The following is a 72,089-nucleotide window of genomic DNA, read 5'->3' as shown; positions in this document are numbered from 1 at the left end:
AAAAAACGTATTTTATTTGCTTTAAGCTGACCAACATAAAACAGTTTTAATTAGTTCATTTTAAAATTTCATAGTCACCCTATTCATGTTTAGGTACGTTTGACAGAATGACCATGAACTTGAAAGCCAAGGTCAAGGCCAAAAAAATCAAAGCCAAGGTCAATAAAAAAGTATGCGTGCATCAGCACCACACTTGGAGCCACATCGTCAAGGTACCTACCGAGATTTTGGGTACTCAAAGTACCCAATCCATTGTAGACATTTCATTTTACTCCATAAGTATCACTTTATTGATACACAATAATTATCTTTTATGAATACAGAACAGTTTCATTTTATGCTTCATAACATAGGTCACACGTATTCACAGCACAGCACAACATAAAACGAGATGAGGAACAAGGCTTGGTAATCAAAAGATAGAATTGTAGGTACCTTTTCCCTTTTAGGTAATAATTGTAAAAAATAATGGTAAACAAGTAAACAACAATGACTGACAGACTAGATCCACAGAGAAGGTAATGACTATCATAAATACTCGATGGTTATGATACGCGAGATTGTTATTATTCTACTGGTATTCAAAGTGAGGCCATACTTATTATGAGGATTTCCGTACTATTCGTCATCAAAGACGTCTCAATCGCAAGTACACAACACAAATCGAGATGAGCGAGTGTAAGTAAACCAATTCGTCATTGAAGTAGACCCTGTTATCATCCTGTTATGCATTGTGGTCTTTTATCTTTAGCTGCGTACAGACCCGCCAAACGAACGCCAACGAACGGGTTTTGTTGACCTTCGTTGCTCAATCTGCACCTGTATTATGTATGATAAATGTCCATCGGTGGGCGTTCGTTGGGCCGGTCTGTACGCATCTTTAGGTAATAAAAGAAAAATAAAACGTGGTGAGTATCAAGGGTGAATACTAAACGCTTACCTTATTCTGAGTAAAAAGGTTTAATTATTGTTCTGAGCTCCTAGAAAGTCATAAATTATATTCTGTACGATCTATGAAACTTTATGCACATCAGCTGTTTAATTGTTGATTAGTATGTCATTAATCACCATGAATAATTTCAATTTTATTTAATAATTGTTATTACCTACTGTGTAATTAATTACAATCATAGTTACATCAAATAAATTATGAAAAGTGAAGTTGATAACAAATTTACAGTGTGTGTTCTTTTGCAATCGAATGTCTCATTGGTTATGTGTTTGTGTAGGTCGACCATGTTTTTGATTAAGGTAAAACTTTCCACTTTACTTTAGACTTTAAACATAAATATTCGAGATTCTGATGTTTTTTTTCTTAGAAACGTGCTTGGTTAGACTAATACTAACCCCCATTTCCCGCTCAAACGCATTCTAGTTAACACCCTGTATAAAATTTTCTGATGATCGTCAATTTTTAACAAATTACTCTCCGTTCGGATAAGGGGGGGCTCTTTCTGTCTAAGGAGAAGAACGGAGGCAAGAAACTCCTGAGCCATCTTTTCAAAAAAAGACTTAAAACTAGTTGGTATACAATACTTATAAGCTTAATAATAATAATTATAATAATATGAGCAGAGCTAACTACTTATCACAGCCATGCATTAACGTCCTCTAAACGTGTTGTTAATAAATATTGCTGATCAATTTAATATAGGAACATTAATGACACACATACACATACAATTGAATTACTACACCTAATGTACTCGTAATAAGTACACCTCTAATAATCCATTTATTATATTGACTGCATCAGTAACATAAAATTATAAGCTTACAACTGAATGCTCAATGAGTAACTGGGCAGCGAACGTGTTTGTTTTATTAACTAAACTGATAAATAAATAATACCCACAGTGCATTACATTACATACTCCGCTGATTTACATTTTACTTACATGTTTCCCGGACATTATTACTGTTTGTGCTTGTTGGATTTCGATAAGAACTTCCGTTAGCCATCGTTTTTTTTATTATTATTGTAATACAATTAAAATCTCGACCAACACGCAAAACATTAAATACTTTCTTTCTTTTTTGCAGGTAATTACATTTTATTTCGTCGAATTCTTTCCATGAGCGCCGGATAAAGGTAAAGGTACAGTTTTACTACCGTATAAAACGAGAAAACGCACGATATTTAATGAATGTGGTTGAATTTCCATTTACAGTGCTTCCGACCACTTACTTTAGTTACTGCAAGATCACGAGGCCACTTAATTATTTAAGCTGATTCTGAAGCAAAACATTTAAAATGTAATGTGGTCTAAAATTATTAAATTATCTATGCGAAATTCGCCTCCAAATACTAACGATTCGAAATCTCAACATTGGGATTCGTTTCAGTTGCCTGTTGTCCTCCTATGGCAGCGCAGAGGTGCTCACTCTCTCTCTCTCTCCACTAAATTCTGCCAGTTCTTCATATCTTCGGCTGCACTTTTGGCCTAGCTCCAGCTACACCCAGCAGCTTGGAGGTCGCTTGCCTTTCAATAGAACCTTTCTTGTTTAAATTACTTGTGGTGCCAGTTGCAGTGCCACACAGTAATGGCGCTTGCAGTCATTCTTGAACTTGCATTGCAGTGTTTTCACGTCACGTGCCTGTGCGGGTCACTTAGCGCTCACGTGGGTCACTCGATACTCACGCGTGGGTCACTTACCTACACCGCGTGTCGCAACCGCGCGGCCACAGGCCACTGACTTGCTGATTGATCGTACGATTCGAAACGCATTTTATATATGTGCATAAATATACATATGTGTTACAACCGTTTCCAAATAAACAGTCAAGTGTGTAATGTTACATATACATAGGTACATGCTAGACTAGATCAGATCCAATTTCGCGAGTCCCTAAAAATTTTTGCCATTAAAAGTTTCTGTATTTCCCGTCTGGGTGCTCGCATATTCGTATAATAAAAGAACTTTTAACTACGCTCATCATTGTGCTAACAAGACAGTGAGTTATTCAATGTACGGTCAGCTTCATATAAGACAATCTAAATACTCACTTGCACTTTGGCGTACTACTCATACAACAAACTTATGCTGCGTTTTTATCTTCAAACAATGAAAGTTTATTTTGTTCAATTAACTTTATTATTTACTCAATTTGATTACATACTTACTTGTTTGTAGTTAAGTACATAACATACCTAGCTCGTTTTGTATTCGATGCATGTGTCTGTTATTTTTACGAATATAGCGATGTCTCATCAGAATATCGTATAGTGGTGACTCAATAGGCTAACAATGTATGTCTCGGTATCTGGGTTTTATTGATTTATACGTACTGATAGTAGAGACCTAAACTATAGTATTAAATCAATAACAAATTATGATAAATATAGGAAATATATTGCACAATCGTAGGTGTTTACTTATTCAGTAAAGTAATACAAATTCACGCTGTAGAAGTATTGTAGAATTATTATTATGTTTAAATGTTTTCATTAGTATCTGAGGATCTTGAACTTTGAGTTTGGCACGTTTTTCATCAACATTGACGCAAACAATATTTCTGTGCGTAATATTCCAAAAATACATGTTTAATTTTAGCTGCCAGGTACCAAAACCTTTGAATTATTTTATTAATTACTCTCCATCTACCTAATAATAATATTTTTATTTTTCGTATGGTACAATAAATATTATCTTATTCAATATTTTACCCCTAGTATTACTAAGAGGGACACTAGTATAGTACTGCAGTAGGAGTCTTACGGAAATATGAAATACAAATGAGATTATTCATGTAGAGTGGCATCAGTATGCACCAAGTTTGCTTAGTCCTAGAGATTGCTGAAGTTACACAGAAGTTGGTATACGGGTGGTGGTGCCACTAAAGTTATTCAGGGGTTCTGCTGTAGGAGCTTAGTCTAGTGTTATGAGGTTCCTTATTCTATATGAGCCTAGTGTAATCCGGGTGCCGATCTACATAGCCTTGACTGCTCATTATACACTTTCGTGTTTGGTGATGAGGCTAAGATGGATTCCTATTTTAATTAATTGAATTAAATGTCTGCATTGGGACTCCCTCCAGGCTTGATGGATATTGGTTGAGGAAGGCCAAGGACAGTGTTATGGGCACCACTCCCATAGTTTGTATAAAAAAATATGTTCATCAGAAGAAAAAAAAATACGATGAATAGGTAGAAGTCAAAGCATTTGACTTTGACCCTCAAAGATGCTCTATATCCAGTAGCAGACGATATATTGTCTGATGATGATAGATGTTTCACTTGCATCTTTATAGTCAGACTTCTTGAATCAAAACGCACCTTTATGTCGAGGATATTCGCTGTGTATTGTATCTAAAGTTAAGTCTGACTTAAGTAGTTGTAAACTGGGATTATCCCTTTTGCTAATGTTGAATTATTGCAACTTTCTGCCTTAGTGCCAATTTCTCCATAATCGGTTATCTAACCGACAGGGATTGATTTATAAATTAATCGTCATCTCCATATAAAATTCATGACAGATGTGTCAAAAGTCAACCACTACTTCCTGTTTTGCTCTAACCGACAATGGAGAAATTGGCACTTACTCTGTAGTGGCCTTTTCAGTTCGGTTAAACCGTACTGGATTCTGACAATAAAATAAAATTTGCGTGGTTATTCGCATAAGAACACATCGCTTTACGTCCATTCGAGATAAAGGATAGAGTAAATGTTTACATGTGCCTAACATTGCAATGTATGTTTAGGTTCAGGGTTGCTCTAACAAGTTCTTGCAATAATAAAGCAATCTAGTATTGTGCATTACGAAATTGAGTAGAAGTTTCATGGTTTTTGTAGTTTTGTGTACTTAATTTTTTATTTGCTTAATTATTTTTTTTCAATAACATCCTTGATATGTGTTTTTGAACCAAATGTCACTCAATCATTTGTAGAATTCACACATAATTGAGACTTATTTAATTGAGATCTGCTAAAAGTAGTATACAATAACTGTTATAATAAATATAGAGAAATATAAACTTGTAAACTTATAGCAATGCCTATCTATCACCTTTGTTTATAAAATTATTTGGCTGAATAACCAAAGAATGCGTAACAATGTCGCGTACACTTGGCAAAGAGAAATGAGGTTGTTACAGCGGTGCCTGTTCCGAATAACTGCGTTCCGTGTTTCCTACGACCGAACAATTTGATAAATAGTCTTAAAAACAACATGTGAGCATGTAAGGAATGTCTGCATTACATTTGCTTCAATACCCTTAACTTGTAGTGTGCGTTTCGAATTGCTTCAGTGAACCAGAAGATACAGTTAAATCGATGTTGACTCCTTTCACCGTTTGCATCGAATGGAATTGAAATTTTGTTGTTCTTGAATATTGACCCCGTTCGGGTGATCATTTTCAATGGCAAGGCTGCAGGACTTTCAAGATTCAACTGAATCGAAATTGTTAGTACATTAAGGCCCTGTTTCACAATGTCTGGTTAGTGGCTACCTGTGAGATTAAATACATGCTGTCACTGTCTGTTATTAAATTTTGACAGTGACAGCATGTATTTTATCTCACAGGTAGCCACTAACTAGACATTGTGGAACAAGGCCTCAAGGAGAAGGTTCTCACCTAAGGGAAATAGTGGCCGCGATGTTTGTTTTTTTATTAAAGTTCATTATCAGTAGATTATTATTGTTTATAAATTTTGAGTTTAGTTTTAGGCCTTAGTCCACCAAGACAATTATGAGTTTAATTAGTTTTTTACTTTCTTTTTACATTCTCCTTCCATAATTTATTGGTTTCTAATGTAGTATACATTTACGGCATATTATAATACTTTAGTAAGTAATAGTAGAGTTGGCAGACGTTTTGCCGCCTCGGGGGAGCTTCGCTCGCAAATATCACTAGGTCAACCGAAAGTGTTCAAAAATACCCGCAATGCTCTGCAGAACGCTAGATCCGACTATATCGAGAGTTGTTTCATACCGAAATAGGCATCAGTTCTTATAATATTCTTACATTTCTAAGGACGACGACGACCTGTCGTGTGACGTGTCTTAGACGACCGAATGGCGTAGTGGTTAGTGACCCTGACTACTGAGCCGATGGTCCCGGGTTCGATTCCCGGCTGGGGCAGATATTTGTTTAAACACAGATATTTGTTCTCGGGTCTTGGATGTGCCCGTAAAATGGCAATAGGCCCGCCCCCTATTACATTGGGACTAACATAACACTCTGGCGAAAAGTGGGTGCAGCAATGCACCTCTGCCTACCCCGCAAGGGAGTACAATAGTACAAGGCGTGAGTGCGTGTTTTTTTTTTTTTTTTTATTTCTAAGGACTTTTGCTTCTGATTTGAAATACATTTTTGTCTTGCATAAGCTTGACTACATCGTTATGATTTTCATTACCCAACAGCCCAATATTCCTCTCTCAATTATTTATTTTGTCCAATTTACTCAGTCATTTTATTTTACAACATGCACTAACTTTTTACTATAGGCCTATTTAAAATTTATTGATTGCAAATATTGCCAATCCCGGCCATATGCCGGCCGTAATTCGTAATTTCAATGTGTGGCTCTGTCATTAATATTAATGCGCGACTCACTAGCACCGACAAGTTAATAACAATCTAATGGTTTGCACTGAATCATTGTACATTTGAAATAGATTTAGCAATGTGTCATGCCATCATCATCTTCATGCATTCTTGCAACTTAAACTTTGATGCAATTAAAAACGACTTACCGTAAATGTGATCGTGTACATACAGTGGGTATAATTCTGCTAGAGCGTGGCTATAGACCAGTGTGCAGTGTTACAATAGATTGTTAAAGTCTGGGAACTTTGCCAAACCGTCTCATTCCTCACTTCGGGGGGTAAATTACTGTTACATTTCAGACGCAACCGGACCTAAATGACTCGACATCGTCGTCTGCAACTCTGCATACAAAAAAAAACTAAATAGATTTTAATTAATGGCGGTTCCGAGAAATTTCTGCATTACATTCTCCAGCCGATAGCATCCATTAGCCGTTCTTAATATGAGGCGGTTATCGGCTTCCGTCGGACCCTTTTAAAGAGGGCTTCAGTATTTATAGCTTGGCATACATTAGCCAGGCAATACCCGATGGACCGGCGGCGAACGGTGACTGATGACCTGGACCTATTGTTAGAAAGTACTTACGGACATTAGTTATGGCTGTACGCGTGCGTAATACACGCTTCATTATAGCAAGACCGGCGGAATTATAGAATTTCACGAATCTTTGGACCGTTGTTTGTTTTGTTACAGGAATTAATGGTTATTATTTGGAGTATTTTTAATTCCGATCAAAGGGATTTCTCTGTCGTTTGTCTTTGTTGCCAACGGATTGATTGCAGCAATCTATATTAATCTGTAAAGGCTTCGTTTATTTCGATACTAGCGCGCTATATTTTAAACTGCTCCCATTTTCCCGTCGGAAGAATGTTTTGTCGCCGACAGGATATTTACGTGAAGGGGCGTTGGGTAAACAATTGGACGTTCAACGTTCATGGGCTTAATTGTTTGCGGGAGGGCGGCGTGTTTGTTCACGTGGTCCTGGTCATGTCCCGGGTGACTCAGGGGGCACGCGGGGGCATGCGTGCCCCACACTGACTTGTGGGTTACTCTTCAGCGTGCCTTATATGACACTGCTTCAAGTGAGGGTCTTATCTACGAGGCAGCAATAACCTTAGTTCCAGTGGTACTGATACTGGCGAGGTAGCTGTGCTGTATTACCTAAGATAATAAAGACCCAGACCTTGTAGTCTCTGAATTCAATGCCCTACCCATGAGCTTTGTACTGAAATTCTAAAGAAAGTATATTATCCTCGTTGTTTGTACTTACAGTCTAATGCTTGATCCACTTAAGGAATTACTACGTTATATCTACGAGTAGTATTGTTATGCAAGTTGCTCATACGGATTCTCTTGAGGATTACGTATTTAAGATTACAAGAAATGGAAGCTTGAGAAGTTCACTGGCTCATTTATTGCCGGTCTTTAAAGTGGATTCGTTTATCATATTTTGTCTAAATTGTTAAATAATGCTAACATTAATGATTGCTATTGCTGTAGAATTCATCAATTCTATATAATATGAAATATATATTCTCCTAAGTTTCCCCTTCATAAACTCTTTCCCTTAAGTATACATTCACTCCATGTTTATCATGATTCAGCCGTAACATTTATTATTATTTTAATTTTGACAAGAAATAAAGATTGCTACTGTTTTTGTCTAAGTGGAAATGAAAGTAAAAGTGGAATAATAGCACTGTTTGTTGTCTAGCTATTCGTTGCGATCGATCGGTATTGGAGAACTATTTCATACTACACCAGATACTTTCCCCGTTGTCTTACGTTTTATAGTTTTGTTATTGTTTTTTATTATTAAATTGCATTCTTGAATGATGATTGTTTGTAACTGTGCTGTTTACACTTTCTCTGTATTTAAGCCGGTTTGACTAGGTATATGAGTCATTTAGTTGTCTATACCTATGCTAGGATACAATTGTATGTAATGTTTTAAGAATATGCAGCTTTCTTCAACCATTGCCAAGCGGATCTGCCCGAATCACTGGCTAAAGCCCGGGAAACTGAATTAATAGGGGAAAGTCTCAGAGGATTTGCGTGCCAGCTTACATATTGAAATCAGTCCAGCTCAGCTAGGACATAAAAGCGATAACAAAGGAAAATGTTATATGAAAATATGATATCACAGCTGTTCATTTTGGTTTCAGCGGAGGAACGAATATATTTGTTACTTAAATAATGCAGTAAGAAAGAACCTTACAGAAAACATACGAAAGGAGGACGCGAGAACATCGCCCCCTAATAAAGCGGAATCCTTTAGAGCCATTTGTCGATAAACCGAGCATCTCTAAGTGATTGGTGAAGAAATTGCAAATAGAGCACTGCAGTTCTCAATTACATGATTGCGGCTCTTGATATGAATTTATAGTCCTGCTGGGTTACTGTAGCTTTATTTGAAACGAACTAACAAGGACTGCCATGCAATCGGCACGTTTAATGCCACGAGACACGGTTGTAGTTAGCGCGGCAGGACTCCTAAACTTAGTTTGTCGTAAGGTAGAGTAACAGCCCTGCCTCAATGGCCCCGTGGCCATATGATTGCTAGATGTGATCCTCGAATGCTTTTAGGCGTCCAATTCAACATACTTGCCGGCTATTCAGACTGTTTACTCTACGAGCGTTTTATTGGCAAACTTGGAACAGTGTTTACAAATCGATGACTTAACTGCCACGCTCTTTGAATTGTTTGCGGAATTAGTTCGTACATACCTACGTGCAGTTTAGTACTTTTATAATAGTCTGCTATTCCATGGGCTTCTTAACTGTGTGTGTGTTTGTGCTTACTTTTTCGCGTATTATACGACACGGAAAAGTCAACACTAACTATTTTAAATTCATTTGATGGTACGAAGGTTATGAAGTTAAGTGATGGTTGCTTGTAGTTACATTCTAATATATTGTATATTTATATTCTGCTGTATTATATAGCTTGTTTGCTTTCACCCAAATAATCCAGATCCTGATAATGTGATACTGTAATTTGAATCTTTGCTCACCTGACCAAATAGAAACCCCCTAACAGATATTAGAGACGGACCGATTGTAATGAAACATACCAAAGAGCACTTTCAGTCATGGGTAAAAAATATCAGAGACCCACCTAATCCTATTACTGCTGACACGTACAAGGGGGGGTCACTCTATATGTCGAAAAACAATGATTTGTTTAGGAACGCTGCTGCGTGTGCCACGATTCTATCTCGATAAAAGTGCCGATTGCACGACGGCTCTAGTTCTTTAGTTTTTCGTCAGTATAGAGTAACCCTCTGGGTCTTTTAAATGTTGTTGATATTCCGCTGGCTTGTGGCACTGTTTACCTCGAGTATGTGGGTCACGTGTCAGAGTGCCACCCCTGATGAACCGTTGCCGCGTCGATACTCCACCACATGACTGTGACATGCTCACAATATTCTGAGTGATTATGTCGAGCATAGAAATATCGCACCTTTGGAAGAGCCGAAAGTTTTGCGAGCAGGCGTATATCTGATGAATATGACTGCAAAGATTTTTAAGTTTGCCAAACCGGTGAAATAACATTTCAGAAGAGAAATGTAGGTATCTATTTTAGGCACAGTTTTTAACAAGTTTCAAAAGTGACGAATGCCCTTTGGGAGTAATGCGACCCGTATATGAGTTATATGCAGTGGAGTGTGGTTTATAAATAAAATAATTAGTAACATGTGGGCGTCTGATCCTTTTACAAATAGGGTTTTATGAAATTAAATGCGAGTCGAATCCATTGCTCCCTTTTGGTTTAGGGCGGGCGAGTCATTATTACGAGGAATTTCAGTTTCGGTAATATGCACAAAGTTTGGGTCAAATATTCATAGTTCTGCTTGTTTGACCCTTCGATTTAGGCCGATGATGTGGGCCCTTTGTAGGGCCGTATTGATCGGCCGGCTGTAATTTATCAGTCATTCAGAATCAATTGGACGCTCAATCAATTGTTTAGTCAGGGAGCATACGCGGTATTTTTCTCCCACCAATTGATGAGTTGACCGTCCGCCAAAGGCTAGCTCGCTCTTTATTTCTCTCGGAGCAGTTGAAGTGAATCAGGAAATCCAGTTAGCACGATACTTTCAGTCTTAGATTAAACTAACCAGTTTATTTCCGCAGCCAATTCGCCGACGTCGGTAAAATAAAAGCGCACCTGTTTTGTTTATTTCTAGCCAATCACGAATCACTACTGGCTCGTAAAATTGCATTCTTCACGCTCTTTAGCAAATCTGTTCATAAACTGTAGATTTGTTAAATTGTGTAGCTGAACATAAATCTAAATGTTAAAGAAAGTTATGTGCGATTGTGTAATAGGTATCAAATTGGGGTCCAGCCAGACTCGTCCCATTCCACACTCGACCCGGCCACACTCGACCCGAATTTCATAATTTCGATAAGGTTCATTTTTGTTTGTATTTTTTTTCTTATCGCAAAGTACAGTCGACAGAAAATGTTTATGGATTTCTTAATTGATTGCATATAAAGTGATTATCACTTAAATTTAAGAAATATGTTGACTAAACTAGCCTAAGTTTGACCTCAGTAACAGAGAGGTAGTTTACCCTTCTCATTGTTTTAGCCTGAAGTAAACGGGTTATCGATAACAATGGTCAAGATTTGGATGGCCTGCATCCATCTCTTTCGCGCACTTACTTGTATTGTTATTTATACATTTGATAAGCAAGGGCTACTGCGAAGTAATTATAATTTTATAAACAGCAAACGGATTTTATACATATTTCATTGTAAAGATATTTTGTGTAACTGTGATTTTAGCACACATAATTATTAATAGTTACTTATTTTGTTAATATTTATTATTAATTATTACGTTTATAATTCAAAACATGTGTTACCTACTAATAATGTTTATAGAAAATGATAAATAAATGATTAAAAGTACAAATTATTACTTTTGTTTGAATTAATCAGCACATAAAACACTTACTATAATTTCAGTAAAAAAACTCTTGTGGCTGACAGTACATTTCATACATTTCAACAAAAGTATCTACACCTTATCGTATTTTAGAAATTCGGGTCGAGTGTGGCCGGGTCGAGTGTGGAATGGGACGAGTCTGGCTGGACCCTCAAATTGTTCAGGTCGGGTCACACTCCAGGGTTCAATGGTTAATAATAATGACGTGCTCTTGCTCGTGCATGCATCATCGCAACATTAATCTTGCGTGCCGCGGCTAATGTTCAACACATTTAGCCGTGTGCTCTTATTATGTTTTTCTGATATATCGCAAAATGTTGTCATTCCGTGCTAAGTCCGGCAACCAAACATGGGAAGTCTTGTTGTAGCATTCTTCAGTTATTTCTGTCACTACGTGTCCGACTCTGAATTCCGGGATTTTGTCAACATTACTGGCGGTCGAATCACGAAACTGTGACATAATTCGTTTCTTGAAAATAATTAGTGCTCATTTTGATTTGTATCGGCCTCGTGCTATGAACTGGGCTAATGAAATGCCGCCTTGTAGGCATTACATGCAAAACAGTCGAGTGCCGGAACATTTTGTTTAACCTTTGCAAATAACGATTGCTATTTTCCTTTGTGACCTGAATCAACAACTATTGTAATGTTTTGTGATTTTTTTATTTGCATGAAGTTTTTTTTTATCGTGTGTGGCTACATCTGAATACAATATCCATTACTCAGTTCAGGTAATTCAACTGTTTTCCCTGAAGTATAAGAATAAAGTCTAAATTCATCACAATCAATGTAGCATTATAGAGTTTAGTATACACTGTCTATACTACACTACCTACATACTATAATTTATATTTTTTTACCCTTTATTTCCACCGGTTTTTGAAACAACACTGGCACTGCAGAAGTTTCGAAGAGGTCGCACGAGGCCTTACCATACTCTTCGGAGTCTGCCTGACACGTGTTTCGGTTGTTTATTTTCACAGTAATTAGTGTAGCTTATTCGGCGGTGTTTCGGGGCTATTTATGTTTATGAAGTCGCCAGCTAATGGCGGGGCATTACGGGCGCGCCCGACTCGCATCCAAATGAGCCTGGAGTAATACGACCAATCACCGCGACACCAGCCGTTGCCTTTGAACCTTCTGATTTAGTTGCGCACTCTCTTCCTCTATTTCTAATTATTTTAGGCTGCTGATGAGTTCGGTAATCACTGTCACTTTAATGTTGATTTTTTTTTATACTTCTGTAGTATGAGCTATATAGGTTGATAGTTATAACCACAAATCATCGAGAGCACTCGATGGGAATACGAACGTATTTCGTTCATTAAAAACTGTATTCGATAGATAACGAATGCACGCCAGCGTGGCTTTCGATGAAAAATAAAAAAACGCTCTCACCCGAAATGAAACCGGCTTTCCCACAAAGGCTTAGCCGTGAAAGCCGCTCATATTTGCGCACGATATCTGTGTATTGCAGATATTTGCAGCTATCTGTGGACTCGAAGTCTAGACGAGATAAAGCTGTGATCGGGCTTAGGGTTACTCTATACTGACAAAACACGAACGAACGAGAGCTGTCTTTCAATCGGCACGTTTAACACAACGAGATAGAGTCGTGGCTCGCGCAGCAGCGTTCCAAAACATCGTTTAGTCGTATAGAGTGACCCCCTGCTGCAGACAATTAATCTTCGTGGTGACTCCGGGGCTGATCGATCCGTCTTCGACTCCTACCTGTGTTGGAAAGATGGATGGAGATTCAACTCTATCGGTGGTAAGATGGATGAACAGGAGGTGTACCCAGGCAATTAAGAGTCACTACACTACACTAACATAATTTTAAAAGCTAAATCGTAATCGTTATTGTAACTTGAAACCTTACAACAGTGCAGAGATCACAGGATTCGATACTATTTTCGAATATACACAAAAATATGGAAAAAGAACAGTATCGTCAACTGTCACTGTCAAAATGTAAGGCAAAGTTGTCAGTTCCAAAAGTGACATTAGTTTTTTCCATAATATATTTATGTTTATGTAGATTCGAAAATAGTATCGAATCCTATGATCGCTGCACAGTATAATGATGGTAAAGAATGATGTAAAGGATGTTAGTCTTATTATGAGTTTTTTGTAGTAAGGGCTAGGACACAACTGTTTTATGTACTGCCCAAATACTGTGTTTAGCATCACCCTCGTAACAGTCGTAATACGTAGGGTATACTATTTAAATGCATTTTTCTGCCGTAACATTTACTTTCCGCTTATCATTTTGACCGCGGTCGCTGACATCAGTGAAAGTGTTACGACATATCCATATCTATATCATTATTATGTGACCGTATGTGATGAGAGCTTTCAGCGGTGGCAATGACCTCAGCTGATAACTAGATATCGGTGAAAGGTCTCTGCCAAACGCAGAGCGAAAGTATAACCGCACCGCCACATCCTACGCTAATTAAGCTCTTTCGTCGCTCTTTATCTTAATGAGATCGCTTTCGTAATAAAATGTGCATTATTAATTTATTGTCAAAGCATAAGTCTTGAGAAGACAACTCTGATTGATGACTTTTGGTTTAATCTGATTCCCTCATTAGAATATGGACTTTCGCAGATGCATAATTCATTTGAATGATATACATTCATTTATGTATTTTCGGTTAGGCTGTTCTTAGTTATTTTACCTCGCCGAACTTTTGTTTCTTCTGATATTATAAGCGTGTTTTCCATCCATCATGATCTAAATATATTTCGGCCTGATGCTACCATTGTTGAGGATGAATCGATAGTAACAACAATCAGTGTCCGTATCTACTGGTGCTCGGCACAATTGAGTACAGTGTGGTCACTCTATATGGCGAAAAACACAGTTTCAGAGCGCTGCTGCGCGAGCCACGACTCTATCTCGTTGGATTAAACGTGCCGATTGCAAGACAGCTCTCGTTTGTTCGTTTTTCGTCAGTATAGAGTAACCCTCCAGTACACTGCAGTTTGACGAATACCAACCTGTTGAACAAGCTGGCTTCCGGAGCGGATATTCCACCATCGACCACATCCACGCTGTCAAGCAACTGATGGAGAAATGTAGGGAATACAATCGGCCATTATGCTGCGCATTCGTCGACTATGAGAAGGCGTTTGACAGCATCGAGCACTGGGCCGTGTTCCAGTCTCTCCATCGTTGCAACATCGACAAGCGATACATTGACACGCTCCGGGAGTTATATGGATCCGCCACTATGCAGGTGCGCATGCATAACCTTACCAGCCCCGTTCAGATTAAACGGGGTGTTCGCCAAGGAGACACCCTCTCACCCAAGCTCTTCACAAATGTACTGGAAGATGTAATGAAAACTCTTAACTGGGATGAGAGAGGAGTCAACATAAATGGCAGACGCTTGTCGCACCTGCGGTTTGCTGATGACATCATCATTCTGGCTGAAGACGTTTCGGATCTACAGTGTATGCTCGCAGAACTGCATGAAGCATCCCTGAAGGTTGGCCTGAGGATGAATATGTCCAAGACTAAGGTCATGTCCAGCATTCCCACCGAAGTTTCCAACATTACTGTTGGAAACCATAAACTGGAGGTGGTGAATGAATACACTTACCTTGGACATTGTTTATCCTTTGGCCGAGAATCCCAGGTCAAAGAGATCACGAGGCGTATTCAACTGGGATGGGCCGCCTTTTCAAAACTTGATGATGTCCTGAAGTCTAAGATCCCACAATGCCTGAAGACCAAGGTGTTTAACCAATGTGTCTTACCCACACTAACATACGGTGCCGAAACATGGACGCTGACCAAGGAAACTGTGCACCGAATTAGAGTTGCACAGAGAGCTATGGAGCGAGCCATGTTAGGCATTTCGCTTAGAGACCGTATTCCCAACGTGGTGATCCGCAAAAAGACCAAAGTGTTCGACGTCGGTATGCGGGTCGCCGAACTAAAATGGGAGTGGGCGGGACACTTGGCTCGTCGGGAGGACGGAAGGTGGACAAAGGCGGTCACAGAATGGTGGCCTAGAGACGGACGAAGAGCGGTTGGCAGACCACCTGCTAGATGGTCCGATGACATCTGCAAGGTTGCAGGGAAGCAGTGGATCAGAGTGGCACAGGACCGGAAGAATTGGCGTACAAATAAGGAGGCCTATACCCAACAGTGGGCGATAGAAGGCTGATGATGATGATGATGATGATGATGACACTGCAGATGACAGGACATTATGTGCAGATAGTCCCGCACTATTGCCCGTGTGTCGCAACGATAGCCATCGCTAGCCCGAACTACCAATTGGAAATGCCCGATTTAACATACGTAGCTAGCTAGACCTACGGGCAAACGAAACAGCCATTCATTATTCCGTCTCTGGCTTTTCATTAGCGTTGAATCGAAACTTTTCGCTTTGATTTTCAGCTGAAATTTTCGCTAACCGAAAGCGAAGAACGAAAATAGGGTGATGTTTTCTTATTATCATCTCGGTGGCCTTATCTTTCGGACGAATGCTACTATTTTCCCTGACCCAAATTTCATATCTTTTGCGGACGCACAACCCATCCTAGAATATCCCTTTTACGAGTGTCGTCGGCCGCACGGGTGGAGATATCTAGAAGTAGGTGCCTCTGTCTACTACCTACTTGTATGTACCTCGCTCGACCCTCCTCCGAGGCATCCATCCACCTGCTGCAGCAAAAAAAACCCGTCTAGACTCGCCACATTAACCCGTCTTGTAGCTGCACCAAAGTGAAATAAAGAAAATTCGCGTTATTGTCGACCTTGCTCTGAAGCAATAAACGCGAGAACTCTCATTCGATACGAGGGGGTTAATAATGCCGCAGGGGTGTGAGCATTCTGGGAATACCCGGTACTGTTATGCCGATGCCGATGCCGGTGGGAACAGGTGCAGCCCTCGTTCGCTCTCAATGAAAACTTTACGCTCGATCTTATTAAACTTTTATAGAAACATAACATAATAAAATAACTCATCCTGAGTTGCATTGTGACAGGCAAGTGGGACGGTCGGGTCCGCCGGGCGCTCCCGGCCCCAACACGTGTTGGCCGCTGGCCCTTGCGCATAAAAATCCTTTGTTTCGCGTTGCCTTTTGTTAATAAGTAACCGTTGTACGAAAGCGCCTGAGTCTTTATAAGTTATTAAGTGATGTCTTATTTATTGATAAAGTTTTGGAATGTGTATACTAGAGTATAACATTACCTAATGTCTTGCCTTGTACCAATAGTCATCTAAATAAAGTGTGTGGTTTTAGTGTGTGAGTGAAGTGTATAAGTAATTATAGTGTGACGCAGCCCCTTTAAAGGCTTGACAGAAATTCGCCATCCGCCACCATCATACCCTAAAGTGGCTAAAGCAACAATCATCGCGAGAATCTGGTGAGAGAATTCCAATCCCAATCTAGAGACCGGCTGACGCTGCCTCAGTTTTACCAACTATACGCACCACCGTAGTTTGACGATCTAAACCTTAAGACACCTGACATAAGGCAATCATCATACTTTATCATCCTTCCAAATGCTCCATTTGAAATTAAAAGCCTTTTCTCTCAATTTCCTGAACGAGAGTGGCGGTTACTTCAACTAAGAAAAACGTGGTGATTAATGCATATTTTTAATAGGGTCACAAGAATACATATTATTATTGCTTTAATACTTATCCATATAGCAAGGTATCTCCAAATGTATTTATGTGTATTTACCTTTAGTCAACAACAAAAAAGCTCAAATTTCTTTGTTGCATGAACAGTGTACCTAATATCTGTTATATTTAGAAAAGGATTAAAAGTAGGTAATATTAAAACCAGTCCGTATCCAAAAAAAAAACTAGCACGGCGCCTCCACCATCCAGCAAATATCAACGAAAAATTTTAAACTTTAGTTAGTAAATTAAAATATCCCCAATTTATTCATTGCATGAACACTAACGCAGGTATCCTATTATACAAACACGTGCAGGGTTTAGGACCATAAAAACTAATATTTTTCCCACAGCAAACGTAATTCTTAAAAATAAGCTCTCTTTCAACCCAGAATATTTTCTTTACAAAAACCCCGGCAGTAGACCCATTGCGCTAAAAGAAACAGAACATCTGCAAGCCATAAAATAGACCCCGAAACAATGGGGTTAAAGTAGACAAAGCCAAAGTTGGTTAAAAAAATCCCACATTGAAACAACGATACTTTGAAATAGAAAATAACAAAAACGTTATAGAAAGAAACTGTACCCCTAAAACAATAGCTCACCGAATAGTTTAATGGAATTCTTTAAAGTATTTTTTGACCACTTGGTATATTATGGAGAGATGTAGCTGTCTACATTAACGAACGCTATTCAAGGGAAACTGAAAAACGAACACAGGATAAAATACAATAAAATAATTATAGCAACTATAGTTAATATGCAACCGCTGCCTACATATGAACCAGCAAGAACTGAATAATAAATAGAAGTAAACAATCAATTTATTTTCAATCAATTATCACCACCATTCGAAGACGCACAAACACAGAATAAGTATCATCAATCCCGTAAACTACCCAGCCAGAAGCCACAGACGCAAGGCATAGGAACGCTAGAGGAATCTACATCCACATAACTGCAGTATCAGACATAGGAACACATCAGGCATCAGCACAGGACCACTGCAGCATCAGCACAGGACAACATCAGCAACAGCAAGGACCACTGCATCATCAGCACAGGACAACATCAGCAACAGCACAGGACCACTGCATCATCAGCACAGGACACCTGCAGCATCAGCACAGGACCACTGCAGCATCAGCACAGGACAACATCAGCAACAGCAAGGATCACTGCATCATCAGCACAGGACAACATCAGCAATAGCACAGGACCACTGCTGCATCAGCACAGGACCACCACAGCATCAGCACAGGACAACATCAGCAACAACACAGGACCACTACTGCATCAGCACAGGACCTCTGCACCATCAACAGAAGACCACTGCAGCATCAGCACAGGATCACTGCATCATCAGCACAGGACAACATCAGCAACAGCACAGGACCACTGCATCATCAGCACAGGACACCTGCAGCATCAGCACAGGACCACTGCAGCATCAGCACAGGACAACATCAGCAACAGCACAGGACCACTGCATCATCAGCACAGGACACCTGCAGCATCAGCACAGGACCACTGCAGCATCAGCACAGGACAACATCAGCAACAGCAAGGATCACTGCATCATCAGCACAGGACAACATCAGCAATAGCACAGGACCACTGCTGCATCAGCACAGGACCACCACAGCATCAGCACAGGACAACATCAGCAACAACACAGGACCACTACTGCATCAGCACAGGACCTCTGCACCATCAACAGAAGACCACTGCTGCATCAGCACAGGACCACTGCAGCATCAGCACAGGACCACTGCAGCATCAGCACAGGACAACATCAGCAACAGCACAGGACAACATCAGCAATAGCACAGGACTACTGCTGCATCAGCACAGGACCACTGCAGCATCAGCACAGGACCACTGCAGCATCAGCACAGGACCACTGCAGCATCAGCACAGGACCACTGCAGCATCAGCACAGGACAACATCAGCAATAGCACAGGACCACTGCTGCATCAGCACAGGACCACCACAGCATCAGCACAGGACAACATCAGCAACAACACAGGACCACTACTGCATCAGCACAGGACCTCTGCACCATCAACAGAAGACCACTGCAGCATCAGCACAGGACCACTGCAGCGTCAGCACAGGACAACATCAGCAACAGCACAGGATTACTGCTGCATCAGCACAGGACACCTGCAGCATCAGCACAGGACCACTGCGAGCCACGAATAAGCCACAGATGGCCACAGATACGCTCTCCAAAAACCTTATTCCTTACCTATACCTACTCTTCCAATATTGGCTTTTTAGGGTGCATACTCGGTCGATTATATTCACTTTCCTTACCTATCCTTGAGCGTGTGTTCCCCCTCCCTTAAAAATATTCTGTGCTACCCAGTGGGCCTGGCGTATCCAGGATGCAGGGTAAAACCTGGCTGGGATAGTGCAATTCAATCAATCAATCAATCAATCATCCGTAGTACTACGTTGAGCAAATATTATTCGTGCATGTAGCTGTATTCGTTAGAGATTCCGAGAATTTCAGGTTTTCAGTGCTTACGCAGGCGTAGCTATCTGTGTCTGTTTACCCAGTACAATCAAACATCTCAAACATTTGCTTTCAAAGCTAATTTTAGTCGTGACAAAATAATCGAGTTTGCGTACATCCAGCAATCCAATTTGCGTGTACTTTCAGGTATTAGTAAATTGGTGGTTTTATGCTTATTTTATTGTCTAGACTGTATTCTCGTGGGGGTATCTAGGCGGCGGTAGGAAATTGAGTTAGCGTCGTTGTGTGTCAGACCGTGGAGGCTTTGTGCGCGGACACTGACACTGTCTGGCGTCCAGGCACGCTATGCAGGCTACCTAGAGTACCTAGTGTTCACAAAGCGTACATAGGGAGCTCACAGTATCGGTATCCCTGGTTTGAGGGTTCTTCAAAGCTGGGAACATTGACGACCGCTGATTCAATATGAGTACTGCTCTTCCCAGATGCACTTCCTATATGTCCTCTCTTATATGTCGATAGTAAATAACATGGTTATTTACAAAACTGATGTCATAGCTAGTTTGGTGCTAAGTATAGCTTGAATTGCTATTTTTGTTCAGCAAACAGTGTGACCGAATGATTATCGGCGGCGTCCATTGACAGTCATAGTTATAATGTGCGAGTCGTGAGTGTAGTTGTTACCGATATCCGTAGTCATAAGTGTGCTAATGTAGTTGATCAATAATGTGAACTATAAGCTGAAGGAGTACTGCTACTTGGATGATCTAATCATTCTATACATGTGTTGTCTTTATTTATAGGTCTTTCACAAATTGCTTTTGTCACGAACGATATTGATTTGTATGTTAACTAGGTATATTAGTTATTTTAGTTAGTTAGCTATTAGCTTTGCAGTGTTTTATACTTTGTCAAGACAATTCTATCAATACTTTCAAAGTATTGCTTAGGTACTGGCAAAATATATGGTTGAGTTTAGGTAGAGCATCTATTAAATTACATATTTATCTACTACAATTATGCCTAGAGTTGCATAGCCCCCGCACATTAGACCGAAACCCTAGGCACACACGGAGCCATGCAATATAATGGCTTATTTTACATGCTACCAATTAATATGTGTCTACTATACTAATGGTAAAACTTTTACGTTAATTACCTGTAGCTAAATGACGGCAGCGCAACTATTCCGAGTTTCTGTAGTTTCAGCTTTTAATTCGTACCTACGTGTATTTGGATTAATTAAAAACGAGATTGTTTTATTTATTTAATCCTTTATTACACAAATATATAAATGAGTGTACAAAGGGTGGACTTAATGCTAAAAGCATTTTCTACCAGTCAACCCACAGGAAGTACAGGAGAAACTATGTTAAAGGTGTGCAAAAAGTAATAAGAAAGAAATCGCAATGTCACTCAATAATTATTTTATAATCATTGTTTTATATGAAATAACTACAGTTAATTGCAGTTAATAATGTAGATAAAATCCCCTATGCGGTGGTCACCTGCCTTTTCTTTAACATTCCTAAAGCGCGTGATAGGTTAAGTAAATATGTACTAAGTACTCATAAATTCACATTCACATACACGTGGTAAGTCTATCTGCAACATCGTCGTATGTATGTATTTCTTTATGATGGCACCGTTAGAGCACGTGCTAAGATATAAAAAAAAAAACAAATAAAATATTAAATAGTAAAAATATATTTAAGTACATTCATAGTTATATAAATAAGCTTAAAAGATGATATTTTTATAAGGCAAAAGGCGCACTAGTTTTGTTTATTTTAGTTGTTATGAAATGTATGATATCACTGTTGAACCCATGTTTACGTTTAAGGTTTAAGCCTTTGGGGATTTGGAGTGATACGATATTATGGTACGCCTTAGCAAATATTTTTTTGCAACTAACTCCAAAGTAAAATTATTGACTACCAAAGATAGGCTTTCATCAGAAGTGCAGTTATTTATAATTATTATTTCGAGAACATATACATGCCAGTGATATATGTTTATCGGGAATCTGGTGTACTTAATCTAATCACAGTTTTACAGTGGATACGAATATTTACTCCATGTTGTATCCACTCAACTAAGACTTGGTATTTTTTGTGACCTACAATTCGTGTTCGTTATCTAATGTAATCGAAATACATAATCTTAATCTCACATCCTGTCATTCATTTTTGAAGAAGTGTACTTATTAAACTCTCCTATAGCCCCTACGGAATCAATGTGCTCGTTTAACGACTTAGCAACAAAAGTGGGACCATAAATACGCTATTACGCTACTGATATTGCCTTGCATTTTCAAACACAGCCAATTAAAATAGTAACTGAATCAAACTTAAACAACGTCGAGTGCAACAACGTATTCACCTATTCTTGTACTCCAAACCCTGGCTTCATTTGTGGACTGTTTCTCAATGAAATCCCTATGGGACATCTTGGAGGTGCTGGTAAAGGTTAAAATAGTCATAGTAAGTAAAGATATAGATCGCGAGCCGCCGCGTGCCTGGAGGGTTACTCTATACTGACGAAAAAATAAAGAATGATAGCTGTTGTTCGATCTTCACGCTTAATTCTACGTGTTAATATTATAGTCGTGGTAGTGCTTGAAACTTGGTTTTTGGTTATATAGAGTGACCCCGCTGAATGCGGTTTGCCTTGCAGCCGAGAATGTGGATTTGTCGATCATAGTAAGAGTAAAATAACCGGAATACATTATTGGCTGATTTCATTGTAGTATATACAGGTTTTTTGCTGTAAAGGTGTTAAGTTTAAGATGAGTATACATTTTGCAAGATTTAGATGTGTACAACTCTCTTGGAATCCTGACAGATCCACAATCATAAGCTAAAAGAATAACCCAAACCGACGAGGAAAAAGATCGTAAAAGTATTAGCGAATATGCCAGCGTCAGTATCCGAAATCACAGCCATAAATATTGAATGTAATACCCAAGATAGTAACGGAATTGGTGATTCTTACCTCTTTTTTTTCGGAATTACCCCGAACCCCGAGAGGGTATAAATTTAGAGACTGCTTTTATGCGATGGGCCGTTGACTTCGTAATATCCAATTTAGGCTTCCAGAGTATTGCTGTAAACATTGTTAATGTAATGATGCTCTACATGATTACTAGGTATATTGACTGTAAAGAAAAATCTATCAATATCAGCTTTTTACGTCTAGAAGTATGTCACTTAATCTTTATAATGATGTTTGCAACTCGATAGCTTTGTCCCAATATTCAGCAATCAATTTCGCAGCTCTTTGGCACACCTTCAAATTGGAAAGACGACACCATAACCAGTGTTTATTGAAAGAAAGCCTTGCCTTCTTTTATTTTGTTTTTTTTGTTCCACTTATAGAGTATTTTTATCCAACAAGATATACCTACAGAAAACAATATACTTATCTACTACGTATACCTGAGTGGTCTGAAGTGGCGGAGGATCGCGATCGTTGGACCAAATATAAGGAGGCCTTTGCCCAGCAGTGGGACACAAATAAGGCTATTTTAAAAAAAACGTATACAGACAGAGTGACATAAAAGGTTATCGCTAGCCTTGAGTTAGTCCCGAGTCCCGACTTGACGCTCTGTACAGCATCCAGAGCGTCAAATAGGCACCAGCTCAGCATGGCTTTGGGCAATGAAGGCCATAGCGCTGGTTTTCAGGTAGTGCTGGTGAAGGGACATTCATACTTATGTGCATTTCCCGTTGGTTACAATTGAAATCAAATCAAATCACTTAAAACGGTATTCTCTTGCGTGCAGTTCCCTAGTAGTTGTACTTATTTGTTTTTTTTTCTAAAATAGTGTAAAGTTTTTTTTTGCACTACCATACAATTTGCTCCCTGTACCTCCTGCAGGTTGACTGGTAGAAAATGCTTTTAGCATTAAGTCCACCTGATTGTACATAATTACTTCTATATATTGTGAAATAAAAGAATAAATAATAATAATAACCATAACCAATAGTGATTAACCTGTATTGTATTATTTGTCTCCAGCAACTGAAAGATGAGCTCGGCGAGGTGGTGGCGGAGCTGGAGGCGCTGGACGGGCAGGACGAGTGCAAGCAGAGCAGCAAGGCCAAGCAGATGAGCATCGGCCGGAAGAAATTCAACATGGACCCCAAGAAAGGTGAGCTAATTTTACACATAGAAGTAACTAGCTGGTCCCGCGAGCTTCGCTTCGCCTTAAAAAGTTTTCCCTTGGGAAATTCGCAATAAAAAGTAGCGTATGTGTTAATCGAAAGTGTCAGCTAACTCCATACCAAATTTAATTACAATTGGTTCAGCCGTTTTGATGTGAAGAAGTAACTAACATACTCATAAACATTTATAAAATGATTTTACCCGACTGTTGGTAGTTAGGACGGTGTGTATTTTTGGAAAGCAGAAGAAAAGACTGATGAAAAAAAAAACACCATGCATCAGTTTTTGGTTAAAGAAATAGAGTTACTGCAAAATAAATGAGTTCTCGAAAAGGTTTTCATGAGGAAAAAGTTACGTGGGGTAGAAATAGCGACAGCGGAGTTCTTTTTCCCACGATTAGATCAGATAGAACAAATAACGCGCAAATTATGATAGCAATAAACCAGACAAAATAATTCGGGATTCCTGTCTTGAATATTGTGACATACTGTCTATAATAATGACTGTACTTATTTCACTGTCGTTGTCGTTATAGACACATTTAGTTCACCAATTTCCGTTCTGACCATAACAGGTATTACCTACTGGATTGGATATGTCAACTCGAATTGACGAGGGGTTGTATACGGTATTGTTGTAGGGTATCTGGGTCCATTTCGTATTGGACAACTAAAAAACTGTGGATGTAAGGCACAAACTACCCACTTGAAATCAGTCCCACTCATTGCATCGTGTGCAAAAAAGGAAAGAAACCTTTTTCATTGCTTCGACAGCCTTCGGTTTTTTCCGATGCGTCAGTAAAGGCGCGTGATTTCACGCAGTGATTTGGTTATGGTTGTTGTTACGTCTAAACAAAACTTTCGATAATCATTTACCGATTATGAACAGTTAATTTAATATGTTTTTAGTTGTTAAGTACTTATCAAAACCTACTTGGACAAAAATGGAAGCAATGCATTTTGCTCCGAAGCCCTAACTTTTTGCTTGTTACGATTGTTTGTGTCGTACTCGCGAGCAGGTGTTCCGTTCTCACGGACGAGCGGCGTACTCAGCAAATTGTTGTCCTGCCCACAGTCACCTGCCTCGGAATACCGACATAAATTATCTAGGAGCGGAATGTGCACCGGCCTGAAATGCCAGTGGGGGGTCACTATGGAAATCGATCGTTCGAACTAAAGCTAACAACGACTCTATGTAGAAAGAAAGATAACACTTTTATGTAGCACTGCACACTATATATATGTCGCAGGCAACTGGTTTAATCTCCTGTTTGATTGAACCACTAGCCCGTTCATTGGATGGCGCTGTTCAGTTGTATGACTAAAGGACAACTCGTCAAGTCGTTGATTGTAACGTTCGACGTCTTGACTGAACGTCATTCAGCGAGGTCGTTGAATGGGATATAGTATAGCAACTTTGTAATGTCTGGTTAGGGTGAACATCACCAGACAAGAGTCAACAAAAAGACTATGTTACAAATAGGGCGTGCAAAACCGGAAGGTTTTCAAAACCGGTTTTGAATTTTCGGTTTTCAGCCTCAAAACCGGTTAACCGGTTTTTCACCGGTTTTGATTTTACTTATATATTTTTTGTCATACAGTACTAATTATACAAGGGACCCATATTCTTAGATAGAGATATCCACAAAACATACGAATAAAACATTTTTTATGATATACTTATCTGTTTTTAATCAACCATATGACAAATTAATAATTTAGTGAACAGGAAAAAAAGTTAAATAAGAATTATCATAGTACTTACTGTTATCACATCTACAAAAAGTGTGTGGCACCTTAATGGTGTTTTTATATCGTTCTGTTATCATCAATAATTGTATATTTTAAACATACAGGCAGATTTTGAAAAAAAAAACATTTATCGTCTGATTCTTACGACCACTCTATAGTAGCAGTAAGATGATAAATGTTTTTTTGATGTATTACAGATTTGTTATCAACGCAACGAAAGAAAGCCTAACTCATTGATGGACACGACTGCATTTGATTTGAAGTCCTCAACACTTCATGAAAAAATTCCATAACGTCGAATGCAGTCCCCGCACTTGGCCTAATTATATTTTCAACAACGGTCAATGCAGTCCTGTTTTACCCAGAGTTTGTATGAAGACCACCTTGTTGAGCTTTATTGGGCAAGATTTCAACGTTATAATTATGTGCACCCAGAGTACCTTTTTTTCACACAGCAATAAGTTTTCATACAGCAAAAAGTGTGAACTCACACGTCGTGTTTGCTTTACTGCGCCTAGGCAGAGTGCCGGCATGTGCACCAGAAAATCGTCACTCAATTTCCATACAATATTTTAATGCTTTTTTATGAGTTTCACCATTAATCTAGTGTCCATCAGTGTGCCAACCGATATACAAATTCTTTTATTTTTAGAGTTTATGGGTTCAGCTTCTAATGTATGTAAAAAAGTATATAAAAATACGATCAAAACCGGTGAAAACCCGGTTTTCGGTTTTGAACTCTTAAAACCGGTTATGAAAAACCGTGAAATATTGTCCGGTTAACCGGTTTTCGGAAAAACCGGTTAACCGGTTTTGCACGCCCTAGTTACAAAGCTCTTATCTCACAAATAAACTAAATAATAACAATAAACGTACCTTCATATTGTTGTTCATAATTATCCAGTTTCGCCACTTTTTTTCTTTGAAACTATCCGCCCGCGGCGTAATAATAGGTAAATCCATGTTGTCACACTATTTTAACACAAATAACGCACTTTAAAGCTAATTTATTTGCAAAAAACTAACAATATAGGTGCTTTTTGTGTCAGCTGTTAGCTGTTAGACGCCATATTTGTTTTATTCACCACCTGACTGATTTTAAGTCAGCTAACTATTTGGACGTTTTGTGACGCTTGTACAATCAACGTTCGGCCTAGTCATACAACTGAACAGCGCCATCCAATGAACGGGCTAGTGGTTCAATCAAACAGGAGATTAAACCAGTTGCCTGCGACATATACACAGAAATACAATTTAAACACAAATAAAAGGAATACCTAGCATGGCCAGTCTGTGTTGCATCAGCTCACCGCCAAAAACCACCCGATCTCAGCATAAATGCTACACGTACAGGAATGTACCTGCAGCTTCAGCCCTTTACGTGATTGACGGAAACAAATCTCGCTATATTAAGATTATTAAATTAAGAGTATCGATTGCATAGATTGACAGCTCTTGTACTTTATATTTCTGTAGTGACCCCCCTGGAACGCCAGCAGTGATGGCCATTGCTCACCTCCGCTGAATATCGAATTAGTCCACAGATCAGATAGCATCAGATAGCGACAATTATGGCGATCAATCTTAGATTGGAGAATTTAATAATGTTTCATAGATAAAATTGATTCAAGCTGTAGATTGGCAGGTTAGTTCTTAGGGGTAAGATACCGTAATAATGATTAAGACAAAATTAGTTTAGTGAGCTCATATAACTATAAAAGTAACACTTCCTATAATAAACCCGGTAGAAAAGGAAAGACACTTACACAATATTCAGTCCTTGAGGAACAGAAGCGAGTTGACAGAGTCCCATAAAGTCTCGTTATATGACGGTAGCATATTTGATAAAACATATCTATTTGTAGTGCCAACGTATTCTCCTCATAAAGAATAATACTTATAGAGGAAACACGTAGGAAAATACGTGTTTACTGACGCATTGGATATGTTTACTATCTCAGTTTTTGTTAAATCCATTGCACCTGCTGTTATTCGGATTGTTATGCAGCAATTTTTTTACCTTCTGCTACAGTGTCGCAAGCCAAAAATGTCCCCTGCAAAATTTGCAAGCTTGTTTTCTGGCGAAATCAGACATGACAGAAAATTCTTATGAAAGTAGAGAGAAAACTGTAGCATTCATTTGTTTTCGAGGGAATGTGGAGCAAAACAACTTGTGATGTGACGTTGTCGTGTCCCAATTTAGTACTATTGTTGCAGAAGTGCAAAGTACTGAAACCATTTTAAGTGCCACTGTGAAGTCACAAGGATATTGGGTGGTAGTAAAACATTAGCTTATTAATCACATAATACTCTTCTTATAAATGATGATATAAAAATATAATAATGCTACCGAGTGTGTCGCAAAAAAATTAATTGATTGTTTTTGCCAAAAAATATCACAAAATTTAAGCGCCAGCGGCAGCGAGAAATATGAAGGGCTAACGGGACAAGAAGATCCGTAGCTTCAGGCCTAATTAGGTCGCGAGCTAGAGTGGTCTCCTAGTGCTCCTAGCTAGGCGTCCTAGCACTAGCCCGCTGTCCGGGATGCGGGCTAGACTCGAGCGCCATCCGGGACGACAACTACTTGAACTACCAGAAAATACTGCTTTCATACAATAACGAAATACACCTCAAGTTGGTTTTCGTACTTGGGCTTCGTTTTTTCTTTATCATCGCCAAATATTATGTTTTGGTTATTTATTATAATAGAAATCTCAGTGTGCAAAAATATAAGTATTTCCTTGTTTTTATACCTACCGACTGTTTGCATAATTTCAAACCTACTATCTCATTTTTAAACAAACCACGTAACAAACTTTATGTAGCAACATTTAAGGCGCCGTAAAATTAATTATCAGATAATCCGCTCGCGCCGAAATGAAAAATGTTACGCGAATTATAACGAAGAGCCGAGGAATTAAATCGAGACGCGATAACATGGCGATATTTCACGGGGAATTATTCTCGAGCTTGTCGTCTGAGATTTATCGCTGCTCTCGTGGCCCCCGGCTTACAGCGGGCATACATCACCTCGTTATGAACTCAGTAAGCCAGGCGTCTTTCAGAGGGTTACTCTATACTGACGAAAAACGAACGGACGAGAGTTGTCGTGCAATCGGCACGTTTAATACAACTAGATAGAGTCAAGGCTCCCGCAGCAGCGCTCCGAAATGTAGTTTTTCGTTATATAGAGTGACCCCTCTGGAGCCTTGTCGGATTACTCAAGCCTCATTATCCGAGGAAGTGGTGCCTATATTCGTCAGCACCACTTCTTGGGTACAAAAGGCCGTAGGGAGTCGACGGCGAACTGAATGTTCCGATTTCTTTCTCACACACTTTCGAATGCATGTCTAATTTCTATACTGATAGAAAGTCTAACGAATGCATATCAAATGGGAGTTGCATAATTCCTTGCGAATGCAATGGTTATGGTCATACATAATTCAAATGTGTATTACTTGCAGTACATATAGGTTCTTACCATCTTTAGGGCCCTTTCCTTGGGGAAATAATTTTACGATCCTCCCTATGGCAGCCTTACTATGTATGTTTTATGTTAAATTGCGTTCGCTTTTATGGACGGTCGTACCTATAAGCTATACCGCCCTCCATCTAAGCTTAGAGAGCACCAGCCACGATACATTATCGATAAAATAAGTGCTGATACAAAATGTATTTACGCTACTATACTATTTTGTAACCTTGGCTTGACTTCTATGCGTTTGACGTCAATAACGAAGTGAAGGCACTATAGCTTCTGTCTAGCCACTGACGTAAAAACAAATGACAAATGGGTCCCATCACGATCCCGTCCGCCGACACTGCACTCATCTATCATCTATGCAACTGACATTTGCTAAACATGAAACAAGCTTATCTCGCCTTGCCCGGTGTACCTTAACCAGTCGTGTTAAAATATATTATTGGATGATATACTCGTAGATCAAACGAAACTAGTCCCACTAAGGTCATTGTCATTGACATGTGACATGTCTCACATCATTTACGTTATTTTGTACTTATTTTACTCCCAGCGTAATTTGAAATTCCTGTAGAAATTACGTCGTCAGTAATATAGTTGCTACCGTAACTGTAGTTCATATACGGTAAGCAATAAAGTTGATTAATAAAATGGTTTACACGGGCGCTCTACCTCTAGTACAAGTATACGTTAACCGTTGCCTATTGGGTCATTCGGTTAACCTTCAGGCGGGCTACATTCACCTAGAAAAGCAATTGAAAAATCGCTGGCGCGCTCCTAGTATCCTTTCCGCCCACTCGCACACGCTTCAGGGGTATACTGTGTGGGAGTCTCCACAGTTAGGTAGCTATTCCACCAATGACTTGCAGCTTTGCGGTGCGAGAGATAAACGTGCACCAATAGCATCACGGGATTTAGCTTCGCTCGCTCAGCTATTGGTGGATATATTCCATGGATAAGTAAGCCGCATGGTAGCGTGGGCGTCCCTTTTACGAGTTTCTGAAGTAGATTAAAACCTCTCTCGCTCAAGTGGAGCCTTTATTTGTGACGTAATCGCAGCGGTGTAGGAGTTTGTTATGACGGCAGCGATTTCTTGCAGCAGTTTATTTTTGTAAAACAATAAGAGAGTCCAGTCCGCTGGACCGCTGACATTAGACTCAGGTACCGATAGTCGATATATGAGGAAAGACGAGGATAGAGGTTTGGCGCTCCTAGGGAGAGGCCCATGTGCAGATAACGAACTGATAATGATGGTGAATAAAATAACATCAATGTAAAAAGATATGATAGTAGAAAAGGTTAGATAAGACTGAAACATGGAAAACGCTATATCGAAAAAGCCTATCATTCGAAAGCAAGTAAATTCACGTTGCTAAATAAAGCAAATACAAGTGCTCACTCCGAGTACTAAGGCTTTCCTTTAGTGCAAAAGCTTCCTTCATTCATAATAAAGTATTCAGCTAAATGTGTGCGGCGGCCTAAATTGCGTCTGTGAGTGCAGGGGGTCACTCCTTCTGACTAAATACGAGGTTCCGAAGTGCTGCTGCGCAAGCCACGACTCTATCTCGTTGTATTAAACGTGCTGATTGCACGACAGGTCTTGTCCATTTGTTTTTCGTCAGTATAGAGTAACCCTCCTGAGCTCGCAACTTTCTGTAGCGGCCTCTTTTATCACATGCAGGTATCAAGTGTCGTTTAAAACTATAACGAGTGTATGTAGAGAAACACTAGGTATGTTTTGTAGTGTTTAGAAAGCGAAGGTGAAGTCTCAGTGTCCAGAAATGGATTGAGTATTGGCTAGAGGTGTCCGGATGTCTGACTTATTGGAGTTATCTTTGCCTTGAATTTTTATCTCACTGGGAGATATCTGCTCTGGTCTAGCTAGTAGCTATTTTATCTAGTTTGTAATGTAAAAACAAAAACTGTTTGATGAGTGGTGAGGGAGTAGAACTAAGGCGTAAAAAATACGCGAATATCAATTATATATTCCGAAAATGCGTCAGTATAACTTTGGATTTTTTCTCTACAGTATCCTCCTGTCTAGAGTTACAGAACAGGTGCAGTTAATTCCCTGTCCCCGGTAGCGACAGAGACCTACATTCGCAGACCGCTTAGCGACATGACTCTTTGTCGCGGGAATTTACTAGCCGCATTGTTTAAACCTCCAGAGGCTGGCTGCTGCAATAAACTGTTAATGGATGGGCCAGTATTTCACTGTTGAACAGCTGTATTACTGGGCCTAGTAGACGAACTTGTGTTGGACACTCTCTGGCTAGTTTTGGTAGGAAGTAGCAGTGGATAGTGATCTATTTTGTTAAGTTATGCATTTCATATTCATAGAGATTTTTAAAACTTGCCTCAGAAAATGCTGTTTTGAAGAGCAGTGGTGGTTTAAAAAATAAGATCTTGACATTGCAATTTATTCAAGCTTAGGAAGGGAGTTTCAAAGGTTCCATTCGAGAGAGCCAGGTGCAGGTTACTCCCCCACAGTAGGATAGAATAGAATGTCTTGTGAAACATAAATATAACACATAACTATAATTCTAAAAATGTATCATCAAGTAGAAAAGACGAAAGCTACCTCTCCATATTCAATGAATACACTCATATGTATATTAAATAATTTTAATATGAGCAGTCATACATACCGGCGCCGCCTCGTCGACAATTTCCCCGGCATGCCCACATGAAAGCCAGGGGTCACTCACCGGCTTCAGTCCATTCAGGAATCCGTGTTCCGTACTGCCATTAGAATAAAACACACATTAGCACAGAAATAAATTAATTTTCCTGTTTTTAATTTCGTTTCAAACTCGCCAGACAGAACTTAATTACGTTTGACTCAACTAAAACTTTGTGAGAACCGTATTGTTCCAAGTATATTTATATTTATATTTAATTTATAATTAAATCGCATTCGCCTCAGACTCTGTTCATAAGCTCGAGCCATGTTAACTTTCAACTTTTAATTACTCATTAAAAAGCAATCATTACTTATTATTAGACTGATTCCATCCGTAACTTCCTGTAAACTTACACCTGTGTATCGCATATCGCGAGAATGGCCTGCTCCAACGTTTCCTTCCAGTTATAAAGACTGTTGACTGATAATGAAATGGGTCACTTTTCACCTTTGTACCTTAATAGCCTGTTTCACGATATCTGGATAAGGGCTACCTGTGGGGTAAAAGACATGTTGTCCCTCTATAAAACATAATTACAGAGATGTCTTTTAACCCACAGGTAGCCATTATCCAGACACGGTGAAACAGGCCATAAGTCTGTTGTAATCTCAACTCAATCTGTCCCCATACACACGCCAACAAGTCTCCTGACTAAACGGCACCCCCTTTCTTTTCCAGGCATAGAGTACCTCTACGAGAACGGCCTTCTCCAGCGGACGCCTGAGGACGTAGCTCAATTCCTGCACAAGGGCGAGGGGCTGAGCAAGACGGCCATAGGCGACTACCTCGGCGAGCGCTCCGACTTCAACGAAGCGGTGCTGAAGGCGTTCGTGGAGCTGCACGACTTCACGGATCTGATACTGGTGCAGGCGCTGAGGTGAGAGGAATTGTAGTAATGGAGAAGGCGGGTCAGCTCGGCTTTTTGATTTAACACCTTTAGTTTTAACAAAAACTGACAGGACGTTACTTCTTCACATATTTTACGGATCGACTGAAGAAGTTTTAGTTTTGTAGTCTAAATAAATAGCTAGATATAGTAATTAGTTCGAAAAAGTTGTAATAAATACGTTTTTCAAAATATAGTTTTCCCCTTTTGCACAAAACTTACCTAGTTGAAGTAAGGGGTCACATACTGTCTTTATACAATAGATACATGTCTTTGCTAAACGCATTTCAGTATATCCATATTTGGACAACGACGCTGTGTTTGCCTGGCGTCCACGCCTAATATCGCCTTTGTCTCAGAATAATCGAATTACTCGAAGTCACACTCGATTAGCTTGATGTCATGTCTGCACAGCGAGCTACATAATGCATAATAAACCGATACTAAAGGTGCAAATTGGTGGCGGAGGACATGAGGTTTCAGCAGACGGTTTCTCTAGACGTGTTGCAACGTCACTACTGGAATCTATGGTATTCATAGCGACCAAATCTGCCGTAACTTATATGGAACTGAGAGATATTTGACAGGCAAGCGACGCTGTTTAGTGATTGTTAATTTTTATTGACTGTGTCGGTGGTGGTATGGTAGCAGTAGTGACGTCACTTCGTCTGCTATAACCGTATGTCCAACGTCGCCAAATGGCACCTTTATAAGCAAACGCAGAAACTATAGTTAGCCCAAGTAAACAGTAGTGCTATGATGTCAGTGCATAATAAAAGATCATTCTGTCATTCGCTACGGATCACGGCTCGGACGCATAAATCTAGACCAGGAGGGTTATTCTATACTGACGAAAAATTTACGAACAAGAGCTGACTTATAATGTCTGTTAATACAAAGAGATAGAGTCGTGGCTCGCACAGCATCGCTCCGAAACTTCGTTTTTCGTCATGTGGAGTGACCCCACTAGCTCACTGCCATTTAGTTTTTACGATGGCTCCGTCATATAAACGTCTCGTATGCAATTTCATTTTATCTACTTGGCAGCGGAGCGTAAAAATATGAATACAAAGGAGGCGTGTGATTCTGTACTGTACATTATTTGCTTTGTAATTTCAACTTGGCAGATAGTTGTTGCAGTCTTTTTTAGGAGTTCATGTAGGTAGTGCAATGCAAGCTTTTGGTCTACTATAAAAATTTAAAGCGCGTATGTTCTATAGAAAGCGCTTCGCTCCTATTGAAAAGGGATATGATGAGGGACGAACTTTATTAATTTAAATGAACTTTTTCTTTGGTATGCAGTGGAGCGGTTAGTTTTAGCTGAAAGTTGTGCTTTGATGATTATTAATCCTGACTTATTCATTCATGTTTCCTGTATGTGTACAGTAAAATGAGTCACTATTAACACTTTCAATGGCAAACATATTTGTTCAGAACAGAATTGAAAGTATTGCTCATGCAAAGCAAAATGTTGAAACCTACTATGTAGTGTGTTGTTTAAAGGAAAACATATTTTATAATATGACTAAAGGTATGAAGGTTTCACACAAGTACCATTTTAATGAGACACCTCATTAAAACAAATCACACACCCACGTTTTCTTTAGCACATTCAGCCAACTACTTGAGCGCTCAAAATAAGACATGACATTATTGTAGAGTGGGAGTATAAGGTCTCGCTTGTGGGTCATCTATCTTGACCTTTCCTTTAGATTTGGATTTAAATCATCATTAGTAATGTTTAAGAGTGAGAAATACGACCAAACCGTGATGTAATAATTATCATCCAACAATAGTCCAATATGGACAAAGGTGTTTCTCTAGGGGCGTCATAGATATAGCCATGGTGTATCATTTTGCTACCAACAAGTACTAACTCTCTGAACCTCCTGCGGGTTGATTGGCAGAAAATACCTTTAGCCTTTAGTCTACTTTAGTCGATTATACATTCTTACTGTTGTAAACTGTGCAATTAAAGTATCTATAAAATAAATAAACGGTTGAACGGTTGTCGATATCTATAAAATAAAGAAAGGTTGCCTGGTAGAGATTGCTTTATATATAGCAATAAGACCGCCTTTTTGTACTATTTTAGAAATAAGTTATGAAATTGTAATGTTTTTTTAATGGTGCAAAATAACTATTCTATTCTATAAACTAACCCCCATCCCTCCCAATTCCAGACAATTCCTCTGGTCCTTCCGCCTACCCGGAGAAGCTCAAAAAATCGACCGAATGATGGAGTGCTTCGCCCAGCGCTACTGCCAGCTCAACCCGGACATCTTCACCAATGCGGACACGTGCTACGTGCTCAGCTTCGCCATCATCATGTTGAACACGTCCTTACACAATCCGAGTGTGAAGGACAAGCCCACGCCGGAGCAGTTTGTGGCCATGAACAGGGGGATCAATAATGGGGGCGATCTGCCGCAGGAGCTGCTCTTGGTGAGTTTTTATTAATTCTTACTTATAGTATTTATTTTCAATCGATGCGGAGATGCAGGACGCGGAGATGACGTGGTCCGAGGTAAAGCTCGCTGCCGTCGACAGACAGAGATGGAGAACCGTTGTGTCTGCCCTTTGCCCCACGGGGGGGTCATAGGACGCCAAGAAGAAGAAGAAGAAGTATTTATTTTAAGAGGCTGACTGACAACAGTCGTGATTCGTGCCTTTGGAATTTATCGGCGACCGAAAAAGCATCTCCAATTACATTTATAAGTAGGTACGTATATACTTTTGTACCTAGTCGGACTTACAAACTGTATGTACATTCTTAGTTAAGCAAGTAGTTTCACAAGGTACAAAAGTGCAACATATCGGCTTTGAATTTACAAAAGTTCTAACATCTTCGGTATGACTGCCTGAGACATCCTGTAAGTACTTACACTTTTTTCTTTCGTCATTGTGTACACTCTACATCTACATACCTACCTAATCAAAATAGTTATAATTAACATTCCTGTACACATCGTATCTACGTCTTAACTCTCAATAAAATTTGAAATTTGTTACCAAAACCGATACATCAAGCATACTCCTTTTAAATATACAAGGAGGCTATCCGTGCCCGTAAAAGGTCTTCACAAGACCATTCCCGCACATTATGTAAATAGCTGGAACAGACTATGAATAACATTGGATTTGCTTTGCTTTCGCCCGCGAACAGATTAGATTTATCGGCTATCAAAAGGCTCACTTTGTCTTCGATTACATTTGCTAGTGAAGCGTTAAAGTGTTGCTTCGACGCTTCTAGAGCTCCGACAAAGCTAACTTTGCAAAGGGTCAAACATGTTTTTAACTTTGCAACTGGTAAAAGATGGCAGATTTTTTATTATTTTACTGGTAGCCTTACATGAATTAAAATGCGTGAGAGAGAGAGAGAGAGAGAGAGAGAAGATAATTGTACATAATTACTTTTGTATATTGTGCAATGAAGAATAAATAAATAAATAAATAAAATAATTGTTGCCCTAATAAACTTTCTTTGGTGTTAGCATTTGTTTTTGTTGCAAAGTTTGCACTGTCGGACTCTATCCTCAATAGCCGTAGTGTTTTAGTGGTCGTGACTTTCTTTACATTATGTAACAGATAAATGTTAAATAAACTTGTAATTAGATGAATTGCAGCAATTTATGGAGGCCTATCCAAGTAATTAAGCTTTCGACTAATCAAACAAATTGTTTCCAATTTCTTGAAGACTTTCTATGTAAAATTATCAGGCATTGGCAAGATTAGGAAAAGTAATTGTCAGTAATAGTAAATTAGTTATACAAATAAACAATATTACTATAAAATTAAGAATAAGTCAGAGGCCTTCGGGCAGCATGAAAACATCTGACAGTCGGGTTGCCCACTTACCCGACAACTCTCTCAGCATAAGCTTGCTTGTGTTGGGGTCCACCAACCCGCACTAGGCCAGCGTGGTGGACTAGGCCTAAACCCTTCCTTCATTGGAAGGAGACCCGTGCCCCAGCAGTGGGGACGTGTTGGGTCTTGATGATGATAAGAATAATAATGATCTATTTAGGTAATAAGTATGATTAACACTATTAACAAAATCACAAGCTTAACCAATATAAACCATGTATTCTTTAAAAAATACATTTAGGTATGTATAAAATCAAAAACAACTATTAGTCCTAAATTGCCCTTTGTGTCTTTCATGACCTTATAGAAGGTAACTGAATATATTTTATTATATCATATGTCGTATTCCAGTAAAGCGAGAGAAACGTATTATCCACATTTAGTACTGATAACCTAATGCTATTTATAAACCAGATTCCTCTGCGCCTCATTCATAACTTTTCAAGAACTATTGCGATGACTTTGGTAGAGAAAAGAGCTGTAATTACAATCTATTCATCATCATCAATAATCGCCTACTTCTGAAATTGCTCAAAAGTTGTTGTCTAGATGAAATCGATAAAAGCACAATGTGCAATAAGTGTAATAATAAATTATGTGTAACTAAGTATTTCAAAATACATAATGACCTTGCTCCTAGTGACCAAATAATAGATATTCTATCGTAGATTAGATAGATAGCTATCTATAATCTTACCGAATCAAATGATACATGAAATATCTGATTGTAAGAGATCGTTATAATGTGAAGATGTAGAAATAATGGAATAAGAACCTTGATTGCTTATAATGACATTCATAACATAATAAAGTCGTAGTTATCACTGGCCCGATGGTCTCACAACAAAACAGAGTCATCATTAGTTATCACAAGTTGCTCGCGACGTAATATTGTCTACAATTAATGCGCAGTGTTGTGTATTATTTATTTTAAATATTGTGTTTACTATTTCCTCATTTAGGTAAGTATGTGTTATCTTAAAAAACAATGTAGTAAAAAGTGACCATAATAATATTATTTATTTAAGATGACATGAAGAAGACATGTTTACAAAAATACTCTGTACGTAGTAGGCATAAATTGTAAATTATCAGTAGGTAATCAATAGTCTTTTTATGTATAATATAATAAGGAAGGAAAAACAAAAATGGACGTGGAAATGAATGCTATTCATTTCCAATCCTCTATATTTATGTGTGCTTATCTAGGCCTATAAACCCTTCCTTCATTTTCAAGGAGACCCGCAGTGAGGACGTGATGGGTCATCATGATGACGATATTTATGTGTTTGTGCGTGAAATCAATAAACCTATCTTTCTCATATGATATTTTATCTTTATTTGCAGTCATTATACGAGTCTATAAAGACGGAGCCGTTCAAGATCCCCGAGGACGACGGCAACGACCTCATGCACACGTTCTTCAACCCCGACAAGGAGGGCTGGCTGTGGAAGCAGGGCGGCAGGTACGCACCACCACTGTTCATGACTGTTCTTAGCGTACCTCCATGGTTATATCCTAATAAAAACCTACCGAGTAGAGTGGGGAGACAGTGTCCTCAGCCGAGCACTTTCATAGGTCGAGGATCGGCCGAGGATACTGTCTCGCCCATGTGCTACTACTCGGTAGGTGTAATCCTTTATTAGCACGAGGCTCAAGACACACACTGCAGTCGTGACATGAGTAAGCGACGCAAGACTTTTGTCACGTCTTTTCGCATGGGTATTGCGCCCCTCTAATACGGGGAGTCACTCTAGCTAGCCTATGATATACTAGTTATATACTGTACTTTAAAATGTTGGTTTACTATTGCGTTAACCATAGCTCTATCTCGTAGCTTTACGTACCATATTTTGATACGCTAATGGCGTGTAATCGTGCGAAAACTATTCGTTAACATCTGTGGAACTGTGGACGGCCTTTTCTTATATTTTATGCAATATTTATGCAATATTTGTGCAATTATTTTTTGCTTACGTGAAAATTTAGCAAGACGCAAGGTATACACTTTAGCTAAAATAAAAAGTAAAGTCAGCGTCTGTGCTATGTCAATAACTTGAAACAAGGACTATTTGTACAGTTTTGTATCTCCATTTACCTACAATAGGGTGTCGAATGTGCGTGGAATATTAATCTTTACGGTCGTGCGTGACCGAATGTTTCTGTGTCATCGTTACGCTTCTTTTAGTTTTGCGTAGCGGAGCTATTTGCACGCTATTTAGGAACATACAGTCATACGTTTTGTTTAATTAGTACGCCATAATTTCATATGCATATTAATTTATTCATTGCGGGGGTAGTGACCGCTTGTTTATTATATTGTTTGGTTGGTCGACCACCCGCCGGTAAAATTGGTCCAACTCAATAGAAATAATTATTTACCATTTTGCAATAAATTGTAACACTCGACTCGTAGAATTGAGTTCCAGGTTTTCCTAGAACACTCATGCTAAAGGATCCGGTTTCAATCTCTAGAATTATTAAAATATCATGTACTGACGTGGTTTTTTTCTCGTACAATTGCAGATACAAGTCGTGGAAGAGACGGTGGTTCATCCTGAACGACAACTGCCTGTACTACTTCGAGTACACGACGGACAAGGAGCCGCGGGGGATCATCCCGCTAGAGAACATCTCCGTATGTATTCACTTTATTTACGCCGAGGCCCCATTGGTGCGTTGTGCTGCGTTTCGTCGCGGTGTCCCAGACATATTAAAAAATATGGCAGTGACGACGTAAACAATATTGTTACATATTCACAAAAGATTAGGCCTAAAACCTGCAAACATATGTGGCGCGATCACATTTGCCGTTTACTTTCATTTGTACCGTTCCGGTTCATTAATTGAACCATGTACAATATGACGCGTACATGACGCATTGTGAGGCCTTGGCGTATAGTTATTTATCAAGTAGGAGTTGAGTGAACAGAGTTTCGTGTAGTCTAACCCAGCTGACTAGCTAATCCTTTCACCACGGTGCCCAACCTATAGACCCTTTAGTGATTCGTGATTGTCACCGACACATTCACATCACGCTGAGTTGCGAGAGAGAGACTGACATACGTCTAGATTGTCCGTCTGTATACTATTATTCTGTTTGTAGCAATAGATTTAATTCCGACATTAGCTTAAAGTTTATTTGTGCAAATCAGTGTACCATTAAAGTTCCTATTAAACAGTGAAAAACAGTGAAAAAATAATTTTACTCCTCAGATATCTTCATCTGACTATTCAAAAATTATCCCTCAGAGATTCTACATTCCTAAAAAGACAAATCTAACCCATGTCCGTGCACATTCCAGGTGCGCCCGGCCAGCGACCGGCAGCGGCCGCACTGCCTCGAGCTGTACGCGAGCGGCGGCGCTGACCTCATCAAGGCGTGCAAGACCGACTCCGAGGGCAAGGTGGTGGAGGGGAAACACACTGTCTACAGGTAATGTACCACTATAGTCGTCTATACCTACAGAATAGTGTACAGAGGTAAAAGCTGCCATTGACCTTTGTGCCTTGCCTACCACAGAGATCACCAACCTGACTGACAGGGTCGCTACTGTGTCCACGGGATACAGAGATAAAAGCAGTCAATGACCTTTGTGCCTATTACCTGATCTAACTACGTCGCTGACCCTGTCCTGTACCACGAAACACAGCACTTACGCCGGAATGTCACAAAAGTGAAAAAATCATAAAAAGCGATCGATTAATTTTGACGTTAACATAATACTAGGAGGGTGACCGTTTTTATCCTTAGCAATAGAAGTATGCAGAGCAAGGCTATTCAATGCTCACGCTAATTTTACGTGTGTTGTCGCTGGATTGATCGAAATATTGCGATAAAATACCAAAGTTAGGTTATGTTCTTCTAATAGTTTAATTTGTCATTTCCAGAATGTCAGCGGCAACGGTAGAAGAGCGAGACGAGTGGATCGAGTGTCTCCGTCGCTCCATCAGCCACAATCCCTTCTACGACATGCTCGCGCAGCGCAAGAAGAAGGCACAGCACAGCGTGCATTCCAACTCGCACTAAAACGTTCTATGGTGTTCTAAAACCTTCCAGAGTCTTCTAGAAACTTCCAGAACTCGTCACAAGACACATCCACCGATGATGTGACGGATAATACAAGAATGCAGAAAATAACACGTAGTGAGTGCTATTTTGATATTAAGCCGTGTAAAGACTAGATTAGAACTACTTTAGTGCATAATGGTCTACTGAATTGTAAATGCAAAAGAGTATTTTTGTACGAAACGTCAATACTCACTGATTTCAGTCTCGTTTTGTATGGCAAAGTTATTAGACAGTCGTTGTTAAGATCGTGATAATGATTAGTCCTTAAAACTTGTTACATATTAAAATGTACCTACAACATCTGTATGGAAATCTATAATTAGACATCATCTATACGGATTGATAGATTCGGTATGCTTACTACAGGTTTTATAGTTTAGCAAATGGAAAAAAAATACTTTTTCTTCATTTTCTGCGAAAAGTTTCACGATAGTTTCCGCTAGAGGCGCCACTTTGTATGCGAGAAAACAAAAACTTTCACAGTTTATGAAAAGTATAAAAACTAGTACTAAACGTAGGTCAAATCCATGAATTGACAACTTAAATGATGTATTAAAGTGTCTTATGAAAATCTACTATTTCGTAGTACTTACAAGACTATCCTTTGATTATCCTTTTATTGGTATGCAATATACCGAAGAAAATCTGTAAGGTCAGGACAGGACAACAAATATAACCTTTACGTCCATAGTTTTAAGAGTCATCATTGATTTTACTATAAGAGCTTTATTTTCTGTTATGAAATATTCAACTCATGTGAACATACAGAATGCTAATGATGCTATTGAGCGAAATTATTAAATAATATTATGAGAATAAAATACCTGCTGCCTTACCACCATCGAAACATTAGCAATCAACAATCCATAGGTATCATCACCTATCTGTCAAACATCTGTCGGATCCATACAAATTATTGCAGGAATGCTGCTTAGCTTAGTGCTGCTTAGGCCCGGGTCTCCTATTTACCCCGTAGGTCGCGTCCAGCGTCACGCCGTAGGCCGCGTCACGATGCTCACTACATCTACGCGCCAAACGTCGGCGTGTGAGGGCGACCGCATCAGTACCTACTTTTCTATAGTGAGCATCGTGACGCGGCTTACGGCGTGACGCTGGACGCGACCTGCGGCGTAAATAGGAGACCCAGGCCAGGGATTGTTGATTGCTAATGTTCAGTGGTGGCACGGTAGCTGAACATTAAAAAGTGTCGACCACAATACATACAAGTATGTCATTTACAATCATGATTGCGACATTAATCATAGGTGTACACTGTACATATCATGCCAATATGCTGGTAGTATTACGTTGAATAGGGTCATGGCTTGTAGAGACCCTACTCTGATTTTACAACTACGATTTGAATATTCCAGAATGTAGTTCCGTTTCCCGACAACCTTCGTAGCTGTAAAATCATGGTAGACATAACGTTTATAGTTGTCCATGTAAATATCTAAGGAAAGACTGACAATGTATAAAGTGTAATTTACACATGGCTTCAGTGTTTTGCTGAGTACATTTGTAGTCGAAGCCTTAACTTATATTTAATATTCTTGATTTTTCATATTTGTTTGTTGACTCAAATGTGAGTTTAAACTTTTTTATTTCAGTGATCAGTTCTTTTTGTGGTGTAAGTATCTTCTTAATTTTTCGGTATATCGTATTCTCATGCAGTGAAGTTGAGTGCGTTTCCTCTGTATATGGTATCACTAAATCTGAGAATATTATATCTAAGGCAAGGTTTTGGCTTTCAAACAAGTTTGATTGTATTGACAATAAAACAATAATTTGCTATCGATTGCCTGCTGAGTTGTTCGAATGTTTGTGTATATTTTATAACTTAGCTTAATAGGCAGAATTCGTATTAAAATAGTATTACCTATTATGTATTGTATAAATTGCTATAGTTAGCGCAGGTATATGGTACATTATTTACTTGACTATAATTTTGTTGGTAATACAGGCTTTGGTGTTGCTTTCTCATCGGTAGGTACATATAACCATAGAATAACTAAGTACTAGTAGTACTTAGTTATTCTATGATATAACTGGATGTATGTATTGTTCAATATTATACAACGATTTGTATATTTATGGTTATATCGATGCAAGGTAGGTTTCATTAATTATATACAGTTTTTACTATTGAAAGATTCGATATGTTTTAGTCTAATTGATTTAACCATGGTACGGAATACGTAAATGTTTTGTTTGCTGAATGATAAAAATATTTGAAGCGAATGTATCTAAAGGTTCAGTTAGATTATAACGTGTCCATTTGCTAATAGATTTCGTTGTTTTTTTTATATTTTTATGTGCCGTACATCATTGGACGGTTTATCTGCATAATCCAATAGTGTCACTAGATTTTCTTAGCCCAGTACGGGTATATGGGCAATAATTCCTTCAACTGGTTAATCATTCTATTTTTATCTGCAAATAGTAACCGAAAATAAATGTTGAATTAACGGATCCAAAAATGATTTCAAGTAAATTTTAACAAGTTTACTGTCGGTTGATTATTGTAGCACAAAAATATGTACAGAGTAAAACAATCGAATGACCAACCGAGGGGCAAGTGTAGGTTTTTCTTAACCGATCGAGCAGTGAAGATCTACTCAAATTTGTATGGAGCGAAGCTAGTGCGTATTCGCGTTTACTAGCCATACTTGAACGTAGTAAAAACTCGCACTCACATTTACATTTATTTAAAACAACAGTTCCTTGATTTTCGGAGAATTCATTTGTTTTACCCAGCCCTGTGTTTATAAAGTCTACGTTTTTTTATTATATTACGCAATAATCGAGATTTATATTTGTCACAAAATATGCGACTATATTTTTATGAGAAGGTGCCTAAAATTTTGATCTGTTTTAGTAATAGTTAGAAGGTATTTAGTTAATAGTAATTTAGTGCGTTGTAAATTCGCCGTAGAAATGTTAATTTATCTCAATTGTAATGTTTTATATGACAATGGATATAATGCGTTATTATTGTAATGTTGTAAATAATTTTGTAAGAAATGGAATAATTAATAATACACATACAATTAATTATCTATTTTGTAGTTTGATTTCACATGCCTATCAATCCAAAGAGAATAATTTATGGTTCATATTAATATTAATACCTACTATACTTAGGCCCTGTTTCACAATGTCTGGTTAGTGGCTACCTGTGAGGTAAAGTACATGTTGTCACTGTCAAAAAATAATATCAGAGAGTGACAGCATGTATTTTATCTCACACGTAGCCACTAACTAGACATTGTGAAACAGGACCTTAGTGTACAGATAGAATAAAATGAACTATGTATTTTGGAATCTACATAGGTATAGCTCGACAACTTCGTGCGCGACCCTCCTTGCGGGGTGACAGACGCGGAGGGGACGAGGTATCCAAGACGACAGCGGGTAGCGGGAGGGGAGCGGGGAAGGGCAACGCGTGCACTGCACGTCATTATTACGGCAGTCTCGGCCGAGCAGTCGAGGCGGCCACATGTGTTGTAAAATCTGTCATAATCTGAGTTCGACGCACATGAGACCACTGATCCTGAGACCATTTTTAGTCCATTAGTCTTAAGATGAGTATTGAGGCCGGAGCCTCCACAATCGTTGGAATATTTAGGTATCTTTTTAATATTATCATTATATTATTATTAGGTATCTATAATTCGTCAACAAAACAACGTTAAAAACAACAAATCGTATAATTTCTCAAATTAAGGGGCTTCTTGTAGAACAGCGTACCGGATCAGTCCTACTACGCGGCTAAAGGTTGGTGCGGCGCAGTCAGATACGAAAAAGTAAACAACAAAGATGAAGAGTCCATAAGACAGTGCGTCAGTTGTCAGTTCTTGTAACTGGGAAAGCGACCAAAATTGAAGGTGGAAGATGATAATCTTCTTCATTAAAGAAAATGGTCATATCGTGCTTCGCCTACCCCCATACCACCCGGATTTAAATCCTATTGAACTTGTGTGGGGGTACGTGAAAGGCGAGCTCGCAAGAACGTCGATTGACTCTAACTTAGATAAAAAGATAAAAGACTTAGAGTTGCTTTTCTCTAATTATTCGCCTGAAAAGAGGAGAAATTGTGACGACCATGTCATAAAAAATGAAGACGAATATTATAAATCTGATAGAGTATTTGACGATGTTTTGGACACGTATGTTATTGTTTATTTATAATTTCATGTAAATTAAACATAAAATATTATAGTTAGGTGTAGGTACACTGAACTAATATGACTGGCGTACTCTAGTACATTATACTTCAAAGTAGGTATAATGTTTTTTTGATTTTGTTTTAGATTTATAATTGAAGTTAATGAAAACGATGATGAAGATGAGGATGACGACGACGATGAACAAGTTCAAACAGAGAGTGAACATGAAAGTGACATGGAAATTGATTTATTAAATAAAACACTTTTACATAAATAAATTCAAATTGGTAGATATTCTGAAGGTAGACATCCTAATTTTAATTCTGTCAAACTATAAATTTTAAGCTAAATATGACATTTACGGGAACACTCATAGAATAAAATTTTACTTACTCTTACATTACGTCAGAAATAGTTACAAGCTATCGCGAGATTAATCCGGGCACACTTTTCTACGTGTGTAGCATGTCGTGCTACCTCGCCCCCGCCACGTCTCTCACCCCGCAAGGAGGGTCGCGCACGAAGTTGTCAAGCTATAGTCAAAGTTATTCATAATGACCCCTTTCATTTGCTTTGTGCCCCTTTCATTGATGACTTCCTTACAGTATCCTTTTTCTACACCCTGTATTATTTCTGAGAAGAACAGAATTATGACCCACGAGAATGGATATGTAGACTTTGTCTCTCCATAATCATAATTAGCCTGCCATTTATCATGGACAATAGGACTCTCCGAAGCCACAACAGCAACAGTGTGCCCTGGGCCTTCCTCATGCAGTTACTAGCCATGGTGTCACCATTGAAGTTATATGTGGCGCTGCACTCACAGGGGCTCACAGCCCTCACAGGGTTCACTAAGTGTCAGATCGCAAGAATATAAATAGTTCCCGATTTTGCCGTAAAATTTCAGTGGCGGACTCTAATAACTATCGCAGTTTACACTTTAAAAATTTAGAGGGCGCTTACCTACAGTCTCTTCCTATTTCCAACAGGCTAGCTTCGATTTTGGTTGCACTTTTCACTTCACCGTTCACTGGTTCCGTGGTGTAGTGGTTATCACATCTGCTTTACACGCAGAAGGCCGCCAGTTCGATCCTGGCCGGAATCACTCTTTTTGTGTTTATAGAATATTTTTATTGTATTGTCATTCTGAGGAAAATTACCTGGTTGGTTATAAAATTACAAAATCATAGCCGGACTCGCAATCGAAGGGTTCCGTCCGTCCATCCTATTAATATTATAAATGCGGAAGTTTGTATGGTAAGTACTTACTATTTACAATGGATTTTCTTACAAAGGAGTTTTAGGTCGGTGTCGGTAGTACCTAAGTATAGTTGAAAAGGAAAACCCTTCTACATACTAGGAATGTAGTATACATACCCAGTAGCATCTAGTAGGTATAATTATATATATTTCACACGTTCCCTTAATTTTCGGATTGTTTCGTGATCCGTGAATCAAACGCAATATCCTCGAAGTGAAGACTAATAACCAGCCAATTTCATAAACTCTTTATGAAAAATTCTCGCCGTATCGTGTCGGTATTAAATCTCGCCAAAGGCTCGGTTTCACCACCATACTATAAACTCCACTTAGATAAACTTTTGATTTAGATAAACTTCTCTCCTCTCAGCCTATCGCGCCTATCGCACTAGTCGCACTACCAATCACTTTCTCGACATCACCAAAGTTTAACTGGTAGAAAATGCTACTAGCATAAAGTTCGCCTTTGTTCAATCTTTTTTTAAGTGCAATAAATAATTTATACTTACCTAATAATAATATTAACAAAATAGTAGTGGTTATCAGTTACCGCCTTGGGTAGCGGTAAAAAGTAGGTAGGTACATGGCTATAGTATGACCAACCAACTGCCGCTACACGGGTCGGTTATCAACGTAGATAAACGTCATTATAATATGGAGATTCGCCATAAATACGGCTCTGTGTTTGGTGGAACGTGCATTAAACGAGTATATCGACATCAATTACGAACCCGTGCCGCGGCGACAAGGAACATATTATATGTTCTTCTTAATTTAAGTTTGTACTTCTCTAACGATTAGAGTGGGACCAAAGTCTCCCGTTATCGTAGCGAATAACTCTGCGGTTTCAATAGGCCCTAAGTATGTTTAATCCCTATTTCCATTTACGTAGGTATCGGCCGTATTTTTATAAGTAAGTAGGTAAGAATTGTTTCTTTTACTGCGCGCGTTATAAATCAGTAGTTAATAAAATATAATAAATTGCGGACTAAATTATCTAAACATTATTGTGTTGTTGATTGAACAAAAAAGACACCGTTAGCACAAAAACGATATGAAACAATTAACCCCCGATTAACCTCCCGCCTATTCTTAACGGGGATCACTGGGTGGCGGTGCAATCGTGCTTTGGTAATGAAGGCTGCCAGCAGGTGGTGGGTTTACGAGCCTCGTGGTGAGTTTACAGCCGACAGTAAATCAGCGTCGCGATGCATCACGGATATTGGCTGCGAACTGCGGGGTTACCACCACCGAACTTTAGCAATAAACAATCCTTGAGCAGCGCCCAGCGTCGCTCGCTTGTCAAATCTGACGTAGGATCTATTGGTCTGACAGAATTCTGAATGTGATGCGGTAGATGGTCCCGAATGTAGAGTGTTTAGGTATAAATAACCAGTGTTTTTCAGGCACATACCTATAAGCCTCATTATCGCTAGTAGGTATACTTACTTAAGTACAATCTTTTGCAAAAAATGCTGTTCATATTATATCTATGCTTACTGTCTGATCGTTTTTAGGGTTCCGTAGCCAAAATGGCAAAAACGGAACCCTTATAGTTTCGTCATGTCCGTCTGTCCGTCTGTCCGTCTGTCCGTCTGTCACAGCCGATTTACTCGGAAACTATAAGTACTACAGTGATGAAATTTGATGGGAATATGTGTTGTATAAACCGCTACAAAAATATGACACTAAATAGTAAAAAAAAGAATTGGGGGTGGGGCCCCCCATACATGTAACTGAGGGATGAAATTTTTTTTTTCGATGTACATACCCGTGTGGGGTATCAATGGAAAGGTCTTTTAAAATGATATAAAGTTTTCTAAAAAACATTTTTCTTAAAGTGAACGATTTTTGAGATATCAGCTCTCAAAGTCGTAAAAAGTATGTCCCCCCCCCTCTATTTTTATAACTACGGGGTATAAAATTCTAAAAAAAATAGAGGTGATGCATGCTAATTAACTCTTTCAACGATTTTTGGTTTGATCAAAGTATCTCTTATAGTTTTTGAGATAGGTTGATTTAACTACGGAACCCTTTGTGCGCGAGCCCGACTCGCACTTGGCCGGTTTTTTTAACATTCTGTATACCTAATACATGTTTGTTACTAACGAAATGATTGGAATTTGTGTTTTAATAAGTAGCCACTTAAGTACCTATCAAAAGTTTCGAGCGTACAGCGTTTTATGTGTACGCTCGAAACTATTTGTACGATTTTCTGTGGCAAAGCCGCGTACTTGCATACAAGATACAAGAGTACTGTAATGAAAATGAATAATAGCAATACAGCGAAAGCATCAGTCTTGCGCCCCGCACATCGCTTCACCGCAAGCTCGCATTAAAATTCACCAAGCTAAGCCCCACTGAATAATGGCCGCCGATCCTCACCGAGACATCTATAATGTTTACTAAATAAGCGAACGAATAGCGCACAATTTGTTCCGTTTAAAACGTCGTGTAATCGGCATAATCCCTCGTTTTATCATTGCTGGATTACTGCAATAAGATTAATTAGCTTTCGTTATGTGGAATTGTTATTGTCGGGATGATCGTTGAGCTTTGTGTTGTGTTCGAGATTTATTGTTATTGTTCTGAAGACAAGTTGAACTGAAGACAAGGAAATAGCCCGCGCAGTAACAACGACCATAGACAAGACAGGTGGACGAAGTCGTTGTTTGTAGGAGGAAACCTGAGGGTCGGCAAGTTGGCACAGGGTGTCATCATTATGATGATGATGAAGAAATACACAACAACAATGAAAAAGTTTCAGTGACATGTGGAACTAACTGGTGGTTTTTTGGCTGGTGTTTACTGTAGGTACTTAGGGCTGATTTTTCAATAGTCAGATAGATGTTATCTGTCGAATAAAAATGGTTGCTGTCACAGTCTTATACAAACATTCAGTCGCGACAGTATCATAATTATTCCCCAGATAACTTTTATCTGGCTATTGAAAAATCAGCCCTTAGTTACATTACCTACTTAAGTGCCAATTTCACCATTCTCTGTTAGAGCATAATCAGGGAGTAGTGGTTAACTTTTGACACATCTGTCATGAATTTTAGTCATATGCCGATGACGTTTAATTTAGGTATAAATCAATCCCTGTCGGTTAGATAACCGTCAATGGAGAAATAAGCACTTAGCCTACTATCACTGTAAAAACAAAGTCTGTGTAAGTTCTTACATAGAACTTTTATCTTGAGCTTGATTCCCGAGTGAATAGCCGGAGTCATAATAATATGTGATGGTTTATTTCTTTACTAACATATGAATTTATTTTTCAAGTCTGGGCACGTATCGTCGTCAAGAAATGCACACGGGACAAATAGCTGAACAGGGCAAGTCCGAGTCAACCAACTTCTAAGAGATGCTGTATGTAGGTTGATACTTGCTAGAAGTAATCCCTGCTTTCCAGAATTATTGGAAAACATAATATAAGTATATAGTATAGCTGTTCTCGCGAGCTTCACTTCGCCTTAAAAAGTTTTCCCGTGGGAATTCCGGGATAAAAAGTAGCCTATGTTCTTTCTCAGGGTCTAGAACATATTTATACCAAATTTCATTCAAATTTTGGCGTGAAAGAGTAACAGACAGACAGACACAGTTACTTTCGCATTTATAGTATTAGTTAGTCGTTAGTCGCGGGAACAGCTAAAGAAGCTCGATTCTGGAACTCAGCGTTAGAGAAGTTGTTCAAGATTCACTGTAAGGTAGGAGATGAGTTATTTATATTCACATTATTTACTTTCTGTTTGCATGCAAAAAGGTCGTGGCATCGGTTACAGCGTCTAGGAGACGGTTTCTATTTTGGGTGAAACGACTGTTGAATTTTTCAGCACTGTCTGGCTTGCCTTGAAGGTTTTGAACATTTATCGAAATGAAGATCAAGTTTAAAATAGGATCTTTTAAATTGAAAAACAAATTGTTTAGTTAAAAGTACCTACCTAATGTTTTTTCAACAACACATTCAATTTGAAAGTAAATGTCATCCGACCTCATCTTAAATTACCCTCTCGTATTTCTACCCTCTATGTTAGTACTTATACAGGTACGTCTATTGTTGCAATTTAATAATTTACTTCGGTAACTCTATAAAACGAAAATTGTAGGGTCTTTCCTATCTGTCTCTAAACATTAAAAATACCTATACTTTATTAGGTATTCATTCCTACTTACATTTTTTTCACCTTAACCTAACTTAAAGTCCAAAGTTAATCTGAACCCTCGTAGCATCGGGTCCCTGAAACCCACAAATCTCCGACTCGGCCATTAAGTAGGGGTTCTCATAAGAACCGGCGATATAGTGGTTCTAATTAGTTAGAGTCAACTGGCTTCTTGCGCTATTTGTACCAGGACAACAGGAGTTAATGCCACTGCGCAGCGGAATGAAATGGCAAGGATATTAAAGAAAGAAAGTTCGGCAGTTTATATTGATTCTCTACCTACTAGTTTTTTTAAGCCCTTTCAATTGAAATAACGCTCAAGTTTTTATCTTTTTATTAAAATGATTACATTACCGTCTATGATGATTACTAACGAATTTTCCTGCAGGCTACCGATGTATGTGTAGTGTGTACGGGTAATACGTCTAAACTAAAGGTAGACTTTGGCATGCAGTTAATACAAGTCAATTTGCGCCGCACTGAACATCACTAGTGTACAAAGGAGTTCCAGAGCTAAGGTATTTAATTAAAAACTTAACTGTTCACAATTTTTCACGTTATTAACGTAAGCGATTTTCCGACAAGCATCTTTCTTATAAAGGACTTAACAGGCACTTCGCGGAACGCAGACAAAAAAAACTGAAAAGAATTTTCCGTGTCCACCGGAAAATCTGTTTGAAACGCCCAATAAACGTAGACCCCGCGTTCTACTCTTTGACAAGCACCGTGATGCTTCCCCGCTCGCAGCAGAAATTCAGCTTAGACTGGACATCAAAATAGGATGGATCGGACAAATGCAGTGAAAACTACAGTGCTTTTTATGTTATCCCAGTACTCGGATACCGCAGGATACCGACTGCACTTTTATCGGGAAAGGTGTCGGATAGAAATATAAAATTTTCTAACCGAAAACGTGTAATGTGTCGCGTTCATTTGTTTTACTGCTGCCGTGCTCGTGTTGCTGCCAACTTTCAATTCAACGTTTGTAGAGAGATCAGCGAATGTGAATTTGATGTTAAAGTACCTACATAGACTATCAAATATGGAATGGATAAGTAGGAATACTCCTGCTGTGTATCTCTATCTAACTATACCTACTCACCATCAACGAGTTCAAACAGAAAGTCATAAAGTCAAAAAGAAGGACTTAAGGTCCTTCTTCAACTGACATCCAAATCTGGGATCCTGTAGGGTGTGGATGTGCCTATGGTGCCCACCCATGCACTATCGACCTCTGCCATGCCAACTTAATGAACATAATTTTTGTTTATGATTTACAGTCCGAGTACCTATAGGACACTGATATTTTACATAACGAGATCATTTTTATTTATCTAATACGTCTCGCAGACTAAAGATACAATTAGGTATATGGAATTGTTTTAACACTTGTGCACTGAAAGCATCTAATTCATCAATTCATTCATAATTATGATCTTTAGGTTATAAGTAATTATGTATTTTAATGATTTTAAGTATTTTGCGACTCTTCTAAACATTTTGTAGGTATAGTTTGTTAAATCTGTAACTCACCATCAAACTTTGTATTTATAGGTGATGTGCTGAAAAAATATAGGTACACCATGGAATCCATATCCATATTTTGCGTAATAAAAAACGAGATCGCAAAACCACACAAGAATGTAACCAAATAAACTTTACAAAAAAACCCAATAAACAAGAGCTAACAACGTGAACTGATCGTAAAACTCCGCCAGCACATCTCACTCGCATAAATCTTGGGAACTCTTAAAAGCAACAATATACTCGCTAAACTTAATTTTGAATCTGCCATAACGTCTTTTCAGAGCCATATTTTAAACCGAATATTGGCTTTAAATTGGTCCGTAATGCTTCTTCGCGGTAGTTTCGCAGCGCATCGGCGAGTTATTGCAATACTCTGTGTTTTATTACACAAATAACGATCGGTTTTTTGTTCTCCTACGTTTTTACGTAATTGATCTACTGGTACCATGTTGGTTTGCAGGATGCTTGTATGTATTCACGAGTATGCAGCAATATGAATACTGCTGTATTCCCTATCCGTATCTATAATAATTATTATGTTATATTTTACAGATAGATAGATACACAAAGAAAGTCATAGCAATTTTACATTAGGTACAACTTAATTAGGGTAAAAAGGTGGTATTATCGCTTAAACCGTTCTATTTCAGAGTAATAGGTACACCTACTTCATACATAATAATATACATAGCACATAGTCAACCCTGTATATTTCAGTTAATACTATTAATAGTCAAGTAGGGCTATAATTATGTATTTTATAAATACGTATAAGTTGTAGAATACTAAATATAAGGTTAGTATTAGGGCATGCAATACCGGAACTATTTTCAATACCGGTATTGAGTTCCGGTATTGCAACTCAATACCGGGATCCCGGTATTAATACCGGTATTAGATTTCCTTGTAATAAATGGCATATATTGTGATTAAAGGTCGTATAGGTCAAAATAAAACGAGAAAAACCAATAATTTCAGTATTTTGTAAAAGATTTTTACGAGAATTGAGTATTAGAGTTTAAATTTTACAATAAATTATTATTTTTACATCCAGTGTCCGTTTACGCATGGACAACAGTAGATATCAAACGGCCGAAAACTGCATCAAACGGTTGGAAACAAGTGCGCTTTCACAGTACATAGGAATACTATATCTTAATCGCTTTATTATAGCCTAAAAAAGTCCAATTCCGGTATTAATTCAATACCGGTATTAACTTTCAATACCGGTATTGAAAAAAGCGTGAATTTTGTCCCTAATACCGGTATTACGAATACCGGTATTGCGGTATTGCATGCCCTAGTTAGTATTAAGTGTTAGTATTTAAGTTATGTAACTTTATTCTATTTATGTAAGAATATTCTATCTATCTATAACGATAATAATATATCTATGTACCTCTATCTACTGATTATTATATATCAATTCATTCAAATAGTGTAATATATAGGTGACAACATAAAAAAGCAGGTTCAGTAGCCTTCACAGAAACTTGACCGCTCAGAGTGACATTCCTACCGAGAGGGGTTCGTTATACAAAGAGTCAAATCTTTTACCGGGAAATACTCAAGCGCTCTTACGAGAGTCAAACCGTATATCGGTAACGGATAGATAGCGGGGTCCTGCCTTTTTATGCGTAAGGCGTAAGGTATGAAAAGTGCGTGTTGCCAGTGATGACTTACGGAGCCGAGACGTGGTGCTTCACCAAAGGGCTTATCCACAAGCTCAGAGTTGCTCAGCGTGCTATGGAAAGGGCTATGTTAGGCGTGTCCCTGCGAGATAGGATTCGTAATGAAGAAATCCGCAGGAGAACTAAAGTTACCGACATAGCCAAAAGGATTAGCACGCTGAAATGGCAATGGGCTGGCCACGTAGCCCGCAGAGCCGACGACCGCTGGAGTAGAAAGGTTCTGGAGTGGAGACCCCGTGTCGGCAAACGGCGTGTCGGTCGCCCCCCAACCCGTTGGTCTGATGATCTGCGGAAGGTAGCGGGAAGCCGCTGGATGCAGATGGCGGGTGACCATTTGGGGTGGCGATCGTTAGGAGAGGCCTATGTCCAACAGTGGACTACGGAAGGCTGAGAGAGAGAGAGAGAGAGAGCCTTTTTATGTCCTCTGTCCTCTCCCTCATAAAGGTGAACCTTTGGATTAAACCTATAGTTACACGCAACATTCCTGATAGTACAAGTCATAGTTCTGATTAAATACCAGCTTGCGAAATGTGGCACAGATTACATCCAGTGGCGTGGTTTGGGAGAGTCAGCATTGGACTGCTATAGGCTGAGGATGGTGATGATAATGATCTGCTAAATTTAAACTCATGTTTGCACTTTACAAAATATCATGGACATCTCATTCAGAAACTCATACTCCACTGTTATATAAAAACCAGTAGTACCAACATCACAGTTGTCAACCAGAAAATAGTTACAAATGAGAGGGACTTAGTTAACAGTGGAATGCTGTAACAGTAAACTTGGTAGCAAACACACATACAAAGTACAGAGTGCAAGGATTAAGAGCGTGCGGAGTGGAAGCGGGTCGCAGCGGGGTCGTGTCGGCCACGGAACTTGAGGCTTTACACTCGCGAGCAATGAAAAAGTTCCACTCACAGAATGCCAGTTCGTCTAGTTTTAGTAGTAGTTTTGATTTTTTTAGTAGGTTTACTAGTCATAATAATATTTTAATTAAAATAAATGTTTGAAAAAAATTGAGTGATTTGGTGCTGGCGTGCTGTGGGTCTAGTAGGTTTGTTAGATTGTCGGAAACTATAAAAGTTTACGTTTTCTTCTGTCATCCTGCATTGCATACATTATCTGTCAAAAGTTGCATGATATTTCCGCTAGAGGCGCCACTTTAGGCGAGAAAACGTAAACTTTTATAGTTTCCGACAATCTAACAAACCTACTAGACCCACAGCACGCCACGCCAGCACCAAACCACTCATTTTTTTTCAAACATTTCATTAAATAAAAATATTATTATGACTAGTAAAGAACACAGTATTTTCGTTTTAAATTGGTAATATTCTGATGGACTGTTAAATGTACTTCAATATTGCAGACGGCGTCATTAAGCTAGCCTTTCCGTTTAGGAGTAATTGAGTAATTGCATGCGACTCATGCGAGTGCATAAAGGTAAATTCCAAAACTATGTTTCCGAATGTATCAATTCCGAAAGCTATTTTTTTCTCAAATGTTTTTAACGTAGGTAAGTACGTTTGTGCCTGCAAATCGCTTCTCTAGTGGCCCGACTCCGCAGAACACTTTTCAGTGCATCTTAATAAATTTAATTTAATTCGAAAAGGCAATTAGACTCCGATGTCCTCCTATAAGCTTTACAAATAGTTGTGCATTGACTCACATAGTTACCTACACAGTAAGTATACCATTCAACACACTTAGGAGCCAATTAAAGCTCTAACATTGGTGATATAGGTACTTAGCCCCAATTTCTCCATAGTCGGTTATCTAACCGACCAGGTATTGGTTCATCAATTATACGTCATCTCCATATAAAATTCTTGACGGTTGTGTCAAAAGTCAACCACTAATACCTGGTTATGCTCTAACCGACTGTGGAGAAATTGGCACTTACTCTCGTTGCGGGTAAACATCACGAGACATTATGTGGAACTTAGTTTAAAACATTTCACAATGTACCTACCAACTTATAGGTAGCTTTATTAATGAATATCTCTTATTCTTAATTATCTATCTACATAAATTGCGAATCTGGTGGGAAATAGTTAGCTTTATCACACTTATATTTATAAAGGCGAAAGTTTGTGCGTATGTGGCTGTGTTTGATACGCAGAGCCTGCCAGGTGTCTCCCTTTTGCACCAGAACCACAGAACGGATCTTGGTGCCAAAGCTGACATTCAAATTATTCACATAGACTATTATTTTCCTATCCAGGCGGAGTCCGGGGGAAATAGCTAGTTTTTAATGAATAAAGCTGAAACGATAACCACACCATAGTTACATGAACATCGTCGCTTCACGCAGTAATTTGAGCATTAAAAACTTTAGCGTGTCCATAAAATAAAAGCGGCGTCTATAAAGTTTCAAATTGCATGCATTTGGCAGCTTTCAGCGTGTTTTCCGCTCAAGCGACTTTTACCAGTGGGGCGCCGCTCGCTCCCATTGGTTGCGGAAATTAGAACGGCTTTTTTACGAACTACCTACCTATTATTGGAGTATAATGATTTTTTGCAGTTCATTCAAGCTTTTTACGCAAGCGGTAGAGGTTTTCACGACAACATACCTTTTGTGGTTCTACTATTAACAAGCCTTTTCCGTTTAATATACCTAGGTACTTTTTAATTGCTCGTGAGATATATTACCTATGTAGTGTATTCAAATAAGAGTTTTTAGACCAACTTTTTGGTTACAATAAGTACCTACCTACTAATAAAGTAAATTATTTTTACAAAGATTTTAAAATACACATAAGTGTGTATAGGTAGTATGATATAAAGAAGAGAGAAAATGCATTCAATTGGTTTCAAAAGTTGTTTTATTACTGCATTTTACATTTAAAATTACTGTACCTAAATCAGACTGAAACATAAATATAAATTCATCCAATTCGTTACATTACACAATTTTTCAGAACATAATTTTTCGTCTGAAATCTCTAAAAAATTTCAACAATAATTTACATTTTGGACCAGATTATATTTCCTCTCCCTCATTTCGTGTTGTTTATTTTTTATTAAAACGAGGTCTGAATCATAATTTGCAAATTGAAGTTTATTTTGTACAATAAATGGTTGAGATTCCGATTGATGGGATAGATCTATCCCTATCACAAGGATGACAAGGGTGATTTCCCACCAGATATGTGTTAATGCTGAATAATGCGCAAAAAAAAACCTTCTTTCATTGGAAGGAGACCCGTGCCCCAGCAGCGGGGACGTGATAGGTCGTGATGATGTGTTATGCTATGCTGCTGATGCGTTTCACATCCTCCAATCATATTCATTCGTCCACACAGCTTGGCACTGGTCGGTACGGATTTTTTTCCTATCATCATTAGCGCAGCATGTCAGGGCACATCTCTGGTTTACCTGTAAGCAAACTCTCACCCATATTTTCCTTCTTATACATGAGACCATCCTGTATATGTATGTGATCAGCACATGCGATTATTTTGTATATGTGATCAGCACATGAGATCACCCTGTATATGTGATCAGCATAACAGCACCCTCTACATGCGAGTCGGCAACATGGCGGTCGTCAGTTAGCAGCCGGCTGCGGATAACTCGATCATCTGTTCGCATCACGACCGTCCTGGAGCCACGAGATAGAAGGATTGTAGGCGGCAAGTAAACGACTGTTTTTATAAAACATTTGTAAGATCTATAAAAATTGTGTTAGTGTTGAGAGATAAGCAATGCTGCTTGATTGATTGTTGATTGCTAATGTGCGCTGGCGGCCTATTTGTAACTTATTGTCAGCTTTATTAAACCTGCTAGCCTTGCACAGGGCGCAAGACGAGCACATCAAGTCGTGAATAAAGTTCTCCGTTGCGCTCGCTCTCGAAGCCGCGTGATACCGATTATGTTAGTGAGGGTGATGCAAATCTTGTCACATCTTGATGTGACACAACACATCTTGTGTGTCTTGGTCTTGGGCCTCGTGATAGCCTTTACAATGGTGAAATAGCAGCTCCATAAAATACTCCAATGGCACATCCATTCCTAATCCACGTCTCTCTGGTTCGCACTCCGGGTAGAAGACAGATTCGTGGCAGGATGACTTGCTAGATTTTTGATCGATAGCTCGCGCGCCCACTACGAGACATGTTTATCTGGTTATGGAAACAATTTTTGCCAATAATATTTTCCCTCGTAGATTTTCCCTCCTCGGTAATATTTATTTCGCTCGGATATTGGATTTAATAAAGAATTATTAATATCTGTTGGCCGTGTATACTGTGTAGGTACGGTCATTGTGTTCGTAGTGGTATGGCCAGTAGAACGATGGATGAACAATACTTGGTTTTGTTTTAGTTTCACTTCTTTTAATAAATGAAAAGATAATTAGATGCTACGTAGTCAATACTACAGGGCCCGAAGACTGGAAAAGAGGACGTCTAAAATCATTCAAGGTCTGACCAGAAAAAAAAAACATGTTTAGCCCTCTGGAATGCTAAATGTAAAATGCCCGTTAGGCTTAACGGGTATCAAACTTTTTTGTCGTAAATGATTATGTATTGTCGTTGAATAAAAAATTAATAATAAAATAAAAATAATAATATAATACGTGGGGACATCTCACACACGGGCATCCGACTCAAGCTAGACAGAGCCTGTGTTATGGGTATCGGACAGCTAATATATCTACACAGATACATAGATAGATACATATTAAATATAAATATCAACAGCCAAGACCCGTGTACAAATATCTGTCATTAAACAAACATCTGCCCCAGCCGGGAATCGAACTCGGGACCTTCGGCATAGCAGTCAGGGCTACCAGTTAATCACTTCGCCATTCAACCGTCGAAGTTTAAACGTAAAATCAATTTTAAAAGTATAATTAGGTACAGTAAAGCCAAAATAATCAGATTGAGTGTTTCCACGTCATCTACCCTATGGAGACATATGGGTAAGATGAAACATGAGAAATATTTTCCTATTTCATTTCACATAACAAGTTTCAGACACATTTATTACAAAGTTTGTCGTCCTTTTTGTTTTGATCCCGTGAGATTTAAATAAGAAAATATGAAGTGTATGGTGAATCGAGTCTTGAGTGCATTACTTGACTTGAGATATAAGCCTATTCTGTAGTTCGATTAAGGAATTAAAAAAAAACTCTACTGTCGAGATAACTCCGTCCTGTACCATAAGTTGCTTAGAATGACGAGCTGAGTCAGCCCCTTTCGGCTATTTACTAAATTTAAGGCGGCTCCTAGACGATCAATTATATTGCGCAATATTGACTATTGTGCAATATGATTCATCGCCTAGGGTTAATATTGAAGATTGCCCAAACGGCTTTTGGATTAAAAACTTATTGCACAGTAAATATATTGCACAATAGTATTGTAGGTCTAGGGTCCGCCTAACACTTTTTTAACATGCTGAATAAGTAGATATTTAAAAGTAACTTTAGCAAGACTCATCTGCTGCATACCCAGTGATAAATATAATAATGTTGAAAAGGCAGATAAAATTACATGAAGGGGAAACTGGAGAAGGTTCTTGTTTCAGGTGTTTTACATCACAATGATAATAAAAATGTATCACACATTCGATCCGATCCACTCTAAACATTTCAGGGAGCTTAGTGTGAGTTTAGTAGTTCACCGAAAAAACACTCAGTGTGATCATTAAGATAAAAAATAAAACGCATCAAAATTAATATCGATAAGGTAAAATACATAAAATATGTTTTGTGATTGGTCGTGATCGTGAAAAATTACGCACTCGATAACTTTTTTACGCATTAACCTCATATAATATATAGTTACTTTATTGTTATTTTATATTATATTATGAGGTTAATGCGTAAAAAAAACTATGTAAATAATTATTGTCACTTTACGCAAAGGAAACTTGAAAGCAAGCTGTTTTTAACATTAACTGCATTCATATTAAAATCTGTTCTATCATTTGATTCATATCATGGCCACAGAGTCATCATGACAATAACGCATATAACTAACTATCATAGTACTCGTATTATCTAGCAAATCTCACACTACACCCACGGGTCCCTTATCACGAGTTTCCGTGAGACTAGCCCGCCAATGGAGGCCCTCGGAAAAGGCTTAGGGTTTCCCGCCTTTAGGGACATCGCCTTTGTCGAGGATATATAAAATAAAATATAAATCAATTCATATGTCTCGTCGTGTCGAGAGTGTATAAGGAGGCGTCAGTATTCCGCCGTCATATATCATCATCAGGGAGCGACGTGGTCGGAATTTGAGACCGCACGTAAGCACTAGCTTAAGACACAAATGTTCACGATTTTCGGCTGTGAGACTGTGACTTGAGTATAATCGTAATTAATTGAGATGATATTATTATACTCACGTGCTAAGAAACAGCAGTCCCACTTACATAATGTAGACACCAAATGGCCTCTGTTTTTTAAACATTTAATAGGAAAACTAAACAAAATATTTATGTTTTTAGTTGGAATATTGCAGAAAGCGTCATTTAGTTTGGTTTTTTTTTCAGTTTAGTAGAAATTGGCGATTTTCTCAATGGAACTATTTCATTGCCCGTGAGTGTTTTAACTGAGTGACTGAACGAAAAAAGTTGACTTGGTAATTAAACTTTGAAAGTTTAAATCACAAAGCTTATTTACGTTTAATGTAGTATTGTGACCAATAAGATTCTATTAAGACAACATTTTACTTTAAAAGTTTGTAAGTTCATTAAGAATTTTTAGACAGTTATTTCACTCATAGTTTTTATGTCTTACATTAATGATATGATTGAATACATACCTACACACAGTGGATGTAGAATAATGGTGCAGCCGTTAGCAACTCAAGCACTTTTATTTAACGTGTATTTAAGCTCCGAGGTTCAAAACCGTTCAGTGACACATTGGTTTCATGTCATGCACACTCCCTGCATCTAAAAATCTAAATAAGTACAACAATCAAATAAATGCCTCAGCGATAAACTCGTCCGGTAAATCTGAGGTCTAAACAAAAAGAGCCGAAATATATGACGCGGCCGAGACAGATGCTTATCAAAAATCACCTTTGTCTCTCAGGAAAATGAAGTCATTTCTCTTTGCAGAAGCACCGTGACGGCGCGTGCTCAGGATATGAGATGCTGCTAGTTGACAATGAGGATATTTCACGAATGTGTAGCTCCTATTCGGAGTTAGAAAGCTTTACTGTGACGATGGGAAACTAATCTTTTTATTTATTTGATTACCTAATTAATGCACAAATGTAAAATAGTGTACAAAATTTAATGGTGGGCTTAGTGCTAAAATAATTTTGTACCAGTGAACCTGCAGGCCATAATGATGACTATTGAAGAAAATATCCAGAAGTGGACGTTAGAGGGCTGATCAAAAGACCGTGACCATCTGATATAAAATGTTTTTTTCCTATAAGTGCTCAATAATTAAAAAGGAATCAAAGAGCCAGCAAAATTATATAAAAATATAGTTTATTTATGTCTCAGTGCAGTCGCAAGTGCAGTCTCCTTTCTCCACAGAGCAGTACCCCTACTCCTGAAAGGCAATGTATTGCGTCTGTCTTGCGTTCTCAACATTAAATCAATCATAACTTTCCTTCAAAAGGGTTTCTACAAAAAGTATATATACCTAAATTTTTATCATGATTACGCCCATTTTAGAACCTAACAGGCTAACACCAAGAACCTAGTACAAAGAATGTAGAATTTAGCTTAAATTAACTAACATTAGTTTCCGACAAAAACAGCATTTTTTGGCCTGTATTAAAATAAATTCCAGGCATTATGTTATTGTGTCTAGGTTCTCAAAATAGGCACCATTTAGCTGAACAAACTTGTATTTTTACTTTTTGGAAAAAACGATTTCAAATATAAGTATACAGGATGTTGCAAAAAGGGTATACTGAGCCGAAAGGGGGTGACGAGGGAGTCATGCTGAACAACTTTTAGGTATATTACGAGTTTTGGAAATTTGCAAAAAAATAAATCTTTCTCCATAGTGAAAAGTCACGTGGCCAACAAAGTTTCCATGGAAAAGGAAATATTGTTTTCGTGAATTTTCAAAACTCGTAGAACAAAAGTTGGTCAGGATGACCCCCTGAGTCACCCTCTGACGGCGTAGGGATACAGCTTGAGTCTGTGTGCGATTGAGACACAGATTCTATTAATTGGAGAGGGGAAGTAATTACACAATATCACTCGTAATGAGTTACAAACATAGTTAAGTATTTGTTTTTGTAGGCGTACCATGCACTAAGGGGTTCATATTTTATTTGCTTAGGGATGATTTTTCAATGGTCATATAATTGTTACATGAGGAATAAACTGTTGCTATATCAGTGTAATTTTCTTATTAATGTATTCTAATCTAACACCCCCATGACAAAACCGTCGCATTCAAATTCGTCCATCCTTTACCGAGATCTACACCCGATATACAGATACACGCGTATTCGTAAACTTATGACGCCAATATTTTGCATGCGGAGCTTCAAAATCAAACGGCAAAAAATAAAAACACGAAAAATATAGCAAAATATGAAACATTGTGCTCGTGACAAATACCTGTTGTAAATCAGTGAGAATCGTTGTGTATCGCTTAACTTGATTCATGCAGATTGGCTAAAACACAACCCGATCCAATATTAAATGTATTTTTAACAAAGCCGCAGGGATGTATCGCCGTTTTTTAGGATTGAAACTGTGTTTTTGACAAAATATTTACGACATTTATTCAGGAATTTCAGGATATAGGTTTCGTGTAATCCACTAATGAAATAGTTTTAATAGAGTGCATTCGTTTTTGAAATTGTCTGATATCGAATGACTACCGATTTTAAACTGCGGCCGTAGGTATTAATTCGATAAGAAAAAGTAAGTAAATAAGACGCAGCCGTGTGTGCATAAATTCCACTCTGCCTACCCTTCAAGGGTGTGTGTGTGTGTTGACTGTCGAATGATAGGAATTCCATTCATAGTTTATAGCACGTAAAATCTCAGGATAAAATTGTCGCGAATTATGTCAGAAGGATGCAGATTTATCCCGGTCCTAATTTGTAAAGGCTTACTTAGGGTCCCCATATTATTTAATTTTAAGGGACAAAAATAATACTAGTCTTATTAATTAGATATAAAAATATGCTGATTAAACAAAAATAATAATAATTAAAAATATTTTTGGAGGTGCTGGGATTTGAACCCAGGACTTTCAGCATGCGAAGCAGACACTCTACCACTGAGTTACACCCCCGGTGACAGTGATGTTTAGAATTCGATACAGTACCAATGTGATTCAAGGCATATAACTTTCACTTTTCAATACTGCTTCCGGCGGCGATAACTAGTTTGTACATGTGAAATCATATCATGCTTCATACGTCCTTTCACTTTATAGTTTAACATGAGTGCTCATACAGTTTTAATCCATGTTTGGTATGTATAATCATAGAATAACGAGTACTAGTACTGTACTTGTTATTCTATGGTATTATACAACATAAGTACATATACCGTAAGTAAGTAATACCGGTTATGCATAAGTTATCGTAAGCTTATAATTATAATAACCGTCCTTTTTTTCATTTGAAATAATAGAATAGAATAGAAGTAAATCATAATCAAATAAGTCATTCTCCATAGTAAAAAGTCACGTGACCAACAGTAACTAGAGTAGTTGGGTACACTACAGAATTCCGAATTACTTTTTTACGAATATGAAAATAACGATTTTCATAATTACGAATTTCATAGTTCTGAATAATTCACAATCCCGAATTTTTAGTTTCCGAATAGCGAAAATCACGAATAGTATAATAAACGAAATTTCAAACAACAGATTTATTAAAATAACGAAAGTCAATTTTCCGAATATTATTATTTCGATGTTTCCAAAGTACGATTTTTTATTATATCGAATTGTTAAAATTACGAATTCCGAAATTTTAGTATTCCGAAAATACAAATTCCGCAATGTTTCTTAGTGAATAGTCAGTGTTTATTAACAGCATAATCCGTATACAAACAAAAATAAATAAGCTATATTATATGAAACGCTGCGCTCCGCTTTGTTTTTCGATATCTATGTGCACCTAACACGCTCCTCCTCGCTTTGCTCGTCGTCGCACCTATCTTTAGGTTTAGGTCCTAAGCTTTTTAAGATGAAACACCGTAAAAATCCGAGCAATTGTATTGCTTTGTTCTGTAACTTAACAACAAGTACTAAAAATAGTTAACTATTTAACAAAACTTGACAAAATTTGTTTACTCTATATTTGAAACGCTCCGCTCCGCTTCGCTGCGCTCCGCTTTGTTTTTCGATATCTATGTGCACCTAACACGCTCCTCCTCGCTTTGCTCGTCGTCGCACCTATCTTTAGGTTTAGGTTCTAGGGTTTTTAAAGTGCGTATGATTTGCTTTGATTTGTTGTGAAACTTAACAACAAATAGTTTTCTATTTAACAATATGTCTTTTAAGCCGTATGTTAAACGTTCCGCTGCGGTCCGCTTTGTTTTTAGATATCTTTGTGCACCTAACACGCTCCTCCTCGCTTTGCTCGTCGTCGCACCAATTTTTTGGTTTAGGTTCTAAAGTTTTAAAGACGTTTATGCGTTCAGGTCAAAATCACGAATTATCATATTTCCGATCGGGATTTTAAATTTTCGTGATTATAATAAATCGGTATTTTATTTTTCGTATATTAAAGTAATCGTATTTTTTAACGTTCGTATATTTAACAATCGTAATAATAAATATTCGTGATTTTAATATTCGAAATTATAATTTTCGTGATTTTTATAATTCGGTTTTTAAGAAAATCGGTATTGCAATATTTCGTAAATTACATATTCGGTGTTATCAAATTCGGAAAAAAGTTTTTCGAAATATTTGGGTGTTCCCAGAGTAGTTACTAGTTACCATGAAAAATTTTAATTTTTTCGCGAATTTTTAAATTCTGATTAAATTTTCGGGCTTATTTATACAGGGTGTTGCAAAATTGGTATACTAAGCCGAAACCTACATGTGCAGCATGTTATATCTAAGCCCGAAACTGAACTTTCTATGGAAAATGATATTTTTTTTTCGCGAATTTTCATATTCTGATTTCAGTTTCGGGCTTAGATATAACATGCTGCACATGTAGGTTACGGCTTAGTATACCCTTTTTGCAACACCCTGTATACTATGCTGCACATGTAGATTTCGGCTTGGTATAACCTTTTTGCCACACTCTATATATTAAATTAATCTAAACGCCAGAACCATTGTCACCCTACATGAAAGATTTGGCATCAAGAGCGTTGATGTCGTAAAAAGGGAATGTGGAGAATGCGCGGGGCGCGGGGCGCGGGGTGAGGAACAAGGGGAGGAGGGGGGGGGGGGGGGCAGGCATTAACTCGCGGGAATGTCCCGGAGGAATCCGAGACTCGTGCTTACTGTAGTGGTGTACTTGTTGTTACTTCGGTGTTTGACTCATACTTGAATATTATTTTCTTGACAAAACTAACTAGGTATTTCATTTCCGGCATGTGTTTGAGATGCATTCATCTTTTATAACCATATTCAAGAGGGCTCATTCTCGTCCTTCAAAGAAATTCAAACTGAATATTAGGCCAACACCAGAACAATAGTGACCATATTGCAATGGATTTTTAAACTAACATACCACTGAAATGTTTAATAAATGATATAAAAAATTTGAAGATTACTCCTTGCGAACCGGCTTCCTGACTGTTTATGAACCTTTTATAGATAAAATAAGATATTCTTCATTTGTACACAAAAACATGGTTAAAATTACAAAAACTTCATCTAACTTACAAATGGCGGTTTTATCGCTTAAAGCGATTACTTCCAGACAACCTTCTATATACTCCAGGGTTCAATGGCAAAGTCTGATGGGTCCAGACAGGGCTGTCATGAAACTTGATGATGTTCAATCGGCTCGCAGCTGTAAATAAGCCCACCCGTGCTCAGTCGACGATGGTGGCGTTTCACTTTTACACGCTCCTGAAAAAATACTGAAATTTTGTATCTGTACACTTCTATAGATATTGGATATCGTTTGTAGGATTTTGACAAAATATTATGTAGATATGCAAAATTGTAATTGGATTTGGTGAAAGTAAAACTTTTTAAGTATTTTAATTAAAAAGTTAACCTATCAACTTTGCTTTTAAATTTTGTAGATTTTTACAAATAGTAATTAGGTATTAATTGCTTATAAAGTTTTTGCAAAATCTTGTAACAAACAGAGCAGGTATACTTATATAAGTACCTGCTTACCTACTTTTTTGCTGCTTGATGATAGGTAAAACTAGGATAAACTTATACAAAAGAATTTTTGGTCTGAAAAATAAATAAAAGAACAAAAGTCATATTTACATAACATAAAATATCAGTTTTTTTGTAGGTTGTATAATTATTGTGGAGGATGCTTATTTTTCGCACTGCGATATTATTCCACATGAAACTGGGACGCGACGTCAACTTGTATGAAAAGTATATTCATAAAAATCCTATGCATTTTGTATTACAATGCATAGAATATTTAGTATTCGAAATATAATATTTTTTACATTTGTTATTTGCGCGGGTTTATTTGAGGTTTTTTGCGAGGTTTATATTTAAAAAATCTATTTGCAGTGCTCTATATAATAATTGTATATTTTTGAATATTGCTAATCAAAGTCCGTTTGGTCCAATACGTAGGTACGATAATAGTTGGATGCTTACCGATGCCGGTGGAAGTACCGTTAAAATAAAAATTAACCAACCCGATATAATTTTTATCCCAAAAAAACATCCACCAAACACGCCTTCACCGTAAGCTCGTAAAATTGTCGCGTCTAATGCAACGGCATTAGTCACAATAAAAAAAGACCAGAAAATACGGGGAAATACGGAAGGAACAAATAACAGGCCATTCGGCGGTAATTTGTGAGGTAACACACGTGTTGCTCGATCCGTTTTGATTACCACATGGCGGTAGTAATGTTACATTGAATAAAAAACTACTGATACTAACTGCCAGTTTCAATACTCTATCGACAGCTGATAGTTACTTTCATAAGATTTTCACACATAAAAAGTTGCATTATGTTAAAATCGTATGAAAGCAAATGTCAGGTATCGATAGATAGAGTTATTGTAACTGGCAGTTAGTATGCTGAGTGTGATCTTGGATAGTTATCATATAGTTATAGTTACCTACTTGATAAATGACTGTTTTTCGTACACATAGTATACATAGTTAGCATTACGCACGAATGTACTATAAAAATATTAGCCGATGTATGCTTTCACATAAATTCGTAGCCATATTTTTATAAAATTATTTATTACACATAAAATATAAATTGTACAAATTCAAACTCATTCCAAACATGTGATTTTCTAGAAAGCGATTTGTAGTTCGATATTTTGGGAGACACCATACACTGTTTTGTTTTAATATTTATTTCATAATCTGATATACCGGCGAGCAGTCAAAAAGACCCACTTGCCATGGCACCATACATATGTCACTGGAACCTTTTCAGTGCTCGTGAGTGTATAAAATATATTATGATCGTGGTTTAGTTGCACGTCACTAAACGGCGGTCCCATTTTCACACCATTATAGGGCTTTGTTTTATTTAATGCCGCCTGGATTTTCCTGGGCTTTTAACCGACCTCAAAAAACGAGGAGGTTACTTCGCTAAATTTGAATGTTATTAGGGTTCTGTACCTCTAAATTATTATTGAATTAACACAAATAACCAGGCTGCAAGTAATCCCAGATTCCGGTACCCTTTCAGGGATTGCAGTCATAGATTTCCTATTGCATAGTTCATACTCATACTTCAATAATATAATCTTGGTGGGCCTAACTGCACTCGTGGACATAACCCTGTATGCAACAGAATCGTTCTGATTAGATACACAGCAGTTACTGCTTACATAGAGGACTGGTACGAGTATCCTGGATGCTTACAAAGAGCCTTTCACTTTGTCAGCAAATACGGGCCTCTGTTGACTGACTATCGATAGACAGATGGTCCGGTCCCTGATTCGATAAAACTGAATGTTTTCCAGTGGGGTCTTCATAAAATAACAACCCCAATTTCTTAATTTCCATAGAATATTATTTTGATACCAACTGCAACTGGGATTTTTTATTATCAAAGATTGAAACAGGATTTAATTTAAAATGGTACGTTCCTCAGTTTTTTTTCATGACCATGTAATTTCTAACCTGCCAAGACTCCTTTCTTTACGGCCGCGAAGATTTTTCGTATCATAATCTCAAATATCTCATGCTAAGATCCCCAAATTCATCGTAACATAAATCTGATGTCGGCATTAGATATTCAGATCGGGCCCTCCCGGGACAGGGTCGTCTGTACGGCACTGCTAGAGCTTACCTTAATCCGGAGACGTCATCATACTGCAGCTTAGTGTCTAGTCCACTCGAGACGGTGGCTTACCAGGTTTTTACTAAACTTTGCATTATTAAGAGCATTGTTTTATGATAAGCTTTGTAGAGGTGTTATGCATCTGGATCACTTGAATGGAAAGTTTGCAGGTAGGTACTTACATATTTCCTTAAATTAAGCAAGTGTGTCTACTCTGAACTCAATTCCTCCGAAGGCAGCAGCGAGTAGGATCATTAGTGAAGCACCGTAGAGCAAAGGTTTGATTCTCGGCCGAGGCAGATATTTGTATTTTGTTTCCGAGTTTTGGCATCGTCATAGACTAATACACTAATATTAGTCTATGGCATCGTATACACATAAGTACTCACATGTATCTGAAAACACTGTAAATAAAAACCGGCCAAGTGCGAGTCGGGCTCGCGCACAAAGGGTTCCGTAGCAGCAAATCAAAATTACAGTTAAATCAACCTATCTCAAAAACTATAAGAGATACTTTGATCAAACCAAAAATCGTTGAAAGAGTTAATTAGCATGCATCACCTCTATTTTTTTTAGAATTTTATACCCCGTAGTTATAAAAATAGAGGGGGGGGGGCATACTTTTTACGACTTTGAGAGCTGATATCTCAAAAACCGTTCACTTTAAGAAAAATGTTTTTTAGAAAACTTTATATCATTTTAAAAGACCTTTCCATTGATACCCCACACGGGTATGTACATCGAAAAAAAAAATTTCATCCCTCAGTTACATGTATGGGGGGCCCCACCCCCAATTCTTTTTTTTACTATTTAGTGTCATATTTTTGTAGCGGTTCATACAACACATATTCCCATCAAATTTCATCACTGTAGTACTTATAGTTTCCGAGTAAATCGGCTGTGACAGACGGACAGACGGACAGACGGACAGACGGACATGACGAAACTATAAGGGTTCCGTTTTTGCCATTTTGGCTACGGAACCCTAAAAAGCACCTCTGATTACATAGGTACAAGCTGTGTAATTTTGTATTTAAAGTGTCATTAAATCACAATAAACATGCTTGTAATCATTCTAACGAGATAACCTTTTGACCTGAATAAATACCTCCGAAATTTGATTCACTAAAGTAAACAAAACAATTGAAGATCAAGGTCGTAGGTATGTAAACCAGTAACTACTGGCTAAAATCTAATCGACCTAACAGTCGTCTCCCCACGTCTGGACGATAAATACATAACAACCATGTAACAACCACTTGCACAGTGGGTCAGGCGAATAGACTAAACTGCTAGAAATGATTTTGTAGTTTAGTAATAAATTCATACTACTAATAATAGAATTAATAATACTAATATTCTAGCTGTAAGTAACTAATGAGGGTACATGAAAGGACCAACGAAAGACAACAGGTTAAAGAAAAAGCTAAATTGAGTATAATATACAATATACCTACATAAGTATAATATTCATAACTAAAACAAGCCATATTAGGTAAATCCAATCGCTTGACTCTAGTAGGTACGTAGAAATATACATCTACATCAGAAACATTATAAATAGCACTAATTTGAATAATTTACTTAACGCTTATTTTCTAACAACAATAAATTATGATGTTTACTCACCCACAGCTGTATTCAATTCATAACATCGAACCACTGTGCGCCATTCAGTAATCGTCCACAACTCAAGTTCACAGCATATTATATTATCCTAGCACCAATTGCGTCGAACGGACGCGGCGCATCAAAAAATGATAACCGAAATTCTCGTATTTATATTTACAACAATAGTTTTTTACGCCCTGTATACGTATAAGAGGGGGCACTATTATTTTCAGTCGAGGGGTTTGAAGTATATACAGGGGGTTCCCCTGTTTGGGAATACGCTAAGGAGTACGTTCGGAGGACACCACATGATATATGACATTGACCAAGTGTACAAGGCGTTTCCCAATGAAAAGTAAGTCGAAAGTTTTTTGTTTTTACTTTATTTTGTGTTCAGTGACCTCTATGCTTTAAAGCAAGTGTTTTGTTAAGGCGTAAAATAATGTTTATCGCATGTTTCTGTCAGTATACAACAGCTGTTGCATACATAAGTTTAATAGGTATTACTACATACATTATTCTCACGACTGTAATCCCCAAATAACTCATGTTACAAATATTCATAAATAGGCTATTTTCACTGACATTATGAAAAAAAAGCGCTTGCGCGTTGCGCTAGGAAGCATTCAGCAGAAAAAAAACATGGTCAAGTAAATCTCCGACCGACGAAGCACGGAAGCGTCACCCATCCAATGGCTGACCGTGCCAGTTGTTGCTTACCCTCAGTGATCAGTTACGATCACTGAAGCCATCTCGACTACGGACGCTTCTGTTATTGTGTGTGTACAGTAAATATGGAATACTCTATCTTTCTATTTGTAATTTTGTTATTTGTCTTATTCCCCTCGTTCATGCTCCAGATACGTGGGCTACATGGAGGGCACGAAGCCGCACGTGCTGGTGCGTGACCCCGCGCTGATCCGGCAGCTCACGGTGAAGGACTTCGACCACTTCCTCGACCACAAGAGCTTCTTCACCGACCAGATCTTCATGGACAGCTTGTTCATGATGAAAGGTTGGTTTTGAATCTGAAGGTTTTGTAAGAAAATGATACATTTTCATTGTTTTGTTTATAAACAATGTTGCAAAAGTGGCACAGTAAAACCAAAAGAGGCCTGAAAGCCTAGCACGGAACGCAAGACGCGCACTTCAAGACGTGACGAAAGTTTTCCGTCGCACTCGCTCAAGAGTGTGAGTGTGGGTGAGAGCGATGCAAACCTTTTCTGGCGTCTTGTTGTGCGCGTCTTGCGCTCCGTGCTAGGTCTTCTAAACATATTTTGTACGACGACTGATAGTGAGTGTTGGCAAAAAAAACTCCATAGAAACTTTGTTGGTTTAAGATTTTCCAATAGTCATAAATGAAAAGTTGTTTAGCATGAGCATGACCTCCTGAGTGAACCCCCTTTTGGCTTACTATACCACTTTTGCAACACCGTGAAGAAATTAGCATACTCAGGTTTACGAAGTCAGCGACTGGCTTTCGCTCCGGTAAAAAAACCCTAGTCTGGCTCTATAAGCTAAGCTAAGCTAAGCTAAGCTAAGAAGAATCTAAACTTTTATTTATATGCGCAAGAAACATGGCCTAACGTCCAACCCCTCTTATAAGAAATGCAAATAAATGAAACAGACTAAATGGATTGCAATTGTAAATGTGCAGCTAAGCATTCTGCAGCACTAGTCACTACCTACCCCGTAAGGCAATATATTATATAGTTCAAGCTATGTTTATATAAAGTTATGTACTTATAGGAATATCATATCAATGCTCTATCAGTATTCAGGTGCACTTAGCAAATGCTCTGTATTGTTTGCTAAGTGGTTTATAAGTGGTTCAGTTGTATTTAGGTAGGTAAAATTTAAACGTATTTTTCATAATAGGTATATACAGGGTTATTGGTAAGTAGACCGGATCCTTTCAGGAGGTGATAGAGGAAGGCATTTCCAGTCGATTGAACCCTATAATGCATTATCCGAAACTCAACCATTTCTAAGATATTTGATATTTAAGGTTTTTTGAAATTTTTGCCGAAATTTTATGCTTAAAACCGAAAATTAAAAAAAAACAACCATATTTCAATACTTTTTTTGGTTGTTTTGCACAAGTAACACCTTAATAAATTAATTAAAATAATCAAATGTGCATTATTCGACTTAAATTAGACATAACACCTCAAAATAGTTAAACATTTTGAAAAAATATTCAAAACGCAAAAACAAATAAATTAAATTAAAAAAGAATTTCATATGACATTTTTTTGTGCACTTTAGATTAAAAACATTGAAAACTCATAAGCTTTCAAATAAGATAATTCAATATGAAATCGATAAAGGTATCACCAAGATATGGCCAAAACAACCAGCACAGACGGGCAAAATTCAACAGGAAAACTAACAAAATTAGCCCAATTTAAAGGTAAAAAGTGTGATTGTTTTCAGTCCTGTTGAGTTTAGTATGGAAGCCCCTGCTGAGTTTTCTCCGCTTTCTCTGGTTGTTTTGACCATATCTTGGTGATACCTTAATCGATTTGATATTGAATTATCTTGTTTGAAAGCTTATGAGTTGACAATGTTTTTAAGCTAAAGTGCACAAAAAAATGTCATATGGAATTCTTTTTTAATTTAATTTATTTGTTTTTGCGTCTTGAATATTTTTTTTAAATGTTTAACTATTTTGAGTTATTTTGTCTAATTTAAGTCGAATAATGCACATTTGATTATTTTAATAAATTTATTATGGTG

General features: G+C 38.1%; 1 protein-coding gene, 2 non-coding genes and 1 pseudogene across 3 annotated transcripts; 3 read left to right on the top strand and 1 right to left on the bottom strand.

The window, feature by feature from the left end:
* The first annotated feature begins 16,331 nt into the window (after positions 1–16,331).
* LOC105386628 (cytohesin-1) lies at positions 16,332–41,357 on the top strand. Its single transcript, XM_048626862.1, has 8 exons — positions 16,332–16,344; positions 23,621–23,785; positions 32,394–32,592; positions 34,785–35,046; positions 37,816–37,934; positions 38,996–39,107; positions 39,775–39,905; positions 40,361–41,357. Exons 1-8 carry the CDS (start codon positions 16,332–16,334, stop codon positions 40,497–40,499), a joined length of 1,140 nt encoding a protein of 379 aa, XP_048482819.1. The 3' UTR covers positions 40,500–41,357.
* A 4,388-nt stretch (positions 41,358–45,745) lies between these two features.
* Positions 45,746–45,818, top strand: Trnav-uac. Its single transcript has one exon. It is a non-coding gene; the product is annotated as a tRNA-Val (tRNA).
* A 16,705-nt stretch (positions 45,819–62,523) lies between these two features.
* On the bottom strand, positions 62,524–62,595 carry Trnaa-cgc. Its single transcript has one exon. It is a non-coding gene; the product is annotated as a tRNA-Ala (tRNA).
* A 6,882-nt stretch (positions 62,596–69,477) lies between these two features.
* Positions 69,478–72,089, top strand: part of LOC125488439 — an 8,887-nt pseudogene continuing 6,275 nt past the window's right edge.

The sequence above is a fragment of the Plutella xylostella genome, chromosome 17 (assembly GCF_932276165.1).
Source record: "Plutella xylostella chromosome 17, ilPluXylo3.1, whole genome shotgun sequence".
Lineage (NCBI taxonomy): Eukaryota > Metazoa > Arthropoda > Insecta > Lepidoptera > Plutellidae > Plutella > Plutella xylostella.
Note: the sequence above shows the minus strand (reverse complement) of the source record. Positions and strands in the feature narration are given on the sequence as shown.

Excerpts from the sequence above, each read along its gene's own strand:
- LOC105386628 (XM_048626862.1), top strand. Across the intron at positions 39,108-39,774 it reads TCCCGCTAGAGAACATCTCC|GTGCGCCCGGCCAGCGACCG; the intron begins GTATGTATTCAC and ends TGCACATTCCAG. Across the intron at positions 39,906-40,360 it reads GGGAAACACACTGTCTACAG|AATGTCAGCGGCAACGGTAG; the intron begins GTAATGTACCAC and ends TGTCATTTCCAG.